General features: G+C 36.8%; 2 protein-coding genes across 7 annotated transcripts; one reads left to right on the top strand and one right to left on the bottom strand.

The window, feature by feature from the left end:
• Positions 1 to 11,927: 11,927 nt before the first annotated feature.
• LOC136845243 (ionotropic receptor 93a-like) lies at positions 11,928 to 22,617 on the bottom strand. Its single transcript, XM_067115333.1, has 7 exons — positions 22,465 to 22,617; positions 21,175 to 21,331; positions 19,679 to 19,896; positions 19,282 to 19,413; positions 16,980 to 17,107; positions 15,578 to 15,735; positions 11,928 to 15,283 (listed from the first exon to the last, which is right to left on the bottom strand). Exons 2-7 carry the CDS (start codon positions 21,239 to 21,241, stop codon positions 15,210 to 15,212), a joined length of 777 nt encoding a protein of 258 aa, XP_066971434.1. The 5' UTR covers positions 21,242 to 21,331; positions 22,465 to 22,617; the 3' UTR covers positions 11,928 to 15,209.
• A 9,014-nt stretch (positions 22,618 to 31,631) lies between these two features.
• LOC136845244 (uncharacterized) lies at positions 31,632 to 53,141 on the top strand. 6 transcript variants are annotated; one of them, XR_010855126.1, is made up of 7 exons: positions 31,632 to 31,798; positions 34,945 to 35,570; positions 37,958 to 38,036; positions 41,375 to 41,483; positions 42,288 to 42,398; positions 43,958 to 44,141; positions 52,230 to 53,141. XR_010855126.1 is itself a non-coding variant. In XM_067115334.1 (2 exons), exons 1-2 carry the CDS (start codon positions 50,877 to 50,879, stop codon positions 52,455 to 52,457), a joined length of 678 nt encoding a protein of 225 aa, XP_066971435.1. In that variant the 5' UTR covers positions 49,297 to 50,876; the 3' UTR covers positions 52,458 to 53,141. The 6 variants fall into 6 exon arrangements, 1 of the variants encoding a protein (XP_066971435.1); XR_010855125.1 differs by lacking the exon at positions 42,288 to 42,398 and having other exon boundaries at positions 31,633 to 31,798; XR_010855124.1 differs by lacking the exons at positions 42,288 to 42,398; positions 43,958 to 44,141.
• The last annotated feature ends 12,485 nt before the right edge of the window (positions 53,142 to 65,626 follow it).

Genomic DNA, 65,626 nt, shown 5'->3' with positions numbered 1-65,626 from the left:
AGAGTGAAATAATTAAGAGGTTAAAATTATTTCGGTCTACTTGCTCCTGCGTGTCAACCCGATTTGTGAAGAATATTGCAGGAAGAAATTCGAGTCGGATACTGTTTTCGTGATCAAGGAAGCAAGGTACCTGCGCAGAATTTAGAGCAGAAAAAACTGGGAAGTAATAGATTCAAGAAGGTCATGGTCGTAAAATTAAGAATACTAGATAGTTGTGAGGAAAAATGGTTAAAATGGAGTTGATAGACTTTATTACTCTTATACTCGGAGGCTATTTAAAGGCACTAGACGTCCAAATGAAAATGGAGAACCTTTCTCTTCTAAAGTTAAAAATAATGTACTGTGAAGGATACAAAACAAATCTGAAAGAGAAATGAGTAGAAGGAAATTAAGAGTATAGATATAACGTATACACCCTAGTCAGTGACTGAATTGTTCAGATGTAGGAGCAATTAGACCAAAGGATTAGTAGGAGATAATTTTATCAGAAGAGTAGATGTATACTGCATCCTGAGAGATTATAACCTCAGTAATTTGGAGTTCTGCTACCTCTGGGTTTTTAAGTTCTGACGAGGTAATTTAAGAAGGAAAATTGAGGAAAGGCCCAAATCTGTCGGCATGGCATGCTTAGGTTGCCCTAGAAGGTAATAGGTGAATGATTAGAGGTAGAGTAAAGATCAAGGCTGTGGAAAGCATGGTTTTAATAATTGGAAATAGGGAAGAACTTATCACCCACATTAGCCATGAAAGAATGATGCTACTTACTAAGGCGTCTCAAGTGGAACTCTATATTTATATTAGGGGTGACAAGTTAGAACAAAAGCATTGTATGAAGCAGTAGTAGTTACAGAGTGAGGAAATATATGTATACGATAGTAAAAAAAATTAGACATTATTGATATATTGATTTTGCAGTAATCAAAACTCCCCTTATGTAACAATGTCTCGGCTTAATTGAGATATTTTTTTAAATGGTGGAGGAATATTGAACAGGTAAATAAAATTTAGTAGGAACGAAAACACTGGGGAAGTTAAAACTCAGAACCAACAGTAAGGGTATTTATCCGCATTATTTTTATAAGTTGGCTTACCTTCACATAACAGATTAGAAATGATCCAATCTGGTCTGAAAGTTAGTCTCTTCTGTTGATGTCCCGTATGGTCTTCCACTGGGTCACTTAGAATGTAATTGAAAATTAGGCCGACGATGATGCTTATACCGAGAACTACTGCCAGTGCTATCCATGTCTGCCAATGAAAATGTCATGATATAAAAGCAAGATTAATTTTTTAAGACCAACCCGTCACTTTAACCTAGCCTGTTCCCTGTGCCGTGAAAAATCCCAGACGCCTCATTCAGCTGTAGAAAAAAAAATCATTTAGCTCTGTTAGGGTGCAGCATATCTACAAAGGTTGTCAGATCCCCAGTGATTAATTTAATCACTTTTGTGTAGTCTCATCCACCTGCAAAAGAGCTGTGGACTTGAAGCAAGAGTGTGTAATGTTTCCATGGCATAGTAATGAGAGAGATGATGAGCTGAAGTGAGAGTGTATGAAGGCATTGTTTAGCCAACTCTCCGTTATGGAAGTGAATTGTGGAATTTGAATTCAAATGAAAGAATTGAAAGGGTGATAATATTTAGGTATGTAGAAGTGGTAAATGATTATTATTATTAAAGTAGTTTAACCAAGAAGTGGGAAAAAGGTTAATGTAAGTGAAAGGATGACCAGAGTGTTTTGAGGTGGTTTGTTCTTGTGGAAAGAATGGAGGAAGATAGGTTGGTGGAATGAGTACAGAATTTAGAAGTGGTTTTATGAGGTCTGATGTACTTCTGGTAAGGCTTTTTGTTTAGGTTTATATATATATATATATATATATATATATATATATATATATATATATATATATATATATATATGTGTGTATGTGTGTATATAAACTGCTCAAAATGATTATTGTTATGTATTGATAACAATAAGATGCAATTCTCAATTATGAACCAGTTTCCAAAAGTTAACTTTGAGTATATCTTTCATCAGTCTTTTCAGCCATTATTGTGATTTAGTGGTAACACACACACACACACACACACACAAAGACGAGACATGATCTCTTCCATATGTTGGTATAAACAAAAAATATAGATATATGTGCTGGACAGTTATAAAGGCCCAACTGTAAAAAAAAAAAAAAAAAAACAAAAGCGAGTACATATTCCACTTGTGATTTTTACCTCGACAGACAGAGGCTTCAGGAAGTTGCTCAGATCCTTCTCGGAGATGGGCTTGGGCAGAAATATCCCGTTGGAGTCGAAGTAGAGGGTTGTCGTGTAATCCACGACCTGGTTGCGGGCCCAGGTCACTCCCACCGGTCCCAGTACAGCATCTGCGGTCTGGTCAAATTAAACGAAGTTTGTGATTTGTGAAGCAGTTGTTTTGCACTGTCTGTCTCTTTTGTGAAAGGCAGTTCGTCGTGTCCGGTCGATAGAACATGAAATTTATTTACTATCTATATATATATATATATATATATATATATATATATATATATATATATATATATATATATATATATATATATATATATGTATATGTGTGTGTGTGTTGATTTATTTATAAATAAATATATTTATAAATATAAATATATATGTATGTATATATATATATATATATATATATATATATATATATATATATATATATATATATATATATATATATATATATAATAAAGATATGAATAGTATTGGTTATTATTTCTTAACCGACCATATTTACATTTGAAATCAACGATGTTTTGGAACAAAACGCATTTAAAGTGAGAATTCGAGTAAGAGTATAATATTATAGACTCTTCTTGGCCCACAGTGCCTTATTTAGTGTATTCTGTTATGAAGATTCTTTTTTATGATTGGAGGTCTACCAATTCTAACCGGACTAGAATTACTGGAGAGAATGTGCTGATGTCATTAAAGATATTATTGTAGCGCAGAATCCCAGTCTTAGCTCTAAAATGCCGGACTGCTTTCCCCCGTGTTTCAAGACGAGTAGGTTTCAATATTGTTTTGAGAGCCGGTTCAGTCATCACCCTAGTTGATTTGATCATTTTAATAATGTCATTAGCTTTTACAATTCTATATTTGTTCAGTATCTCCCAGATGTTGAGTATTTCATGAAAGGGCTTTAGCTGTAGGGGTCATTTTGTTATCCTTGAAGAGAACTTTTTATAAACGGATGCAGAATAAGCGTTCTTATCCTGAAAGGTAAGAAGAAAAATACTAAGATAAAAAGGTGATGTAAATTCATTTCAAGTACCTCTCATGTATGGCGTGCAAGATGGGTTAGGGAAATGTGAAGTAGAATCTAAACATTACAAGGATCCAGATCGTGCATGTTCCTCGGTATTGGAGAATTTGAGTCTTATATCTTGAAGTAACTGGATTTTCTTTTGTTTATTCTTTAGGGTCCTTAAAGAATACACACTTTCTCGATTCAAGATGAATGGCCGTCTTCATTCTGAAGTTCTAAAACTTCTGCCTTGTATGCGCAATGAAATATGACCTTATATCATGTATGTGTGTGTGTGTGTGTATAACTGAATCACGAAAATATGGAACGTGATGATTATATAAATATGAATATATAAATAAAGACAAAATCCACGAAGGAAAGAGAAACAATTGAGTGCTGCAAGGCCTTTCGACTTATAGTCCTTTACTTAGCAGTCTGCTAAGTAAAGGACTATAAGTCGAAATGCCTTGCAGCACCCCATTGTTTCTCTTTCCTTCGTGGATTTTGTCTATATATATATATATATATATATATATATATATATATATATATATATATATATATATATATATATATATATTGCAAATAGAATTTAATGCTTTAATACTCACGCCACCCACTGTCATTCCAATCATCCCAGTCCAACTCCCATTTTCCAAGAGACGGCCCCATTCTCCATCTTCTGCTATTACATACGAGTGCCTGAGGGTTGAATGGAAAGAGAAGTAAAATGAACTGCACCTGTAAGAATATATGATATTTTTTTATGGCCCCCTTGGAGGCTGAAGTTAAAGTACGAATTTGGATTGATGGTTTGATGTTGAAAAATGTAGAAGTCTGTTTCTGAACCGCACACGTCATTGAAGGAAAACATTGACATAGGTTAAAAAAAGATACACGTAGCCTTACTTAGGGTGGATCCATACTACAGTAAAACGTCAGAAACGTATCGCAGATATACGAGTATGTTACGAACTGGTTGAAAACAAGTCGACAACCTTTTTAGCAGAATTCTAGATAAAGTCATATGAAGCAGTGGGTAGAACTGGAATTAAGTTATTGGCTTGTGTTCAACTTGTTACTAATGTGTGTGCGATAAGTGGCTTACACGTTTTTATGGCATTTCTTTGCTGTAGTTCTGACACACCTTAAGCAAAGTGGAAACATAACGCAGACCCCTCCTTATCTACTGGTACTGTAGGTAGTATTTTAAAACTTCTGAATGGTTAATGTTATCACTGCAATTATGGTTGTTTTCGGCATTATTGTTATAATACTAATATTCTCTACTGGCAGAGCAGGTCAGAAACTCATCGACATTCCTTCGCTGGTACTACCACTTACATTTTGCCTAACGCAACAGCTTGTAGATGGCGCTCTTCAGCCTCCAGCTACATTTCATCCATTCCATCGTGTTTCTTCCAACTTTTCTGCTCATCCTAATTAACTTCACCTTCCTCTAGTTTCCACTTCTCATTTAACGCAAAGACGTTGCAAGCCTGTACCATGTCCTCATTGAAAGAGTACATTACATAGTTTTTATTCCCGCTTCATCGTGGAGGGGAACTCTCAACCTCACGAGCCCACCACAGCCAAATCTACGTACAAGAGAAAAGGCGAACTTACGAATAATTCATTTTCTGCAGAATTGTCTTGAATACATCGACGGCTATCCCCTCGGCTGAGATTGTCCCGTTGTCGTGTACCGTGACCACGGTCCAAGGGTGCCATGTCCCAACTGCCACACGAAGGTGTCGGTTTCCTTGTGCCATTGTTCTCTGTGGAGATATTGGCAATGTTGACAGTGTCAGACAGAATTCTTATAACAATGATGGTAACGACGGCAAAGGTAGAAAAGCGGTGTTGGGTGTTATGATACACAACAAAACAACAAGTGCTAGCAATCTTTCATCAAAGTGTTAGGGTGGACAGAGAGAAAGAAAGAACGTTTAAATGCGCGTTCATTATGCAAACAAAACGAGACGGCCTCGACGGGGTGATCTTTTAAGCAAGACCCACTAAAACTTAGTGGGCCCTGCTTTTGAGGTAAAAAGTGAAAGACGTATGGCATTTTCGATAACATCTTTGTCCAAATGATCTTATTGGACAAAGATTGGGACATACTCTATATTACACTTGCGTATATTACCTTAGACATATTTTAATACTCAGTATAGACGTTCATAACTCAGTATCCAACGGTAACGGAAAATTATATCGGTACCCTTTAAAAGAAATGAGAATTTTTTTTATAGCAACACAGCACTAAGTGCCATGGCAGAAAAAAACAGTTTGACATTTTATTAATATTTTGGAGGAAAGAAAAAAATCTTTTATTGCAACAACACGATTCAGTTGATTTTGAAGAGATGAACTATTTTTTTATTTGCTTTTCTGTAAAAGAAAATTATTGAGATGGCTTTGTCTGTCCGTCCGCACTTTTCTGTCTGCCCTCAGATCTTAAAAACTACTGAGGAGGCTAGAGGGCTGCAAATTGATATGTTGATCATCCGCCCTCCAATCATCAAACATACCAAATTACAGCCCTTGCCTTATTAGTTATTATTTTATTTAAAGGTTAAAGTTAGCCATGATCGTGCGTCTGGCAGCGCTATAGGACAGGCCACCACCGGGCCGAGGCTGAAAGTTTCATGGGCCACAGCTCATACAACATTATACCGAGACCACCGAAACGTATACAGATCTATTTTCGGTGGCCTTGATTGGACGCTGTACAGAAAACTCGATTGCGCGGAACAAAATTTCGGCGCATTGTTGAATTGTTTTTTTTCAATTTGGGAATTAGTCGTCTTGGCCGGGTAATTCTTAATTGTAGGAATAATGATAATATTTTATATGAACATATATTGTTCAAACCCACTGAGTGTGTTGAAGTGTGACCTATCGGTCTCGTGAGATATATACATATACCTTTATATAGATAGATAGATGTAGATATACCTTTACCAGGAATACATTTCAGTAACCACAATGACCTCTGAACTTCTCGAATTCCTTACACTTTTTGGACATGCTTTTTACTTCAAGTTTTTAATCCATATGCATTTAAACTATATATACTGTATATATACATATATGTATGATGTATCATATATATATATATATATATATATATATATATATATATATATATATATATATATATATATATATATATATATATTACAAATTAATCAACAGATTTTCTTTCCTCCAGGGTTGCCATATGGTTTCGGAAGTTAACCGACTTGGCTGCAAAATTAGGTAGGTAGATTAACTTGTAAGGTAAACATTTTATTTGTTGTGTGTATCGGGTAAGTATATTTGATAATCGTACGCTTATAGAGATTATTTTATATGACTCTTTCAAGTACTTCCATTTCCCTAAACGTAGTTAAAAAAAAAGATCTTCTTTGGTTTCCACGGCATGGGTGAGTTTTCCTCACTTGAGTTAAAAGCGAGTGAGCTTTCGTGATCGAAATTTGTCCGCAGTCCGTCTGGTGTTACTTTTCACATTTTGGACTTCGTAAGGAGCAATTGACTCGTTTCAGACAAACCATGCACAAAGCATCCTTTGGTAAAATGGATTCAGTTTGTTGAAATGAGGCCATGCCTCCTTTCAAAATAAGATAAAATGAGGCCACTAGCGGATCCCGGGGGGCGGGGAACCTGGGTACGTGGTCCCACCCATATAATATAATGACAAAATAATAATATTGAAGATTTAGATAATAATAACATAAATGAGAAATATAAAAATGGGAAAAATCTATTGTAGAAATAATAAAAATTTGAGAAAAAAATAATCTTAATGATAACATAATATATATATATATATATATATATATATATATATATATATATATATATATATATATATATATATAATATGAAAATTGGTGGCCCCCTTGAAATTATTCTGGACCCGCTAGTGAATGAGGCCATGCCTCCTTTCAAAGTAAAATAATTATGAAGTAGTGAAAAAATATTGGGATTATTGTGCAATTTCCTCTTGTACAACTGGGCCAGAAGTAACACAAATTTCATGAAAATCATCTCATGGAGCGTAGGTTTCAGTTCTTTCAAATGAAGGCACTATGACCATGGTTGGGCCCCAATAGTGATCTAAATTTTACATATGAATATATAGGAAAAATCATATAATCATATACATGTTAGGTGACTTGGATGAGCAATGTGGATCACAGGCCTCTTGATTTTTTTACGAAGCAAATGCTTCCTTCAAATGCGTCTTCCTTTTGTCTCTACCTTTCTCTTCAATCTTTCTCTCAGACAAGTCTAAGTAAGAATGTTCTCGTGCCCATTCCTTCGGCCTTCATTTTAAAGATGAACGACTAGTTTATTATATCAAATTGGCATGACACTACAAAGCAATTATACGTGTTAATTGTTATAGGTATTTGGCAGTACTTGATGTTACTATGCCTCTTAACTAAATTTTCCTCAGCATTAAAACGCATTTTCAACGCTGCCCAAGAGTTAAGCCTTGTTAGTGTTGGATGGAGGTTTGGTTCTTCATTATTTGTTTGATGATTCTCTTTTACGTGTCTTATGTTGGCGCCGGCGTTCTTAATTTTTTCGAATATGGTGATTCTAACGGTGGAACTTGCTAAGGAAGTCGATGGTTTGTTAAGTAAGAGTGAATGCATATTGTAAGTTAATAATAATTCAAGGTATTATAAGTTAATAATAATGCAAGGCAAGACAAAATGTGAGCAAAATAACATTTCGGAAATTTATTTTATTCGTCCATCATTCTGTTGAGTGTTTTTCCACTATGTACAGCTGTGTGATCTCCTCGTTCTGTGAATGAGTCTAGGAGACTGGTAAAGGAATTTGGAAATGTTTGTGAGGCGAGTAAGTTATGGGTGAATGTTAGCAAGAATAAGGTAGTCAGGGCAGATGTAATCCAGGAAGAAGGGGAAATGCATATTAGTATTAATGAAAAAAATACTGATAGTGGTTGATGAGTATATATAGATATTTGGGAGGAAACTTAACGTAGGATAGTATGTCAAGATGAAAGACTCATCATAGAACAGGCGAAACAAGAAAGTCTGCAGGACAGGATTCCTACAAAGGATTTGGAGGAAAGGAGTGCCTAGGGAAGTAAATACTGGAATGTATAAGGGGGAGATTGTTGAGTCACTTCTTCATGGAAGTAAAGTATAGATTGTGAATATGAATGAGAGAAACTGGGTCATATTGGAGCATCGCTATACAGTAATAAGATCTCAAAAGTACCACTGAACAGATGTAACAATTTTCTTGCATTTCACACCCATCTCTCTCTCTCTCTCTCTCTCTCTCTCTCTCTCTCTCTCTCTCTCTCTCTCTCTCTCTCTCTCTCTCTCTCTCTCATGCATGACAGTGACTATTAAAAGTCCTGTCTGATATCCAAACAAAAGCACATGGTGCTTTCTGTGCAACTTAACCTAGCAACTGCATGCGCCGAATAGATTAATTTTTTTTTAATAAAATACCAATCATTTCAGAAACCCAGCTGCTAGGGCATCTTGATTCTTTTTAAAGGGGATGGACTCATCTTTACGAAAACTCATTCCACGAGAAAAATGGAGCATTCATCCCAAATATTCCCATATTTAACGTAAACTCTCATTCTACAACTCACCGTAGAGATCACATACGAGACGATACACACGAACAAGCCTTACCCAAAACGTGAGCAGTCGAATAACGGTGAAACCTCTTTGACTAGAGGCTGTCTACTGTAGCTGAAGAAACGGTCTTCTTGCTTACAAGGGCACCGAAATCTCGACAAAGGCTCTGATTGGCTAAAAACTCTGCCTTGGAGGAGGAGCCAAGTGCTTACGTCATCTATGAGGAATTCGTTTTCGGGAGGTCATTAATGGTTGCGAGAATAAAGTTTAAGCTTTATTGATTCGTTATTTATATTGATTAAATGATACAAGGTCTGTAATTTAACCTAAACTGTAGGACTAATCCATTCTGTCTTTCTCACATTCCTTTTTTGTTAATATTTTGTTTGTTTTAATAATTTTCTAAAGTATGCTTAAGCATATGGTCCCTTTCAGTCAATAACTTTAGAATTTGTTTATCTTAAGTCAATATCGAAATAGGCCATTTTCTTATCCCCTGGTACTAAGTATATTATGTTGGAGAATAATTACGCATTTTATATCAAAAGCCCATTTTTGTCAGTATAAAAAAATACTAAAGTTACGAATGGGAATGTTAAAGCAAATAAAAAAAAATCACACCAAAATTAAAATCTTAGTTTATTGGTAAACAAAGCACAAAGAGCAACCCCGTTTGAGAAACATAGACCCATGTGAATGACGTGTCAATTGACACCAGTCACTTTGTACGACGAAGACTATCACTTATTAACAGACAATCTCTAAAGACAAAAATAAACGTTCGTATTCCTCCGAGGAACTGACACTTGGCTTGTCAGTCACCTTACCGAAATGTGCATATTTATGGTAATATAACGGGGTTGTGGCTCGATACAGAATGACGCGAAATCACTTCGCGGATTTCACAAACAAGAATTTTGGGCGAAAAGCTGACAGTCGAGATGAATTATGCGAGACTCACTGGAAGTTAGTGGATGAAGTAAAATACTGCGCCAACATATACTTCCTTTATGAATACAGTATTAATAGACGCTGTCGCTCAAAACCGTTAGTTGTAATCAAGAATTGTTGTTATACAAAAGCAGACGTCAAATTATCAAAGAATATCATTGCGCATGTCACCGCATCAGACCATAAGCAAAAGTAAGAATTTCAGTCTTTGTTAAGCCAGCAGCTCTTCGTTCAAAACTTCAGATAAGAATCTGTGGAATATGATCTCGCGTTTAATACACACTTGAGATGGGTATTATATGTGGGCATGAATGTTTCTTCATAATATGCATTTATAAGGCTTCCTTTTGGACAGTATTTCTCATGCAGGTAGAGTTTGTGTTTTTATGTCATATATTGCCCAAGCGTAGTGCCACAGTAGTCAGTCTACACTTGAGAACATTTTGAAAGAATAAAGACACCTAACACCTCAGAATTATGTAAATCTTCACAGGCAACGAGACTGCCATGTATAATTCTGTGCATCAACTACATATTCCAGAAATGTAAAAGGTCGCGTAGCATACCTAAGCAATAATTCAGCTTCGTACTGAATACGGGAAAGTGACTTTTATTGCAAATTCATTTGGTCGACTTCAGCCACAGCAGATGTAACTCCTTGACGCTGAAGTCACTCGAGATGTCGGTCACACTTCGCGGGTGAGGTGGAGAACCGAACAGAGACGGTAACATTCCGGTCGAGTCGTTTTTTTTATTTTTAATGTTCTTCATGTAAAAGGTGGTGGTGCCTTTATTTTCACTTACCTACAGGTGTAGTAAATAGTGATTACTGTTAATTAAATTATTAGTAACAAACGGTTGATTCCTCATTATATTTACGTCCCTGATATATTATTATTATTATTATTATTATTGCATCTGCTGTTGTGGATTTCGTCGATATCTGTAGATTAGTGGAAGAAGACCTTACCTATGTAGCATGAGATATATATATATATATATATATATATATATATATATATATATATATATATATATATATATATATATATATATATATATATATATATATATATATATATAATGTTTATAATATAATAAGTGCAAAAGTCGTTTTATGAAGTTAATCGACCTTCATTTTTAATTAAGGAATGTATTTGTACAACACTCACATTTCATATATTTTAATCGTATCACTCCTGTATATTTTGTGAATATCCTACCTTTTCATTTTATCTAGTTATCAAGTGCTTAAGAAGCAATAGCTTATTGAATAGGATAATTGTTACCCTATAAAAATTAAATTGTTCAGTTCAGTGGTATGATTAATGCTGAAATGAGTGTTTTTTGGACTGGACATGAGAAGCTGACATAATTACTAAGTTATTTAAAAAGGTTATCAGTCTCAAGGACTCCTGTTTCCTGATCGTAATCATTTAGGAACCCACAAACCTCAGCACCAGGATTAAAACTATCTACATAACAAGACATCTCCAAAGTAGCTATTCAGGCAAATGTAAAGTGATAGGATTTTTGTTAAGACAAATGAAATTTTTTACAACAATTATTTTTTTTTAATACAAACCCATTGGTTAAACACACATTACCCTCGCGTCCCTAGTCTAATTGTTCAGAACAGCAAAGGAAAATGACTTGTTCACTAGGTGTCCTTGTGGTTCCTGGATTTGTGCTTGGCCAATGGACTGTCTGTGTGTTCCTCTGGTATGTATTTGGAGCTGCTGAACCGCAGAGTTGAGCAAATGTAAACTGACTAGTTTGTATTGAAAAAATAATAAATTATTTAAACATGCTGAATTTCAAGCGAGAAAATGATTTAATGAGGAGTTTTCTTTCTTGGATATCATTTGAATAATCATGAAGTGTTGAAAAACTTAGATAGTTTGAAAATACTGCAGGCTAATGAAAATGAGCTATCTTCCCGATACAGTACTGTACTGTATATGTTTTATACAAATTCTTAAGCCTCTTGTGCCTCTGTCCCTTAATGCCTATTACAGGGAGTATATAACCTTTCCACTCTGATTTAATAATTTTATTATTCCTCAGGAGGCTTTAAAGTGCACATCATTGGTAAACAAACTACTGTAGTGAGAAATGGTGTACAGTATTTGCTTCTCTGATACCCAGTGAGAATAAAGCTAAAAATTATGAAAAATTTCACACATAATTATTAACTATGATACATGGGGTATATGAAAAGAAGTTCAGTTTTCCTTTTTTTATGAGGAAACTCACTAACATGTGCATGCATATGCGGTGTATGTTTATGTCTAATAATGCTGCTGTTCCTGAAAGGGCACCTAAGTAGAAATAAAACAGCAACAATCAGATTACAGTGGTTTATTATTTGAATATAATACTGTACTATGAATTTTATATACCTTGTATAATTGTATATGTGCACAGTACAGTACAGTATACAGTATTTTGTGTAGAACATCTTGTCATGAGAATAAATTTCAAATTTGTATACACCCTTACCTATATTCAGCAACAGAATGATAAAATTTACAGGAATACACTTTGTACCAGTATATGAAATAAAATATACAATTTCATGGGGACTGATTTTCCAGCAAATTAAGACTGGTTACCCTTATTATACTAGCAATGTCCTGCTGACAGACTTCCACTTCCCTTGACTATCTTTGGCTGAACCACGTGTCGTACAGTATCTTACACATAGAATCATTGTCCATTGAGTGTCCATACTTGTGTCCATTCTAATCTTCCACTTTTGCAGGCATAGAATAATTTTTGTCCATTGAGTGTCCATACTTGTGTCCATTCTAATCTTCCATTTTTGCAGGCAATAACTTGACTGCCTTTTCTCTTTTGATACAGTTTTGGCTGATCAACTGCCTGAAATTGGATCTTCAAGTCAGAGCAGCAAGTCTTTTGCTTGCACAGTAGTACATGTATTATCAGTCAGCCTTTGATAGTGTTCTGCTGTGTCTAATTCTTAAGGGTGCATTTCAATGTTTTTCTTAGTTTTTCCTTATGAACCCGTTGGTTTTTCCATTTATAACGGCTAAAGCTATTAGGTCAGTCATCATGCTAGACAAGAGTGTAAAGGGTCAAGTTACATTGCTTAGTCCTTAGCTGTAGTTCACAGCTGGAGCTGTCAGTTACCACAAGGTTGATAATGAGAGTTCTAGGTCTGTGGAACTGATGCTGACCCTGGGTTTATGGTACTATCCAGGTACATATCTGGATATCATTGTTCTCCCTTATGGGCCTGATTAATACTGCACTTTAAAAATCCAGTTTCAGCATTTGATCAGCAAATACATTCTGTTGTGTATGTCCACACCAGTGTGAGATTTTTTAAAATAAAATGTATTTACTGGTAGTTTACATCTGCCCAATCTTGCACACCCAAAAGAACCCTCATCTGGCCAGGTACCCTTCTCAGTAGCGCCATTGTTGGTAGTAATGTTTTTTTTTTTTTTTTTTTTTTTTTTTTTTTTTTTTTTTTTTGGTGGGTTTGTATTGAAACAGATTTCTTTTTAAGTCATACAGTATTTGTTTAATCCAGTCCCATCAGTTTTTATCTGTTTTAGCACCAGTTTAGGAGGGTAGGCTTCCTTGCATAAGAAAATTTAAACTAGAGCACTGAAGAAGGCCCTCTTCTGAGTGAAAGAGTGCAGAAAATCAGATGATTTTGTAATAACAAGGGGTTGAGAGTTGAACCAAAACCCTGTACAGTAATAGAGCTTAAATATCACTGAAAAGGATGCTTAAATTGAACCAGTTAATAAAGAACCCATCAGCAAGATCTTGGGTTAGACAAGTATGACTCAGACAAAAAAGGGTGAGACTATGGTCCCAAACATTTTATTCAAGGAAAATAGGTGCATTTACAAAAGTAGGTACAGCAGTAATGAGGTACTTCCTGCAATTCCAGTTGTCAAAAGGAAATATACCTTAATGTTTTAAAAAATTTGGAAGACTTTTGGACTAACCATTAATAGTGAAATTCCAAAGAAAAAAAACTGATTATGGAAGCAAAGACAGCAAGATGTTTCTTGTTTTATGAACACATACAGAATTATTTAACTACTGCTGTTACCACCAGAGGTGTTACCCAGAGGATACCTGGCTAGGTGAGGTTTTTTGGGAGCTGCTGACCTTAATCCGTTCCAGATATCCAAAATTATTAACAAAAAATACATTTTACAGAGAATAACTATAGTTGTACATACAGAACACAATGAGAAATAAATATAAATGACTAATGAAATGGATAACTGAACATTTAACTTCACTTTTACCTTTTTTTGAAGACTCTTGTTGGCGTATGGAAGACGGCGAGGAGATGGAGAGGGAGGAGGAAAGGTTATTGTTTGGGAGGGGAATCCCCCTCCATAAGGACTTTAGGTATCAAGGCCCTATCTGGGGTTACTTTATTTCTTTGGTTTTTGCTGGCACTAGGACCAACTTGAGACTCACTGGACCCCTGACGCACAGAATAGATTTGCCTAAAATGGGACAAGGCATTATCATTGAAGATGTTGCAGACGCATCTTGCAACACCTTTGTTAGGGTGATGTTTCACCCGAAAACTTTGCAACTCACTCCAATTTGCACACATGCCCTTAATCACTGAAGAAGGCACATTATCCCCTCTCTCTTCCTCCTCCTGTGATTCCTCATCTGCCTTCTGTTGCTGTTCCAGTTGGTGGTTAGCTCTTCCTTGTGGTCGTCCAACAACTCTTCCAATCGGCGATGCGTACGCTACTTTTGAACTTTGCTACGAGTTCTTTCTTGAACTCAATCGTGTTTCTCGTCTTCTTTATCGAAGGGCTGGCACTCAGAACTTTATTTGGCCCCATGGTGGCTTATTTAGCAGTCGCACTCAATCAAAAAGCAAAAAAAAAACAAGATTATTGCGAAATGTTTCTGGTGATGCTCACTCAATGAGAAACAAAAGCATGCTGGGTCACGAACGCTTGGGATACTTTGTGAGGCACGCATCCTGGCGGAGTTTGGGACAGAGCATTTTCAACTGTAGGAATCCAACCAAGCAGATGTATGAAAACTGGGACAAAATTTTGACGAAAAAAGTCGACGAAAACCGAATTGTACGAAAGCTAGGGCATATGAAAGCTGAGGTTTGACTTATACAGTTTACAGTGAGTATCTGCATGTGTGGCTGTATTTGTGTGGGTGTATTATTCTGATTCCACTTATAAAAGCACAGAAACTCAAATTCTGAGTTGTTTGCTGGAATTCTTTGTATAGTTATGCAACATTTGTTAGAATTTGCTGATACACAAATCATACACTACAATAATTGAAGAGCTACTTGCTGTCAAAAAGTTTGAAGCGGAAAATTATAACCTCTGCAGCCATCGCCAGGGTACTTACAAACAGTCCTGTTATAAAAAGAAACAATCACATTAACTTGAGTTTTGTAATGGTAATAGTGGCTTCTAGACTGAAGAATTTGTTGAGGAAAAAATTTTATTGTGGGTTGAGTTAGTACGATGCAAATTGCTTGCGGTCAAAGTAATTTAGACCCCAGTAGCTAGGATATGGAGAACAAAAGGACCAGTACTAGGGGATAAGATTGATACAGCTTAAATGCTCCCCTTTCATGTTAACAGAAAAAATAGTTCGAATATCATAATAATAACTTGAACTGTATAAACAATATTTTAATAATTTACCTCCAATCCAAAGTAAAAACATTCCAGCTAAATCCATGAAGCCGAGTATGGGGCTGGCTTGTTCCCTGCTTTTGAGACTGCCCATACAATTTGTAGCATTGGCTGTAGACTTCTGGACGCTTTTTGAGACTATTCCTGACTCAATCAGGATGGTTAACCTGTTTGATGAAGAAAATTCCTTGTATACTTTCTAGAATATCTTCAGTAAGGTTAAATAAATGCTAGGATGAAATGTTTTGTGGTTTGCTGAGCACTTTTTGAATGGTGAGCTTTTAGTGATTTTGTAAGAAATTACGATAACAACCACACAACAGGGAAAATGCTTGTCATGATTACTGCAGGTAGTTTACCATATGTTAAGAGTTAATTGTCAGACACAATAGAGATGAAGGATGTGAGGTATACAACCTGGTCAGTTTGTAGTGGTCTCTTAAATTTATGTTTATAATTGTCCTTCTAAGTGTCATTATTATTATTATTATTATTATTATTATTATTATTATTATTATTATTATTATTATTATTATTATTATTATTATTTTACAGTTTTGTGGAACAATCCAAAAAGCTTTATACCTGTAATGCAGGCTTCCACAAGATACGCCATATATTTTGGACTGTTCTTTTATACATTTGTATTCCTCTCAGCTGTTCACTGTGTCTTTTTGTCAGGTCTTACGCATATATAATTTTTATTTTATTAATACACACCCCTTACTGTTTTGCAGCCGTTTCACAGATAAGCACAAATTCCTAGACATTCCAGTGCAAGTAAAAGAAAAGAACACCAAGATTTGCTACTCACTCTGAAGTCTGAGTAAGCGCAATAGAACAGAAGGGTTTCTAGTTGGCCATGTTTAATAGCAATGGCTTTACAGTGAAAAAATCAAATTTTTATAATAAAACAGGTTATATATTTCAACCGATGACTTTTGTATAGCCTGACTAACAATTTGGGTGGGAGTTCAGCTGAATTGTTGACATCCCTACACATAAAAAGACCTTATGGAACCAGAGCAAACCTCTTGAGTAGAAAAACATATGGAGCCCTAAAAGGTCATGAATTGGACAGGGACCTCGAAATTAGGAAAATGCTAATTTCATGTACTGTATTAACGGCCACTGCTGAGAAGAGATTAATATTGCTTAGTGCAACTGTAGATGAATTTTGTGCCCCAAAAATGTGTTAAATACACAAATGTACTTGGTGCTTTGTCCTTTCTTTTTATACTTTTCCTGTGGCCTAAACTGATAATCACATCACTGGTATCTTTCTGATTTTTTTTTTTATAAATGAACTTGTTGGAAATAAAGCAACAAAAATCCAGTAGAGTATACACAATACATTGTTCTGCTTGGCTTCTTGTCAGCCTCAGTAGTCCTCCTAGCTGTCAGTTCTTACCATTTATCAAATTCCTTTATAAGTTTGCTTTTCTTTGGAAGTACATAGGCAAGGGACACTGCATATATAGGCTTCTTAGCAATGTGAAAATTGCATTGTCCAGTGGCCGTGAAATCATCGTTTATTGCCTGCAAAAGATGAGTTGAATTATAAGAGTAAGAGTATTCATTTGTATAAAGATACAGTAAATGACATTATGAATATAAAAATTTCATGGATTCAAAGGAACTTATATGGCACCACTAAAGACGTGAAATAAGTAAAGGAATTTGTGTAGCCTATGAATTAGACGAATACTTCCTATGCAAAAATATAATCACATGCCAGAAGCAGAGAAATAGAGATAATGTAGATTAAAAAATGTATTACTTCTTGATTAAGCAATGCTTATAAAAATGAGCATAGAGAAAAAGTATCGGCAAATAAAATTTTTTTACAAAAGTGGAAGTAAAAACTTACGAAAGAAGGCATGCAAAAGACCAAAAGAAATAAGGCAGTCCCCGGTTTACGACGGGTCCAGCTTACGACGTTCCGAGGTTACGACGCTTTTCAAATATATTCATCAGAAATTATTTCCCAGTTTACGACGCATGTTCCGGGGTTACGACGCGTTCTACGCCGATCTGACGGAAGAAATATGGCTCCAAAATGGCAGAATAATCATAATTTGAAGGTTTTTTTGATGAAAAACTTAATAAAAATGCAGTTTACACCGTTTTCAATGCACCCAAAGCATTAAAAGTAAGGTTTTCTTATGATTTTTGACGATTTTCGACGATTTTTCGGTTTACGACGATTTTCGGTTTACGACGCGGCGTCAAAACGGAACCCCCGTCGTAAACCGGGGACTGCCTGTATAGGGTGTGACGCCCTGGAAAGGGCAGAGGAAGAAAGACTCATGGAGGAATTGAGATGTACAAAGGACAACTGAAGAGAACAAGAGAGCCTCCAAGCCTTGCGAGAGAAAATGCAGGGAAGAAGACGGAGAGGCATGCTGGGAGAATAGGAGGATGGCTAATGAGCAGGTGGCAAAGGAGAAGCTGGTTTGTGAGGAATGGAATCAAAATCTCAACAAAGCAGAGGGATGAAAGATAGAAAAAGGATGATGGAAAAGATGCAGAACAGGCATAGAACGGAGGCAGTATTTTGCAAACCTACAGAATGAAGATAATTCATATGGACTGGAGAATGTTGATGTGATAGAGGGACTAATATGGGATGTGGCATCTTAGGAAGATAAGTAGTGAAAAATTCCAGTATCATAAGGAATAATAAGTAATTTAGGAAGAGATGGAACCAGCAGAGGGTGGGCTGGGAGAATTAGAGTATTAAAAGTTTATAATATTTAAAGACAATGGAATGTGCTACGAGAAAAATATAAAGGAATAACATTTCTGCTGATCTTGAGAAGATATATGATAAAACGCCAAAGATTAATCCAACGGGCATTTTATGAAAGCAACGAGTATCATTAAGCTAAAATGAAGACAGTGAGGTATATCAGAAGAATTTAAAATAAGAGTTAGTGTTTTTCTCTGATTATTGCTACGTCTCTTATTGTTTGTCACAGGAATGGAAGAAGCTACTAAGGATGCAGAGGGAGGTCCTTGCAAGGTGTGGTATGCAGATGACCTAGGGTTTACAAGTACATCAGAATCATAGGAATATCCTGTAGATGTTTTACGACAGAAGAGTTTACTAAAAGGTAAGCACATCATTTTTATAAAGTGAATATTCAACTATATTACATGGAAATAGATATGGTAAAAAGGAATTAAATGAAAAAATTATTTGAATAGATCGTCTTACTTTGGATTGGAACTAAAGAAGCCAAAAATGTTTCTGGCCCCGTCTGCTGAAAATTAACTTTGCAGTACATCCAGGAATGAATGACATCACTCCATGACACTAAAAACAGCCAAAGTATGTAAACACTACTGCGTCCCTTAGAAATGTGCCAAATTGTGACATTAAGAGTGCCTTTCAAGATGTCTTATACTTAACACACCACAAACAAAAAAATAAAAAAATATATGTACTGTATATTAAAGGCTGAAAAAAAGAAACTTATTCTGACCAGAGTTTGGGTTTGTACAATTAGGAAAATTCCAAATGATCCTAAATTTACAGTTTTCTGTGGAAATTTGCAAATTTTGTTACTATAAGCACTGGGAGTGAAATATATCCGTTACAGAAAAAACTTCAACGAGTACTAAATACATTTACGGATTGATCTTGTCAAGAATATTCATTGTTATTGCCTGCTGGTATCCAGCCACTTTCACACCTGTCAGGCTTTTACCTTTGTCATGCTGAGAACCTGGCAGAGTACTGCAATGCGCTCAGTCTTAATTCGTTCTTTCGCTTCGTAGCATCTATACACCATATCGCTTTTCCCGTCAAATACTTGTTTGTAAATTCCTGTTGTAGCTTGCTGCGATTTAAGGACACTTATTAATTATTGAAACTTAGCAACAGATTTAATGTCAGACTTAAGATGCTTAAAATGAAAACGCATATTATACTCAACTGTATTCTAAAATTTCTAGAACCATAATATTTTTAGTTGTTAGCACACTTGCAGAGGGGTAAAAAATTGTATAGACTAGTCTCTACTGTAATTTGATAAGTAGCTCAGTTCTAAGTGCTGAAAGGAAAAACAACAGTCCGTTGCGGCAAAAAGAAAAAAGGAAACACACCTGAAGCAATTGATGAAGACCTGTCCCTCTCTCCAATGCCCATGGGATCTTTCGATAGGATACCAGATCTTCCAAGGAGTCCACAGGAATAGTCACCTTAGGCACAGCTAGTATGGACGTCAAGACACACAAGTAGGCTGAGTCTAAAAAGAAGGCAGCAATCAACCATATCCCTAAGAATACTCGTCCTGTTTCCGTTGTTGGAAGATCTGATGAACCTAGAAATGGCAAGTATTCATGTTAAATGTTTATGATAGCAGAGTAAATTAAAACTTATCTTCTACATCATCAGTGGCATTAAAGAAATGAGATGTAATTGTAAGGGACTGAGTTGAAGAGTGAAATACAGTAATTAAGAAGTTAAAATTATGTCAGTCTACTTGCTCGTGCATGTCAGCTCAATTTGTGAAGAAAATTACAGAAAGACAATCCAATCAGATACCATTTTCTTGCCCAAGGAAGCGAGGTACCTGCAGAATTTACTGCAGAAATTATTGAGAAAGTTTAGATTCAAGTAGGTCATGATAGTAAGATTAAGAATACTTAAATAGTTGTCAGGAAAAATGGTTAAAAAGATGAGAGCCACTGGGAGACAACGAGGTGAATGCATGAGGAAAGGAGAGAGGGAATGTTGGAGTTGATAGACTATTATTTTTCTACTGGGAGGCTATATCTCCGCTATATTAGAGAATATTGTAGTGCAAAGGATACAAAACGAATTTGTGATGTATAGTAGAAGGAGAATGAGATGATAGATAGGACCTATACTCACTAGTCAATGACTGAATTTGTTTAGGAGGAACAATTAGACTAAAAGATCAGTAGGAGATAGTTTTATAAGAAAAGTGGATGTATGGTGCAGCCAAAGATATTATAACCCCACGAACAAGGAGTTCTGATACCTCAGGGTTTCCAAGTTCTGAAGTGGTAATTTACCAAGAAAAATTGAGGGTAAAGTCCCAGATCTGTCTGCTTGGCATGCTTAGATTGCCCTAGAAGGTAACAGCTAAATGATTAGTGGTAGTGTAAAGATCAAGGCTATGGAAAGCATGGTTTTGATAACTGGAAATAGGAAAGAACTTATCACCCACATCAGCCATGAAAGAATGATGCCACTTACTAAGGTGTCTCCAGTACGTGGAACTCTATATTAAGGGGTGACAGGGTAGAACAAAAGCATTGTACAAGGTAGTAGTTACAGAGTGAAGAAATATATGTGAATAACGCAAATCAAAAATTGGATATTATTGATATAGTGATTCTGCAGTAATCAAAAACTCCTCGTATGTAACAGTGTCACAACTATGATTAGGTGTTTAGAAAATAGTAGAGAAATCATTAATAGGAAACTAGTATTGAATAGGGGGACTTTAAGGAAATTAATAGTGTCAGAACCAATAGAAACCCAAATAAAGGTACTGTTCATGCAGTGTTTACTTGTCTCTTGTCTGTAATAATTAAACTTTAATTCACTTTATTTTTATAAGTTGGCTTACCTTCACATAACAGATTAGAAATGATCCACTCTGGTCTGAAAGTTAGCCTCTTCTGTTGATGTCCCATATCGTCCTCCACTGGCTCACTTAGAATGTAATTGAAAATTAGACCGACGATGATGCTTATACCGAGAACTACTGCCAGGGCTATCCATGTCTGCCAATGAAAATGTCAGTTTTTAGAGGCAAGATTATCTTTGTAAAGACCAATCCATCAATTTAACCTAGCCTAATCTATGTGCCGTGAAAAGTCTCAGACGCCTCATTCAGCTGTGGGGGAAAAAACGATAATCTGGCTTTGTTAGGTTGTAACATATCTACAAAGGCTGTCAGATCCCCAGTGATTAATCCAATCACTTTTTATGTGGTCTGATTCATCTGCAAAAGAGCTGTGGGCTTGAGGAGCTAGTGCGTTATGTTTTCATGGCTTGATAATAAGTTGAGGTGAGATTGTGTGAAGGTATTATTTAGCCATCTCTCCTTTATGGAAGTGGATTATGGAGTTTGAATGTACATGAAAGAATTGGAAGGGCGAGAATGTAAAGATGTGAAGATATGGTAAAACGGTTAAGTAAAAGGATGGACCAGTGTGTTTTGAGATGGTTTGGTCTTGTAGAAAGAACGTAAGAAAATGGGTTGGTGGAAAGAGTGTATAATTAAGAGGTGCCTTGCTGATGAGGCTGCACAGGGAAGTCATCCTCAGTTCAGCTGTTAAGTATAAATGTGGCAGTTACAGTTGCTTTGTTTTCTCTTAAGAGCCACCCTCTGAAGTAGGAAATACCCATATATATATATATATATATATATATATATATATATATATATATATATATATATATATATATATATATATATATATATATATATATATATATATATATATATATATATGTATGTATACATATATATATATATATATATATATATATATATATATATATATATATATATATATATATATCATTATTATTATTATTATTAAGTGTGAGCGTGAGAGGCATTGTAAACTGCTCAAAATGCGTATGTTAAGTCTGATGACAGTAGTAAGGTGCAGTCCTCAGGTATGAACCAATTATTACCAAAAGTTAATCATGAGTATATCTATCATAAAATTCAGTTCAACCGTTCTTGTGATATCGTGTTAACACTTGCACTTAAGCAAGAAATACTGTAACCCACCTTTGTTTGTGTATGTAAAAGAAATACAGATATATATCGCAGTTATAAAGACCCAACAGTTTAAAAAACTAAACCAAAAAAGCGAGTACATCTTCCACTTGTCATTTTTACCTCGACAGACAGAGGCTTCAGGAAGTTGCTCAGATCTTTCTCGGCGATGGGCTTGGGCAGAAATATCCCGTTGGAGTCGAAGTAGAGGGTCGTCGAGAAATCCACGACCTGGTTGCGGGCCCAGGTCACTCCCACCGGCCCCAGCACAGCATCTACGGCCTGGTCAAATTAAACGAAATTTGTGATTTGTGAAGCTGTTGTTTTGCATTGTCCGTCTCTTTTGTGAAAAGCAGTTCGGCGTGTCCGGTCGAGTATGATGGATTATGTTCTAGAACATGAAATTATTGATTTACGCACAGCGTATATATATATATATATATATATATATATATATATATATATATATATTACACACACACACATAATACATTATACACGTATATATACATATATATATATATATATATATATATATATATATATATATATATATATATATATATATATATATATATATATATATATATATATATATATATATATATATATATGATAAAATCAGGATATAAATAATACTAATTTAACTGTAAAATTGCATGCCCGACTATGTTTACGTTTAAAATCAACGATGTTTTGGAACAAAACGCATTTAAAGTGAGAATTCGAGTAAGAGTATAATATTATAGACTCTCTTCTTGGCCCACAATGCCTTATTTAGCGTATCCTGTTATGAAGATTGTTTTTAGGATCGGAAGTCTACCAATTGTAATCAGGCTAGAATTATTGGAGAGAAGGTGCTGATGTCATTAAAGATATTATTGTAGCGCATTAGTGAGAGTTGCAGCGCAGAATCCCAGCCTTGGCTCTAAAATGCGGGACTGCTTTCCCCCGTGTTTCAAGATGAGTAGGTTTCAATATTGTTTTAAGAGTTGGTTCAGTCATCACCCTAGTTGATAATTTCAATATCGTCATTAGTTTTTACAATTCTGTATTTGTTCCGTATCTCCCAAATGTTAAGTATTTCATTACAGGGCCTTAGCTATATGGGGTCATTTTGTTATCCTTGAAGAAAACTGTTTTTTTTTTATAAACGGATGCTGAATAAGCGTTCGTAATCTCAAAGTAGCAAGAAAATACTAAGGTAAAAAGGTGATACAAATTCATATAAATAACATCTCAGATATGGCATGCAAGATGGGTTAAGGAAATACGAAGTATCCTCTAAATGTTTTAAGGACTGGTATTCATAAGGCTCCTTAATCCAAGTTGAATGCCACTTTTCATTCTAAAACCGCTACCTTGTATCTGACCTTTCTATCACTATAAAATATATATATATATATATATATATATATATATATATATATATATATATATATATACTATATATATATTATATATAATATTAATGCAATAAGATTTAATACTCACCCCAGCCAGTGTCATTCCAATCATCCCAGTCCAACTTCCATTTTGCAAGGCACGGCCCCATTCTCCATCTTCTCCTTTTACATACGAGTGCCTGAGGGTTGATTGAAAACGCTGAGTACAAAAGATCAGATACAGAATGAAATGCTCGTATAACAATCTCTGATTTTGTATGGGCCCTGTAGAGACAGGAATAAAAATGTGATTTTTGGGGTGATGGTTGACTGTTGGAAAATTCCCGTAGGGGGGTTAGTGACGTAAGTGCCTCTCACGTGGTACACCGTAGGCATTACTTAAGGACTTCCGGTTCTTTGCAGCGTCCCTTCGGCCCCAAGCTGCAACCTCTTTCATTCCTTTTTCTGTACCTCCGTTCATATTCTCTTTCTTCCACCTGACTTTCCACCCTCTCTAACAATTGTTTCACAGTGCGACTGCGAGGTTTTCCTCCTGTCACACCTTTCAAAACTTCTTACTGTCAATTTCCTTTTGAACGGTGAAAGACTTCGGTGGTCCCAGCGCTTGGCCTTTGGTCTAAATTCTATAATCCAGTCCAGTGTTGGAAAATATACAAGCATGTTCAGTGGCTCACTCTTTGTTGTATGAAAACATTGCCTTGAGTAAAAAAAAAAAAAAGAAAGAAAGAAAAACTGTTATGATGATAACTGCCTCAAGTTTGCATCCGAGAGCACCCGTTACCTATCTAAAGCACTGTAAGGCAGTATTTCGAAACTTCTGAATGAAGACGATGATCATGGAAGTTCAGAAAAGTCGTGCTTTGGTTGTATATTGCTATTGTCATCGCTGAGGTTATGGTACATTTCGGCGTTGTTGTTATAATACTAACATTCCTATACCTGTACTGGTAGCACAGGTCAGAACCTCTCTTTTCCACTCGTAGTCGTCGGTGGTATTGTTTACATTGTGCCTTGCGCAACAGTATAGTAGATGGCGCTCTTCAGCCCTTAGTTACATTGTTTTCTGCTTTTACATCTCATCCATACCATTTGGTGTCTTCCCGCTTCTCTTTTCAACCTCTTTACTTTCACGTTGCTCCAGTTTTCACCCTTCCTTTAACCGACACAAAGAAGCCACAAGCTTTTACCATGTCCTTAAGAAAGAGTAAAAGTTTTTAGTTATAATCACTCTTCCTCGTGACAGCCAAGTCTTTATATACCAGAGAAGAAGCGAACTTACAGTATTTCAGCTGATAGTTACTCTTCCTCATGACAACCAAGCTTACAGTACATACAAGAAAAGAGACGAACTCACGAATAATTCATTTTCTGCAGGATGGTCTCGAATACGTCGACGGCTACTCCTTGGGCTGAGACTATCCCGTTGTGTACCGTGACCACGGTCCAAGGGTGCCACGTCCCAACAGCCACACGAAGGTGTCTGTGTTCGTGTGCCATTGATATCTGTGGAAATATTGGTGATGTTGAGAATGTTAGACGGAATGCTCATAACGATGATGGTTAAGACGGCAAAAGTAGAGAAGTGGTGTTGGATATGATCATGCACAACAAAAGAAGTGCGGACAGGGAGAAAGAAAGAACCTCAAATGTAAGTGTTCATTATTCCGTCAAGATGTATATCGTCAAAAGGAGAGGCCTCGACGAGGTAATCTTTAAAGCAAGACCCACTAAGACTCTTAGTGGGCCCTGCTTTTAAGGTAAAGAGTGAAAGACATGTACATTTTTTATAACATCTCAAGAGGTTCAAATTCTTGGATAAAGAATTGTGATGTACACTGCAGTTGCGTATATTACTTCAGATATATTTTAATTCTCGGAAGACACGTTCATAACTTAATATTCGTTACGGTAACGGAAAATTATATCGGAATCCTTTAAAAGAGACAAACAATTTTATATTAATTTTTATTAATATTCTGGAGGTAGGGGAACATCTTTTATTTCAGCGACACGATTCAGTTCTTTTTGAAGCGATGAACTATTTTCTTTTCATAGTAAGGGAATAGCAAGTGAAATATCTCAAGAATATGATTTTTTTAAAAGAATGTTACGAAGAATAATGGCTAATTCACTTTTGGGAATTAGCTTATATGAAGATATATTTTTGAAAATAAAGCTAAGCTGAGCTAAGCACCCTTGTCTTGAAAATAACTGTCAGGAACTTGAGGAGACAACGCGAAGTCAATATTTTCAAGCAGTCAACTAATCCCTGACTGTAATAAATGGGTTGCATGTAAAATTGTCTTTCTGAAGTGTTTTAATAATAGATTATATATATATATATATATATATATATATATATATATATATATATATATATATATATATATATATGTGTGTGTGTGTGTGTGTGTGTGTGTGTGTGTGTGTGTGTGTGTGAATCGTACAAATTACGTAGTAGATTTTCTTTTTTTCTCCCAGGTTGCCACGTAGTGTTCGAAAGTTAACCGACTTGGGGTGCAGAAAACGCCGGGCGAACGATATTTAGATGTTTCTCAGGTGAGGTAGGTAATGACGTCAGTTCAATTATATTACCTGGTAAGATAAACATTGAATGTGTGGGTATAGTGAGTTTATTGATGATTATACGCTTATGAAGACAATCAATTTTATATGACTTTTTCAAGTACTTCCATTTCCCTAGACTTGGTTTTCAAAACTCTTCATTAGATGTTCGAGAACACCTGACTTGCCCGAATGGTTTCCTCGGAACGATTGAATTTTCTCCTTACCCAATCGAGTTAAAAGCGAGTGAGCTTTTGTCATCGAAATTTGTCCGCTTTCCTTTCTGTTTTTATTCATGTATGTCCGTCTATTATAACTTTTCACATTTTTGATTGGGTAAGACGCACTGGATCAGTTTTAATCAAACTTGACACAAAGCATCCTTTGTAAAGGGGATTCAAGTTTGTTCAGATGAGGTCACGCCCTCTTTCAAAGTAAGATATTAAGAAATAGTGAAAAGGAGGTTTGCTCATTTTAGAACCTCTAAAACTCCTGGGCCAGAAACAATACAGATTTCGTGAAAACCAATTTATGTAGTGTAGATTATAGTTAGTGATGGCGCTAGGGCAAGGGTTGGGCCCCAACAGTGGTTCATATTTTACATAGAAATATTTAGGAAAAAATTATGTAATCACATGTGCAGAATGATTCGGCGAGCATTGTAGGTCATAGGCCTATTGTGTTTTGTTAATACTGTAAATTGGGAAGCACCAATGCTTCGTTTCATTTTTCTTTGTCTCTACCTTTCTCATTAGTCTTTCCCTCAGACCACAATCTACGTAAGTGTTCTCGTGTCCAACTCGTCGGCCCTCGATGTATGAGTTAGCCTAGTTGATTGATCGATTGGCTTTTATAAATGTGGCGTGACACAACAAAGGCTCTCGGCGTAATAAATGAGTAATCTGAATTATTATACAGGTATTGATTATTATAAATGTTTGGCAATGCTTGGTGTCACCTATGAGTCCTATCTAGATTTTTCACAGCATTTAAAACGTATGGTTAATATTTTCCAAGAGTTAGATATGGTTAGCGTGGTTTTCCTTACTGTCGTTTTCATGTTTAGATGAAGATGTGGTTGTTCATTATTTGTTTTAATATTTTCTTTTATGTCTTATGTTGACTCTGGCGTTTTTAATTTTTTCAAATATTAATGCGAGTATGGTCATTCGACTTTGCTAAGTAAGTCGATGGTTTGGTACGTAAGAATATGTGCAAATTATGAATAATAATAATGCAGTGCAAGACAAAATATGAGGAAAGTAATATTGCAGAACATTTTTTTCTTGTACAAATCTGTTGGGTATTTATCTCTATATACAACTCCGTTTGATCTCCTCGTTCAGTGAAATGAGGAAACTGTTAAAGGAGTTTGGAAGTGTTTGTTGCAGAAATAAGTTGTAGGTGAATGTTAGCAAGAATAAGGCAGCAAGGGTAGGCAGAATCCAGGAAGAGGGAAAAACGAATATTCGTATCAATGAGAAAAATATTGATAGGTGGTTGATGAGTATAGACAGGTATTTGAGAGGAAACTTAACGGAGGGTAGTAGATTAAGAAAGATTAGTCACAGAATTAGAGAAACAAGAAAGGTTTCAGAATCTCTGCAAAGGATTTGGAGGAAAAGAGGAGAGTCTAGGGAAATAAATTTTGGAATGTATAAAGTGGATTGCTGAGTGACCTTTCCTTCATAGAAGTAAAGTATGGATTTCGAAAGTGAATGAGAAGTGGACCGTTCTAAAGCACCAGTATAATTGTGAAGTCCCAAAAGTATCAGTGAATAGATTTTAACAGTTTTCTTGAATTGCATACCCTCTCTCTCACTCTCTCTTATCCATGACACTGACTGTTAAAAGCCCTGTTTGTTATCCAAACAAAAACACATGGTGCTTTCAGTGCAACTTAACCTAGCAACTGCATATGTCGAATAGGTAATTTTTTTTTGTAAATAAAAGAACTAAACATTTCAGAAGCCCTGCCACTGGAGACTTGTTAATTCTTTTCAAAGAGGATGGCAGCATCTTTTAAAAAAAAACTCATTCCACGAGATATATGGAGCATTCATCCCAAATATTCCCATATTTAATGTAGACTTACAATCTAAAACTCACCATAGAGGTCACATACGAGAAGATACACACAAACAAACCTTACCCAGGACGTGAGCAGTCGAGTTACGGTGAGACCTGTATGACTGGAACCTGTCTACTACAGCCAAGGAAATGGTCTTCTTGCTTACAAGGGCACCGAAATCTCGACAAAGGCTCTGATTGGCTAAAAACTGACTTGGAGGAGGAGCCAGATGCTTACGTCATCTATGAAGAATTTGCTTTCGGGACGTCATTAATGGTTGCGAAAATAAAGTTTTAAGTTTCATAGATTCGCCAGATGCTTATATTGAAAAAAGTCATAGATGGTCTGTAGCTCAACCTAAACAGTAGGCCTAATTCCGTGTTTTTCTCATAATGTTTCTTCTTAATCTTCATTTGTTTTTACAAACTTCCAAAGTATTTGTACAGCAATACATGATCGCTTCGATCATTAAAATTGGAATTCATTAATTTCATGTCAGAAACGAGCTAGGTCATATTCTTGTCCCGCGGTCTTCAGTAAATTGTTAGAGAATAATTATACACTTTATATCAAAAACCCCTTTTTTAATTTAAAAAAACTGAAATTACGAATGGTACTGTTAAAGCAAATTAAAAGAAATCACACCAAAATTAAAATCGAAGTTCACTGGTAAACAAAGCACAATGAACAACCCCCTTTGAGAAACACATGAATGACGTGACGGTTGACACCAGTCGCTTTGTACGACGAAGACTATCACTTATTAACAGATAATCTTTAAAGACAAAAAATAAACATACGTATTTCTCTGAGGAAGTGACATTTGGCTTGTCAGTCACCTTACCGAAATGTGCATATTTATAGTAATAAAACCGGGCTTTGGCTCGATACAGAATGACGCGATATCACTTCGCAGATTTCATAAACAAGAATTTTGGGCGCAAGGCTGACAGTCGAGATGAATTATGCGGGACTCGTTGGAAGTTAGTGGATGAAGTAAAATACTAAGCCAACATATACTTCCTTTATGAATACAGTATTAATAGATGCTATCTCTCACAATCGTTAGTTGTAATCAAGAATTGGTGTTATACAGAGCAGTCGTCAAATTATCGAAGAATATCATTGCGCATGTTACCGCATTAAACCATAAACAAAAGTCAGAATTTCAGTCTGTTCAGCCAGCAGCTCTATGTTCTGTTAAGCATCTCAGGAATATGATTCGCGTTTAATACGCACTTGAGATGGGTATTATATGTGGGCATGAATGTTTGTTCATATGACTCAAATGCATTTTTAAAGCTTCATCTTGGACAGTTTTTCTCATGCAGGCAGAGTTTGTACATTTGTTTGTGACATATATTGTCCAGGCATAGTACCACACGAGTCCGTCTACACTTGAGAACATTTTGAAAGAATAAAGACACCAAACACCTCAGAATTATGTAAATCTTAACAGGCAACGAGACTGCCATGTATAATTCTGAGTGTATCAAGTACATATTCCAGAAATGTAAAAGGTCGCATAGCATACCTGAGCAATAATGCAGCTTCCTACTGAATACGGGAAAGTGACTTTTATTGCAAATTCATTTGGTCGACTTCAGCCACAGAAGATGTAACTCCTTGACGTTGGAAGTCACTCGAGAGTCGAGGTGTCAGTCACACGTCGTGGATAAGGTGGAGAACCGAACAGAGACATTAACATTCCGGGCGGGTCGTGTTTATTTATTTAGTTATTTTTTTTCGTCATGAAAAGTTGGTGGTGCCTTTATTTTCACTTGCCTATAGGTGTAGTAATAGCGATTACTATTAATTAATTTATTTATAACAAATGAGAGATTCCTCATTATATTTACCTTCCCGATATTATTATTATTATTATTATTATTATTATTGTTGTTGTTGTTGCTGTTGTGATATCTGTAGATTAGTGGAAGAAGACCTTACCTCCATAGCATGAGAGATATATTCTGCTGAGCCATGGCACGCTCTCTCTCTCTCACACACATATATATGTGCATATATATATGTGTGTGTATGTATATTATATATATATATATATATATATATATATATATATATATATATATATATATATTATATATATATATATATATATAATATATATATATATATATATATATATATATATATATATATATATATATATATATATATATATATATATATATATATATATATATATATATATATATATATATATATATATTTTGAAAGATATCAAGTGCCAAAGTCGTTTTATGAAGCGAATTGACGTTTATCTTAAAACTAAAGAATTCATTTGTACAACACTCACATTTCATATAGGACCATAGCTTTAGGAACTGATATCTACTATATGGAATGAAGAATTCGATGGTAATAAGTTAAAGCAAATCATTCCCATAGTACCTGGATTATAACATAGACCATTCCAAAAGGAACGTCCCAATAAAATAATTTTAATCGTATCACTCCTGTATATTTTGTGGATATCCTACCTTTTCGTTTTATCTGGTTATCAAGTTTTTAAGAAGCAATAGCACATAAAATAGGATGACCTTTTCCCTCTGAAATGAGTTTTCTGATTGCACTTGGTGCCTCTACTGGACACGAGAAGTTGACATAATTAATGAGTTATTGTAAAAAGCTTATTTATTATTTGGGGAGGGTGTCTTGATGTCTTCTCTAAACCTGGTACTATCTAAACAGTGGAATGTCTTTATAATTTACATTCATAAATTCCGGTGGAGTTTGGTCTATTTCTGGAAAAAAGAAGCGTAAAATTTTAAAGCTACCAAGATTTCTCACTGTTTTGAAGAAAGAACGGACAAATTTTTATTACAAAATGTGATGCCTGTTTTGTATTTAGATTTGTAGCCCCCTTAGATATTGTGTGAAATAAGAGAATATAGTTTTGATGTTCACTGAATAAGTAAAAAAATGTAGATTAATATTATAATAAAACTAATATATTTCTTAAAGTTAGGAATTAAAGTAACGATGACTGGCCTCTCTTACTTGGTCTTCAGCATCCATGGCCTTGGATACGTTTTCTATAGATTATAAATACTTTGATACCTTGTATGTTTTATCTAGGGGAGTTAGAATAACAATGACTATTATTGTATATATTAATAAATAGGAAGTCTTTAATAATCACAAATCATTGAATCTCTTTCGAAAGTTTATTTCTTTTCTGATTTTCGCTAAAGACGACAACCTCCTCTTCCACGATCCATGAGTTCTACGGTACTCGGGTGCCCTGCCCCCAAGTGTGGAACCTCGCTCGGAGATCGTGCGTATTCTCTCTTATAATGTTGTCCTAGTTCACCGTGTTTTGTCCGTTAACCTTGGTACCATGTTGAACATTATTTCTGTCAGATGGCACGTCAATTACCAAGATGTTTATGTGAGTGATTATTTTAATAATTTCATTAAAGTTTTGAGCTATAATTTTATATTTTGCGTTAGGAAGCAAAGCTCGGTTATCAGGTGTACAATGCCTATAGGTTGAGTATCCTAGACATACTATAGGCTAGTATCATTAAGCTACGTTAATTCCTCGTCGTAAACACGATCGAGATATGCTTCCGACCACCTATCTCATGTCGTATGCAATTCAGGTGTTTATTGTTGGTGCACAACTTTAATTGAATCATGAACCCTCCCTTCGACTAGAAATCGGATAGGCACTATGGGAAGGCTAGGCCGGTAATTTTTTTTGAAGACCCCAGCCACCCATTTCGATAGATGCCAGTTATCCATTTTTGCATGAAAAACCATTTCGGGTTGTACATGCAGAAATGGCGGTCAATGTCCAGAACAACTCCGCGGTGAGATATAAGAAAATAGGTCACACTATAATTTTCACAATATAAAATAATAAAACTTTGTCTCTGAACACTTTTTGAGGAGATTCACCATATCCGAGATATTAATGATTATCTAATCGGCATCCTCGGAAATTTTCTAAGTCGTTTGTTTACATCCAGTAGCCCTTCGGGTATTATTACAGTTTCGGTCAAATTCGGATATCTAATATTTTTTTACTTGCTATCATATATTTTTGTCATGATTCATACGAAATACTTACTCGCATCTTCCGCAAATTAAGAGTTACGGAGATATTTGCCGATGAATATTGTGCCTTGTTGTTATCGCAAGGATGCGTTTATGCTGCCGTGTCAGTTTTTCTGCTGATGCGTTTTTGTTTTTTGTCAATGTATTGTGGGTAAAAATGCCTAATCGTCTTTTGTTTTTCGTTATGAATTATAAGTACGGTACAAATGCTGAAACCTGATTGGTTGCTTTGTTTCAAGAATATCCAATTAACTGCGATTTTGGAATAAGCTGGCTTTCTACAAAAGTGCGCTTCAGTTGACTGCCATGGATTCCGTCGTGCACGTCTGCAGTGGGTGTTCTCTGTCTTACTTTGAGGCTATTGGTCGTTTCCATGGACATTACAATGGAACTCCACAGGTTGTGAATACCTTTCTTCGTGAACATATAGTACCACCATCTGTTTAAGGTAAGTGAAGTGGTTAACGAAAAGGGTAACATTGCAGTTTCGGCCGTGAATTTCACCGAAACTGTAACTAGACGTTAGGGGTAAAATTTCGTTCCCTGTAACCCCTGTGGCAAGCGCGCGCAGCGCAATATTACCGCTTGCCAGAACATACGAGCTTGCAACAATCATTTAAAATGTGCATAAGCCGCGTAGCGCGTTTACACCACCAAAACTGAGAGCGGTACCCATGGCGCCATGTATCTCTAAATCTAATCATTTGCGGTAGAAATAAAGGTCAGATTCGTTGAAAGTACACTATTTAAGCTAGGGAAAATGTAATTTTATATCGGAAATGTGAATTTGACCGAAACTGTAAATTTACCGCACTTCGTGTACTTGATCTTACTGGAGTTAGTTCGAAAATGAGGTTTTTTACTGTAATGTTTCTCAGAAAGAGTGTAATGTTTCTCAGAAAAACTAGTTCCCCATCGAATGATTTTCGATTTTTTACTTATAAGGTTAGACAATACCTGTCCCCAACCCCTCCATAGCTAATATGGCAAAATTGTGGGGTTTCCTCATCATAAGAAGTGGTCTAAAACGCTTTAAATATGAAAAATATTACATTTTACTTTTAATTTTGGTACTTTATGCATGCGGAGTTCTTCTGGACATTCACCGAAATGGCTATATCCGTTTTTGCATGAAAATCCATTTCGGGTTGTACATGCAGAAATGGCTATATCCGTTTTTGCATGAAAATCCATTTCGGGTTGTACATGCAGAAATGGCTAGGAAATGATAGGGCACTAAAAGAACCTAATAAAACCAACCTGTCGTAACCTAGGGGTGTTTACTGGTTACATCCGTATTAGCTATGGAGGGGGGCGTGCGGGCCCGGTATTGTCATACCTGTCAAGACATAATTTGATTATTTTTCTGTTACTAAGCATTTGCGAATAAATTATGAAGTGGGAGGTGGCTGGAGTCTTCCGAAAAATAACCGTTAGGCCTACCCCAATGGGAAACCGGCTCTCAAGCTAGACCATAGCCAAGGGCGTCATCTGTAGTGACTGAATAGGTGAATTTTGCCAAGAGGTTTTGTTGATTGGGCTTGAACCGAAACATAATTAGTCGGAAGTGTGTGGATTAGTCGGTCCATAATGTCAGTCATTATTTTGGAGGATTATCCTAGGTTGTCACCATGGCAGTTTCAAGGGTGCTTCCTAACATGACCCTCCCTAGTCCAACCTTGATTCTTAAGTGGCTGAGGAAGCCACCCCTCCCCCCCCCACCCCAAAGCTGGGGCATAAGTGCAGCTAGGCTAATTTTGGCGGGGAATGCTACAGAGTAAGTTGGTAACTCATAAATTGTTCAAGGACATGAGGGCCTGGTTATGTACATGGTTGTTAAAATATTCGATCTCTAAGCAAGCCATTATGTGAAATTTTAACTTGCACAACATACTTGAACATTACTAAATAGCTTCTTTATGTTCAGTTCCTAAGAAGTCATAAACAATTGAATAGGGATACTGTACACCTTAAAGGAAGTCTTGCAAGCTGTAATGAATTTAACAGTAAATTCCTTGATCACATGACATCAATTCCCTCAGTTTAAGAATATCCCATCCTCTAAATTCATTAAGTATACGTAGCATTTTTGAAGCAATTGTCCTACCTATTTAGTCTTTCTGCCATTTGCCTCACAGTCCAAAGTAACTGAAATGGGTACCTTCTCTTATCTGTGCAGTATGACCTTTTGGGACACCTTGAAGGAGGAGCTTTGACCCCATGTATTGTACTACCATGCATATATCCAACCATAAGGTTCCATTATAGGATGAAAGAGATTTTAGGTGGTTGCCAAATCATAAAGAACTACAGACCAAAGGAGTAGTATTGTGAATTAATCCATTCGAGAGAGCTTCTTGACAGGAAAATTACAGTTTTTCATATTTAGAGTATTCTATTTAACCAGATCCCAGTTTTTTGTATGAAAATAAGGTTTTCCAGTATTGTACTTTAATCGGTTTTTATTTATTTCAGGTGGAGTTTGGAGGTAGAGTATGCTCTTCTGGTTGCAGACTGACATAAGACCATCATAATGAGATTACTAAGTACTGCTTAGTATCATTAAGCACACCAATAAGGGATCCAGGAAAAGTTGGCGAGATTGACGAGGCCAAGTTCGGCAAAAGAAAATTCAGTAAAGGGAGGTATATTGAAGGAGTGTGGGTGGTCAGGGGTATCGAACGGGAGTCAAAGGAAACGTTCATGGTCCTGGTACCAGAATGAATGAAGGAAACTTTAGTGGCAGAAATTCGGAAGTGGATATTGCCAGGTACGAAAATTATTGGTCATTGTTGGCTGTCATATCCCCAGTTAAACCTAGAGGGCTACACTCATGAAACAGTGAATCACTCTCATAACTTTGTGAACCCTGAAACTGGGTCACCAACCCAGAATATTGAGCATGCCTGGAGGGAAGCTAGGGCTGATGTCCCCAGATATGGCAGAAGGGAAGTCATTCGATAAGTACCTGGCATATTATTTCTTCAGACTAAAGCATCTGTTATCCGAAACCCGTTTCCACGTACTTATGTGGGCCACCTCCTCCTCATACCCTCCGGTTTCCCCTGCTGAAAACAAATGTGACACCTCCCTATAATAAGGTAAGTTCATTGACGTGTATGTTGGTCAAGGAAAATGTACTTTAGGTATAGGTAAGAGTACCTAGGTAGAATTTATTAGGTAATTGTGTTTGCTGGTAAGTGGAAGACAGGGCTACTAACCATGTCTGAACATCAACTTAACTAGGCCCAGACCACAAACTGGTACCATGGCAGAAATAATTACTGCCTTTTGGAGGGTCGCAAGGGGTGAATTATGTGAGCTAAAGGTAAACGTGCTGCATTAAGTAAAGGCTATGATATTGAACACGGAGGGGACAAAGCTGGTGCTCCTCGAAAATCTATGAGGGTATTGGACAATGACAAACTTGAGGAAATGGTACTGAACTGGTGCAGCAGGAGTCCGCATCGGGGCTGAATGCCCAAGAAATTGAGCATTCATGCTGGATTAAAAGAATTCACAGCATTGATTGGCATGGCTTAGGCCGAGAATTGAAAGTGTCAGGAGAAACATTGTCTGCCGACAAAGATGCTGCTGCGAAATTCAGAGAAAAAATTTGCCAGTTGATTGAGGGAGAAAGCTTGCTGCTATCCTAAGTTTATAACTCCGACGAGATTGGCCTTTGTTTCAGGAAGATCCCTGATTGTGCGTATGTTATATGAGAAGAAGAGAGGGCAAAGTTAAGTATATCTTAGTTTTACCAGACCACTGAGCTGATTAACAGCTCTCTTAGGGCTGGCCCGAAGGATTAGACTTATTTTACGTGGCTAAGAACCAATTGGTTACTTAGCAACGGGACCTACAGCTTATTGTGGAATCCAAACCACATTATAGCGAGAAATGAATTTCTATCACCAGAAATAAATTCCTCTAACTCTTCATCAGCCAGCCGGGAAATTGAACTCCGGCCCATCGAGTGACAGTTCGCAGCTGTACTGACTCATCCAACAAAGAGCTAGAGAGCAAAAGGCCACAAGATAAGCAAAGAATGAATTTCCATCCTTTTGTTGCACAAATGCTGATGCGATGCACCGACTCAAATCTTTGTGTATTGGCAAGGCGAAATGGCCATGGTGCTTCCGAAACATCAGCATGAGTGACCTGCCAATTCTGTATGATTTTTCAAAGAATGCATGGTTCACCATGTGTATCCTTAAGCATTGGTTCTTCATTTATTTCATCCTTAGGTAAAATTTCTGGTTACAGTACTGTTTCTTTATTAACTAACATTGCTTTCAACTCTATTATGCAAAAGTTTATACTGTACTGCAGTTTGTTAATAATAAGGCTTTTACCTTACTTTATGGGTACTTTTTGTTTTTATAAATATACCCTTAATAGCAAAAAGGAAAAAAGGAACAACCTCAATGTTGTGCGAGATAACAACTTTGCTTACTTATACAGGGATGTATATACTTAACAGCTGTAGGAGGGTAATGTAAGATGACGTTGTGTGTTTTGGAATGATGTTTTGAGGTGTATTTTTGTTTGAACTATATATTAAATTAGGCAGTGATTTGTTAAAATAGGCAGTTATAAGAGTTTTAGTTTAGGGTACAGGGTATAAATATACCTTGTATCAAAAACATGCATTCACGTACACAGTATATGCAACGATATATCAGAGTTTCAAATATATTGATGTAGGCTCAGATGCTTTTATCCATGATCTTGGTTAGTTACTGTAATTCTAAAAATTACGGATAATGTTCGTTTCCGGTCTGAACATCCCTATTCAATTTTTTATTATATCTTTCGAATCTTCATTAAAAAAAATGGAAAAAATATTCTATATACAGTACTGTACATAATTCTTGCAAACTAATATTTATCAAAAAATAAGATATATGTAAATAATTGATCTTAAAGTTTGTTTCATCTTACCCATTGATTTCTTGAGCTCCGTGTGTGCGTTAGTAATTTATCATAATAATCCAACTGTTTTTTCATGCTATTGAATAACCAAATAAATGATATTAATCCCTACCTTCCTATGGTTAGAAGGAAGAAATGAGAGATGGAGTTTATCTTGGTGGTTTTCCTTCAGTGTTTACTGTTAATAGCATAAGGGTCAACATGGTGGTTATTGCTTTTCTAAAGGTGCAATTTTGTTAGTAAGTTGTATCCATAAACATAAGTTTGCTTAAGATGACCTGACATAATTATTACATTTTTACCGAGTCCACCGAATGGTTCACAGCAAGATGTCTTCAATGGTGGTGGACTACCATTTTAATAATCTGATGTTATTCATTGATCTTTGCATTCGGTTATTCATTGATCTTTGTATTCTGTAATGTAAGTTGTCTCAGGAACTTTTAGTGATCTTAGTTTCTTGCTAATCATTTTCAGTATATGCACTTGACTTAGTGCTTTAAGAATATTGTTTTAACCTGTTATTTTAATACTATGTTGTACTTTTTTTCAGGCAGCTGTAGGATAAGAAATTTTGGTATTAACTAGAGAAGTCTCTTCCCCATATTTTACAAAACTTCTCCATTATTGAGGTAAGTGAAGATGAATATTATCTGGTTTTGCTTTTCCATTTAGAATTGGTATATATATCAGAAAATAGTCTTTGCAGAATTAGTAAAGCTTCATGAGTAGCGTAGGTACAGTAGTTGTTTTCCAACAAGGTTGTATAGGATAATAATTTGGAGAGGTTGTCTATTTTTTCTCTCCTTTTCAATTATTTGTTCTGTTAAGACAGGTAGGGCAGTCTTTTTTATAAAGAATGTTTGCCCGATTAGTGTGTATTTAGTAATATATAAGATTAGTTTATATTTATTAATTGTTCATATGTGGAACAAAGGTCCCGTATCCCTCCTTCCTGCCAAGTCGTATAACTTGCTTTTCTTTTTGAAATTTCACCAGTTTCGTAATTCAGTATAAATGTTACTGTTTGATCATTATGTGGTAAAGTACATGTTTTTAATGGAATATGGTTTGATTGTTATCAGAAATAATGAATGTGAAGTCTGTTAAGAAAATTGAGGAAAGGGTCAAAAGTAAATTAGACTGGAATGAAAAGTCATTACTTGGTGAATTTGGGAAAGCATATTTCTAAATTGACTACTTGGGTTGCTATGCATATAAGAAATCTTTTTACCCACTTTTCATTTTTGCAGAGCATGGTAGTTCGTTGGTAAATAAGATGATGGATATTGTCTGGTTCTGTTCATGTGATGTTGCAGATAGTTCAACAGAAAATATAGTAGTTATGGCCAGATTAAAAAAAAAAAAATTGGGGGCCATAGCTTCTTACAGTTATGAACAAGTTGCATTTGTAAGAAAATTTCTTAGATTATATATACAGTATAAGCATTTATTGATAGTTTGCTTTAAAGTATTCATATATATTTTTAGGCAAAGTGGGCAGGTTTTTTTTTATTTGAACAAGGAGTTAGCTTTATAAAAAAACATCCTCCACCCTCCTTAAATTAGAGACATCACCTTAATAAATCAGTCAAACTGGGTAGTGGAAATCCTCCAGTACAAAACTTCCTGTACCTAGGATTGTCCATAAATGACAAAACTTACATATTTCTGTTGTTTATCCAAAAATTTAATGTTTTTGTTAACAAAAACAAAATAATTTTTTTTTTTTTGCGTTGGTTCACTCGGCATTATAAATTGACAACTTCAAATCTCCATTGGTTATAGGTATTGCTGCCATGTCAAGTATCAGCCAAATATTTTCTTCTTACCCAACACTGTTTTTGTTTTCACTCCAGAATTATGTGGAGTATTTTCAGCACATGAGATTATGAAAACTTGACATTTGAAATTTTAGTAACAAGTAATGCGGTAGAAGCCCTTCAGAATTGTAGTTTTCAAGTTTGTTACAAGAAATTAGATTATTCCACAAATGTGAAGCTGGTGTAAATGTTCAAATAACTTGGAGCTTTGCAGATGTGGACATAAAAGTAAACAAATACTGTATGCAGATGGAGCAGCTAAAGCTGAACCTGTTGTGACCAGATCAAAAGTAGCCATTCCTGTTATTATGTAAAATATTTAATGAATTTTTTGTAGACATATGAATAGTGAATCTGACAGCAAATTCCAATAGATATGTCTCGGATTTGGATGTTCTTCAAACCGAAAAGAATGCATAATTTGAAGTAATCGTAATGAGTATCTTATCCATTTTTGATAGTAAATCAGACAAAAAATTTTTTTTTTGAAAAATTTTTTTAGAATCTTAATGAGGACCTTATCCATTCTTGGTAGTAAAACAGACAAAAATTTATTCGGAATTATTGTATTTCTTTCAGATCTTTTTCCAAAGGTTAAAATTCACTATTGTTTGCATTTTTGTCAGTATTTGTTTCAGAATTATGAATATTCTATAATCCAGTCACTGTAAATATCAACACTAAATCGTTGTGAATTTCCAAGCGTCCAACCAAGAGCAAATGTCAAGTACATAAGCCAAGGAACTTCAGTTTTTGTCCTCTTTGATTACCCAGTTACAAGTGTAGATTTTGTAATGAACTACGTTTTATTGAGTGATGTAAATCTTTTTATTATTATAGGTAACCTTTTGGACCATGGATTACTTGGTTAGGTAGTTAATGTGTATAGGGTTCCTCGTTGGGAGAGCGGGTTCTGTTCTCAGCTACCACGCTGTTGGTTGCGAGTTTGAATCTCCGACCGGCCAACGAAGAATAAGAGGAATTTATTTCTGGTGATAGAAATTCATTTCTCGCTGTAGTGTGGTTCGGATTCCACAATAAGCTGTAGGTCCCGTTGCCAGGTAACCAATTGGTTCTTAGCCACATAAAATAAGTAATCCTTCGGGCCAGCCCTAGGAGAGCTGTTAATCGGCTCAGTGGTCAGGTTAAACTAAGATATACTTAGTTAACTTGTGTAGGATACATTACAACAAAGTTTTTAAAATTTAACATGAGTTGCAATAGAAATAAAGCCCTGTGTTTGGTCATGATGTAAGAAATTTCTATTGTTGATTTTTATCATGTACGTTGGGAAATAATAGTTCAAATGAAATAGCATCGGTTAATTCACTGGTTGGTCAGGAGGTTGGGTAAAGCTCAGTGACATGCAAGAAATGCAATCCTCCAAGGTAAATCCTTGGTTACTGCTCATGTACATAGGTTACAATTTCTTTTGACCTTTGAGGCTCGGTCAGCAGTGCCCTTTACATTTACTCAAGAATCCTGCATTCAATTCTGATGTGGGATTTTAATGAGAAAATGGTGAATTGGATTTTAATGAGAAAATGGTGAATTTCCAACTATAGGTAGAAGCAACAAACAGGTATTACGCACGAATTCCTTGATGGCCATGAGCAAGTATTAGGTGCATTGCTGACAGCAAACAATTATTTAGACACATTCCTTAATTAATTTTTTGAAGTTGTAATTTATTAGGTAGTGTGTATTTATGATGATTTTATATTTTATAAGAGTGAACTCTCAGCTATTGTTGCTCAGGAAGTTTAGTTAGGTTTTGGTAATTGTCCTCTCTCTCTCTCTCTCTACCAGATTTATATTGCTAGATATTCATGGGGCTGATGTCAGTGATATTCTAAAAATGGCAAGTGAAAAATTAAAGTGGGACAAGAAGTTGGACCAAGTATGAAGAGGCCAGAGAAGGGTACCTGGCTTGTGTCAATGCAAAAGGCACACTAGTTGGTAGAACTGTATGAGGACGGGCAACATTGGTCTCAACAGCTGTTGTACGAAACTAAACAGCAGTACAAAAGCTAAATGTCACCTTGGGATTCTAAGGCAAAATGTCTTATGTTTCAGTCTCATCAATAAACACATAGAAACAAATCCCCTTGTATACCATGTGATCTTAGCATCTCCTCTCTCTTCAGGGATGCCTGTCAGAAAGTGTACATCATAGGACACCATATAAGCAAGAAGACACTTGATCAAGTCGGTTTCTGGTATCCTCCGGAATACCGAGTCACCTTCAGCAACTTGGTAGGAAGATTTGTTTTAGATTGGGAATTTTGTAATGTATTACATTGGTGACATGGTTCCTCTTCAAGACCTAAATTTCTTAATCAATCATTCATCAAAGTGTCTTTTGGTAAAAGTTCGTTTCCGGTCTGAACTTCAATTCCACATGACAAACATATTTTTTTGACAGTTTTCTTGCTGTTTTCAGTTGTTCCATTCAAGATTTCAACCAGAGATCATTTGTTGTTAAGTTTCCAAACCTCAAATTTCAAGTACAGAGCACTTGGTGTGAGAAAAGTACAGAAAATTAATTAAATCTGGCAGAAATCTGGAATGGAATAATTGAAAATGCCAAGAAAACATCACAAAAATGTTTGCCATGCACAGATCAAAGTAGGATAATACGTAGGCTTACATCACTTCCTATTCCATCCAATAGCCTATATAAGCTTTAAAGGTTTCAAAAGTAAGAGAATGAATGAACATCATTTGTAATGGATAAAAAGTAAAAAAAATGCATATACTGTATATCACATGAGAATTCACGTGGTACATTCATGACACACTGTAAAACTTCAAGGAGCGGGTGATAAATTGCAACCCTCCACAACTTTCGTATTGTTTCTCACGAATAAAATAAATTGTAGGGGAAGGCCTCTACTGTTAGGACGATGTGCCTAATGAGTTTCGACTATGATTTTAAGAAAAAATTATTGTACTAGCTAATGTAACGTAGGAGAAAATTGGCTATTAATTTGCTGTTCTCCTAGCGAGGGCAAGCCCCAGACCCCCATTTTGATTTACGGCAGGCCCTTCATTATACAGGCAGTCCCCTGTTTACCGCTGGCATCGTTTAACAGCGTTTCGGTGTTGCGGTGCTCAGCTAGTGACATCGTTAACCGGAAATTCACCCGCGATCTCTGGTTAATGGCGCTGGTAAGCAGGGATTTCGGTGCTAGTATTGCCAGTTCTTGGTTAGTGGCAATTTTCAGTTACTTTCACTTTGTTCACTTTGCTTGGTTTTATGTACTCTACCCTCCACTGGGATAATTCCCTCTCTGGCAGGCCCTTGTACGTTTTCGAAATAAGGTGCTGCTTATATTTTATAATTTGTCTTTCAATGTATTCTTGCCAGTATCATAGCTCCTTCAGAATAGGAAAGTCTTTAGTTCCTTTTTAAATTTGCATTCTTCTTGTATGCTCTTCACTTCAGGTGGTATTTTGTTGTATAGTCTTGGTGTGCAGTGTTCAAATGCTCTCTCGCCTGACTTACAATTTGTTCTAGGTTCAAGTAGCCTCTAAGTTTCACTTGCATGTCTGATTACAATATTCATTTCGGGTCTAAAGAAGCTTAAGCAATTTCCCAGATATGTTGGTTCATCATATTTTAGTGCTTTAAAAACTAAGCAGTATTTTATACTCTTACTCTAGCTTTTACTGGTAGCCAATGTAGCTCAATTAGTGCTGGGGTTATTCTGCCACGGGAATGTAGTCCTTTTATTAACCTGGCGGCTCTATTTTGTACTCCTTGCAATTTTCTTAGTAGGTAATAAGGGAGACTGTAGTGTTTGTTTAATAAATTGCATAGATTATTAGTCAAAAACATGGTCCGTATTATTTTCCACCTTTGATACATATTCTCTATATACTGTGCACTTATTGCCATCATATATTTTATCAGTATCACTATGGCCTTTCTTTACACAATTTTTACACTTGAAGATGCTGCTAGCACACTCATATGATTTGTGATTTTCACCACATCTAGTGCAAGCTTGGTCATTTCTACAATTTGTTGTGCTATGACCAAATTCCTGACATTTATAGCACTGATAGGGCATGTAAGTCATATACTTTGCGGTGGCTATACAGTGTAAACAGTCTATCACCTCTATCATAGATAGCCTTTTGTATTTGTGGTGTGCATTTGATGATATAGTGTTTGTATGTCATCTCTGGCTGTCATTTCCTTTACTATTTTTAGGTCGTTATTTTTCTTTACAATGTTAGCGACAATGTCGTCTTCGTCCTTCGGAACATAGACTACTTTTATTTTTGGTTTAAGTTTACCTTTCTCATTTACTGATACTGTATATTGCTGATTTCCTGAATCTCCATTTTTGCCTTTTCTAAGTTTTTCCTGTCTGGAAATCTTACAATTAAGTGTCCATCTCTTGTTCTTTTAACCTGTTCAACTGGGGCCATTATTTGACTCAATTTGTCTCTTTTCATTTGCTGCTGTGCTCTTTGTTTGTAGATTTTTGTCTTTAATGATTCAGCTTACGTTTTATCCATGTTTGTAATGGTCTTTAAATCTTTGTCAACATTGTCAATTTTGTTTCAGATTTCATCCATGTTGATCATTACGTCTAGTTTTCTGAACTGAATCCTGAATGAACTTTGTTAATATCTCTGTGTTTTCTTTTATTTCTTCGAGTTCATCTTCGATGAGTTTTTTGTGTGTTCTTTGTTCAGATCTCTTGCAATTATTACAGATGTACAATATGTTCTCACTACCAAGTATGGGTGTGTATCTGGGCTCTATACTGGAGCATCCATAATGAAACCAAGTGTCACAAGTATCACAGCGAGTTCCTTCATCAACAACTTCTCCAGAGCAATGTCCACAGGTTGCTGACTCTCTCTCGATTGGGGTTGACTCACCTTTCTCCAGTACAGGTACTTTCTTTAGAGTTGCATTGTTACGTGCAGCATTGATAATTGAGAAAATGTTCATATGATAGACTGATATTCCCTTTACTTGATTTAATTTCTGTAGTACTTATTTTCTCCTTTTCCTTCATTGTTTACACTGTGAACATTGAGCAAGTCAGGCACTTTTACGCAGAGCACTTCAAAGACACGTCTGACCCGCATGAAAGCTACCATGGCGCTTGACCAGGGACGGAACCCCTGCCATTAACTGGGGACTGCTTGTATTAAGTTGAAATAGCATTTTCAATTAGCCTATAGATGTAACATATTGCAAGTGAAAATAAATAGGATATCTTACCGTAAAGATCATGGTCATCCATCTCGGATGGTGCTTGGTCCAGGTTGCTGCTCCGAACTAACAATAGGTCTAATGTCTTGAGGTGGGTTAAGTTTAGAAGCAGCAAGAAGGAAATGGTGAAGTAGAGTCTTTAAATCAGGATTAAACTATAAAAAGATATCAGCAGAAGTATTGCTTATAATACTTTCTCCTGATGGCAGCCTTTAAAATCCAAGACTTTGTATCCTTCCACAGCCTTTAGATATTCTGAGTATGAATACGAGCGTCAGAAGGGTTGACAAAGTGTTGACTATGGTAGATAGTCAAGTGATCATAACTGTATTCATTCAGACAACGATATACAGCCATTACATCACTTATTATAATGCTGCCTGGAAGGATGTATTTCTGAAATATAGGAATACTGTAAGGGTATCCACATTCCTACGGAGGCCTACCTCTTGGTTGTAGGAATAGAGCACTGGCACTAAGATTTTTCGGAAACTCGCTCAATTCCGCCAAAAAACCCATACACCTGAAAATTTTTCTAGCCTAACCTATCCTTAAATTATTCAATTATGTGATCCACTCACCTATTCACGTTGTTCTTTTTACTCTATGCAATCCATCTTACGACAACAAAAACCACAAACAGACTTACAACCCAACCATTATCGACCTAACCTTCAGAGAGCTCTCTCTACCTTTTTCCACCATGCTTTCAACACTCCCGCTTATTGTTTGTTTACATTTTTCTCCCTCCCGCCATTTTCGTCCTGTGACGTCACTTCCTATGCCGTCACAACAATAACATACTCTTTAAACATAAGGAATGCTATGCTGTAAAAACATCTTATAAAATTAAACATGTGCTTTCTTTTTATACATTCTGTAATACCCATACACTTCATCAATGCAGAAAATAAAATAATGACTAACTTATAAAACTAACATACAGTCACACTTATCTCCTTCTCCTCCCCCAGCCTTTTCTTATCCTAATCCCCTCTAATCTCCATTGTTCTCCAATTCTTTACCCTCTACATAATTCCTAATGCTTTCCCAGAAACTCCAGCTTTGGTCAATACATCAGCTATTTGATGCTTTCCTTTTATCCATCTCACCTCACTTATTTCTCCAGATTCTATTGTTTCTCTTATTGCTGCAATATCAATTTTTAATCTCTTACTACTTACTCCGGTACTTGATTTTATTGCAGTCATTAGGGTTTTACTATCAGTTTTCACCAGTGCTTCTAATTTTCTCCCTCCTACTATCTCTTCCCACAAATGTTTGAAATATATCAATCCTTCTATGGCCTCCCCAACTCTCAGAGCTTCTGCTTCAATGGTGGACTTTGCTACTCTTCTGGATTTTCTGGATTTCCACCGTATAGGGCTTCTCCTCTTACCATCTGTCAATGATATCACATAACCTAATTGAGTATGACCATCTTCAATATTCCCGAATGAAGCATCTGCATAGGCTTCCCAATAAATCTTTTCTTCTTCTAATTCACTTATTATCACTTCTCCCATTATGCACTTAGTTTTTCTCACTATCTTAATCAGCTTTCTCATATCTTGAGTCGTTCCTTCTTTAAAAGCTTTACTTAATTCACTAACATCATATGATATTTCTGGCACAGTATGTAGCGATACCCCATTCAACTGTCCTACCACTGATCTATATTCTGGTAACTCCTTTGTCCTAATACTCTATTACCTGTAAATCTTCTGGCTTCTGGTTCTCTTATAGAATTTATATACTGCCACTGATTAAGACAAATTCCATTTACCTTATGCTCTATTACTCCTATATACTTAAAACTTTTACTTTCTTGTTCTCCTACTTGTAATTTCCCTTTCAATTTCCCAATTGTTTCCTTTAAAAATCCTTCAGTTCCTCCATAGCAAAAATCATCTACATGTGTACATAAAATACCATTCAATTTATTGTCTTTCTTCCAAAAGAATATATTAGGTTCTAATCTACTCCTCTCACCTTTAAGCTCCTCCACCAGTTTTACCACCTTACAATACCATGCCTTTGCTGCATCCTTGAGCCCATAAACAGTTTTCTTCAATTTCCATAATCCACTCCAACCATCTTCACTAGGTGGTTTTAAATATACCTCTCATTGTATTTCATCACCCTGTAGATATGAAGTTTTTACATCTAACGTATAACAATTCCAATCTTTCAGTTTTATTACCGTCAAACAAAATTTTAAAATTTCGGCATTGCATGTAGGAGCATCTTTTTCCCATTCAGCCATTTCTTCTTCAAAACCTCTAGCTACCAATCTTGCTTTACATATCCTTTCCCCACCTTTTACCTTTTCAGTTACTATCCATCTTTTAGATATAGCTTTTTGTCAAATGTCATTTACCTCCTCATATACCTTGTTTTCTCTCCAACTTTGTAGTTCTTTTTGTTTAGCTTCAATTACATTTCTATTTTCGAATCCTAGCAAAACCTCTTCTTCATCTTCAATTTTTTCTACAAGACTATAATCTCTTAAGTCAACCCATCCCTTGTCACCTGACTGTGAGTCTTCTACATTGTACGAATCAGCCCAAGATTTGCTTGATCTTTTCCCTGCAAGGCTCAATATCGTCCACTCTTCTACTTGTCCTGTATTTTTGTTTATAGCTCTAACTCTATTTCCCTTTCTGAATTTGGGTATCTCTTCTATTAACTCACTCTCTTCTGTTACCTCACTTTCCCCTTCATCTTCCAGTGTTTCCTCTGCCAAATCTCTTTCTATAGTCTCTTCTATATCAGCATTCCTTCTCCAGCCAATTATCATCTTTCCTTCCTGCTCATCTATATTCCCTTCATTTTATGCAAGGGATTCATCTTTCACAGTGTGTATTTTGTCTACTTTAAGTATCTTCTCCTTTTCTGGTGATAGTCTTTGAATCCTAGTAACATGTATTCTCGCTACTTCTCTTAGAGAATCCCCATGTTTAACCACTACTGTTTTACCTGATACTCCCACTACCTGAGCAGGTCCTCTCCATTCATTTTCATTTCCTCTCTTATAGAATACCTCGTCTCCCACTACTGCTTCTTCAAATTTATGTTCTCTGACATTTTTGTTTAGAACAATTCTTATTTTATTACAAGACTCATTTTTGATAAACACTTCTCTGGCCTTATGCATTGCATTCAGTGTATCCCTTACTATGCTTTCTTCCACACCTTTCTCTCTGCTTGCAGGACTTGAACTTTCTTCTCCCATTAAATTAGGCAAGGAAGGATTTTTCCCAAATACTAATTGGTTAGGAGAAACCACCATTATTTATTAAGCAGTTCCTGGCACTCACTACCCATCTTAATGCTATGGACCAATCCACTTCCTCATCATCTTTCATCTTTCTTAAGCTTTCTTTGATTATGCCTACTGTCTTTTCACACAATCCATTGCTCCATGGAGATTCTGATGCTGTGGCTAATACTTTAATATTCCATCTTTCTGCCATCCTCCTTACTTTTTCATTTTGAAATTCTCCCCGTTGTCTGATAATATTTTAGAAGGTGCCCCAAATATCGCAAACCACCCGTCAAAAAAAGAGTCCTTATAATAGTTTCTGGTTTCTTGTCTTTTATCCAAAAAGCCTGACAATACCTTGTTGCCATATCTACCATTACCAAGAACTTTCTCTCTTCTATCTCTCCCACATCCATTGCTACAACTTCATTGAATGTCTTACTCCAAGAAAATCCCACTACTGGTTTAGCTGGGTTTCTTTTATATCTTTTACATACTTCACAACTAGCGATTAAGTCAGTAACTTTTTTATTTCCTCTTTTTCCTTCTCTCCCAAACCGTCACTCCACTGTGCTTCTTCTGTTAGCTTCCATATTTTATCTCCACTTCCGTGGCCAAATTGTAGATGTAACTTCATCATTGTACCTTTAATTTCCCTTAGGGTCTTTCCCTTCCACCCCTCCAGTAATAATTCTTCTTCTACCTTCCTCCTCAAAATTGGTATTCTTAAATGGCCCTGTCTGTCTTCTCGTAACTTTACCTTCATTTCCCCTAATACTTCTATTTTAACACAATTCTCTTTTAAATTTATGGTCATCCCCATTTTACTCATGGTTTTCTTACCTATTAACCATGGTACATCACCCTGCAAAATTTCTGTCTTCAAATAAAACTTTGTTTTTCAATATCACCGGTATTTCCATTACTCCTTTCGACTTGTATGATGACTCACCGAAATTAAATACTTTATTAGACTCTTTCTTAGTATCATTCATTCTCCTCAATTCTTCCCGATTCAAACCCACAACAATGCGTGCTAGTCACAATTCCCCACAAACTATTGACTTGCATCCTGTGTCTAAAATTGCATCAACCTCTCCCCAAGATTCTTCTTCTATTTTGCTAACTTTTCCTATATAAACTTTTTCTTCTTCTTGTCCAGTTTCTGATTTCTTCTTATTCTGAAAATTCTGAGGACAATCTCTGGCCCAATGCCATTCCGATTTGCATATAGCACACAGTGTTACTTTCCCTTCTCTATTTAAAGGATTTCTTCCACCTCTACCTCGATTCACCTTTCCCCGATATCTTTGGTTTTTCCACCCTTTACCAAAATTCTCACAACCTTCTGATCCTAGCCATTCCCCCTCCTCTCTATTCCCTAATCCCTCAAATATTCTTTTCATTATTTGTGACACTGTTTTATATTCCAACTTTTCTCGACCACAAGCTGCTAATACCATTTGTTTTTTATCTTCTGTGAGATTCGATTGTTCTAGTACATGAAAACCTTTTGCTTCCCCTTCGATTGTTCTAGTACTTGAAAACCTTTTGCTTCCCCTTCAAGCATGCTTTTCCCTAGTGCCCTACTACACTGTGACTCTGCCTTTTCATACCTAATTATAAAATCTCTCATCTTTTCACTAGATTCTTTCTATTTTAAAATAGGTTTTCATTTTACTGTAATTTTCCATTAATGTATCTTTTAGATACACTTCATCTAGTTTGGACAGGATTATCTTTGAACCCTCGCTATCCTTAAGTTCATCTCTATCTATTCCTTCTGTTACTTCCAAAGCTTTCCCTTTTAAGCTCATCCTTATCTCTATCCCCGGATATTTCACTTTTTCTCCACACACCACAAGCCAATCTTCGACTTGTCCTCTCCATCCTTTATAATCGCCCTGTGCCCCGCTAAATCTCGGACAGTCTCTCCTCCATTTCATCTCCCAAAGTTTACCATCAGATCCGTCCATTTTTAACGAACCACACTCTGCTACCACTTGAAAATTTTTCTAGCCTAACCTATCCTTAAATTATTCAATTATGTGATCCACTCACCTGTTCACGTTCTTTTTACTCTATGCAATCCAGCTTACGACAACAAAAACCACAAACAGACTTACAACCCAACCATTATCAACCTAACCTTCAGAGAGCTCTCTCTACCTTTTTCCACCATGCTTTCAACACACCCGCTTATTGTTTGTTTACATTTTTCTCTCTCCTGCCATTTTCGTCCTGTGACGTCACTTCCTATGACGTCACAACAATAACATACTCTTTAAACATAAGGAATGCTATGCTGTAAAAACATCTTATAAAATTAAACATGTGCTTTCTTTTTATACATTCTGTAATACCCATACACTTCATCAATGCAGAAAATAAAATAATGACTAACTTATAAAACTAACATACAATCAACACCTTCCGTCTCTCTTCTCTGTCTGTACCTATCTCTCTTCTCTGTCTGTACCTAGACTTGCTGTATTTCGATTCGTCAGTTTCGACAAATATATTAGGACCACCAGTTGGAGGCTGATTGTTCTTGCAATATTCCGTTACCCCAGAGCAAAAACTACTCCAGTTAATGATAGTTTCATTTGTTAAATCCAAGTTTCTGGATATATGCTGTACTGAAAATGATTTTGAGAGCCACTCGCCTATGTATAGATAAAGCTAACTTTCACGGAGGAAAATGAATTTTCAAGAAAAGTTTTTTAAAGTCACTAACAGTACTTGATAGCCACAAAACTCGTTTTTTCGATTTTGGGAGAGAAGCACTACTATTACAACGCCACAATTTCATATCTGATCTTAAAGTATAGGGCTTGGAACACTTTGGTCAATTAACAGAACTGGAAGAACTCTGTGACTAAAGGTGCGTTTACACGATCGAACTATGTTCGACGGACAAAATCGTTACCATATCACAGGAGAAGCAGGATGACGTCTTAAGCGGTGAAGTGATGGAAGCGGATCTGGCAACAAGCAGTGGTACCAGATGAGGGTGTTTACCACTGTTTCGAATCTGCTCACAGGGCATAGACCGGTGGACAATGTTTGAAGGTGATGTCCGTTGGTAACTCAGGCATTTAATTCAGTGTGTGGCCTTGGACGACTGGTGCAGTACATCACTACCATGGTACACAGGAAAAAAAACAAGGCCAAAAAAATTGCACTATGCAGTATGATCATTGCTGTACTCTGTGAGGAGGAGGAGGAGATGCCAAGAAGGGAATGGTGCAAGGACTGGTTGCACAAACGAAATGAAAGGGGAAGCCATGCAACCATTTTCCAAGAATTGAAAACTGGCTATGAATCGGACTTCACGAACTATATGCGCATGGACCCAAATACTTTCTACGATTTACTTGAGAAGGTTAAACCTGTTATAACCAAGCAGGACGCCTGTATGAGGGAGAGCATTTCACCTGCAGCACGTCTGGAAGCAACGTTGATGTATCTGTCCACCGGGTGCTCCTACAGTGCCCTTCAATACAGTACAAGAATTTCAAAACCGAGTCTGTCTGCAATCATTCCTGATACGTGCAAAGCCATCTATGATGTGCTTAAGGATCCATACTTAAAGGTAAGTAATGCTTGATTGTGACGGTGCATATAATATTATGAAGGTAATGAAAATGACTTGCATAATGTGAAGTACATCCCTACAGTTGAGCATAGACGCGAGATTAATTACATACAATATACATCTTATGTGTATGTAAAAAAAAAAAGCTACGTGCTTGGTGTTTGGCTACTCGTACATTACCCACCTTGAAGCGCAACCCGTCGGGTAAAACTACATCTTTACACATATGTAAAGTTCTTCATGAATAGTTTCTAAACCTGGGACAAACACATACTATGACTGTTACTTTCACAGCTTTATTGTAAACATGTTAATGCCAATTTCAATAAAGACATAATTATTGTCATACATAATTAGACAACAACCTTGGTTGAAAATGTGAGCTTCCCTAATTTTCCCAGATAAAGTACCTCAGAAATTAGTTTCTGTGCATGGATCCTATTTTCTTCATTCATCTTCCACAAATCATTGGCAACATCATCACCAAAAGCACTTTCTTCATCGCTATCCTCCTCCTCCAATCGAGATAGTTCCTTCAGTTGATGAAGCGCTTCTTGAAGCACCGCATGCCTCTCGTTAGTGGGTAGAGACCTTTTTCTCCCTCGGGTACTTTGAGTCTGAATGCGTGAAGACTCATGCGTTGCAGGTCGTACATTATCCTGTGATGTACTTGGGACAGGTGTGACAGGCGTTGGTGTTGTATGGGTTACAGAACCATGTTCATTTTGTTGAAGTATAGGATCATTGAAAATCTGAAAATAGATAAATGCCATTAGTGTATGCCAACGTGTATTATTTTTCTTAATTTCCTGTCTCACACACACACACACACACGAGAGATAATAGTTTATATATATCGAGAATGCTTAAAAAACCTTAACATTCTTCTCATATTAACAGACACCCCAAACAGCGGAGGAGTGGATGCGTGTAGCAGAGGGGTTTTTCAAGAACTGGAACTTTCCTAATTGCATCGGAGCAGTTGACGGGAAGCACATCCTGATAAGGCCACCACCCGATAGCGGCTCCTTCTACTACAACTACAAAGGAAGCCACAGCATCGTGTTAATGGCTGTCTTCAGTGCAGACTCAAACTTTATATATGTCGACGTGGGCACTAATGGATGAGTGTCGGGTGGTGGAGCTTGGGATACCTGTTCTCTCAACCAGCATATTGAAGCAGGATCTGCGGGTATGCCAGATGATGAGATACTCCCTAACAGCTCAAAAGTATTACCATATGTGATAGTTGCTGATGATGCATTTCCTCTGAAGCGTCATATCATGAAACCTTTCTCTCATCGAAATCAAAACCTTGAGCAACGTGTGTTTTCGTACCGACTGTCAAGAGCTCGACGCACCGTAGAAAACGCATTCGGAATACTTGCTAACAGATTTGAAGTGTTTCATGAACCATTAACCTTGAACCAACAAAAGTAGTACAAATAGTACTTGCTTGCACTGCACTACATAATTACCTTCGCACAGCACCTGTTACCCCAAATGTGTGTTCGGATGCAAATAAAGAAAACACTGAAGACATCCCTGGAATTCTACTGCTCGAGTATGAGCAACAAACCTCCACCATCAATGGCACAATTGTACGCGATCTGTATGTGAAATATTTCAATGAGGAAGGTGCTGTGATCTGGCAAAACAGACATACATGAGGCTGTTACAATAACTCCTGAGTAAAATTATAATAGTAATGTATAATACAAATCACCATGTTGCATATTGAACATACTTTACATTGCTTTGTTGACAAATGTATTATAAAGGTGGATTATGGCAATAAAGAAAATATGGCCATGGTTTGGTTTATATTTTTTTTTGTTTTCTCATTGTAAGACTGGTAAACAGACAGATATACGACAATTACGTACTCACCTCATGATCAGACACTTCTCCAGGCACATGAGACACTTGGCTATCCATACTTGACACGGATTCTCTCATGCTGTCGCCATCGTTGAGGAAGCAAAGGTCATCAAAACACCATAATATGGGGGTGTAAATGTCGTCAGCACCAGCCCCCGACTTCTTTGATTTCCCCAGTTTACGTAGTTCTCGCCTATATTGACTACAGATGGATTCTATTTTTTTCTTCACTTCAGAAGCAGTAACAGATAATCCACTTCTATTCATTCCCACCGTTATTTCATTGATGGCCACGACACGTTTGTTCCTATCCTTGTACACATCAGCCTTGACATTCCATAAGCATGGATTTTGCCGGTATAGTTCTATAAGTAGCAGGGTCTCTTTTCTGTCCCAGTGGCAACTTTTCCAGGGTCTCTTTTCTGTCCCAGTGGCAACTTTTCTCCTTGACTGAGGTACTGCTGGCCATGTTAACAGGACAATTGAGACCTAGTGAACTGACGGACTTTAAAAATCCTGTAACCAAGTGACTTTGTTCATCCTGTGCCTGGCAGCATCATATACTTCCACACCAGACAGTGTGTGACGTTTCGATGCTGGGAACACGGACAGTGTCCGATACACCACTTGGTGCTCGCTTCTGACGTCATCAGCGAGCCTTTTCGCTTTCCACTGCTAGTTGGTAACAATTATATCCGTCGAACATTGTTCGATCGTGTGAACGCACCTTAAGAAAAATAAGGCTTCATATTGTACAAAAAATTTCCTGATGCACTGATACTGTGTAAATACACACCCATTATACACAGCATCTATTGTGTGAATGATAAGAATTACAAGTATTTTGCCATATATCAGCCATGGGTGAAATTTGAAGTAACGGTAAATTATTAGGCTAATGAAATTAATGACTTGTATTCATTGGTTTTGAAATAAGATCCGAATGAAAAGCGTTTTAATATTGGCCGATTTCAGTTGTGTTCAAGAAGAGGCCTAGTTACCAACGCTTAGCACACCCGAGTAGTTTGGGGAAGACAAAGTATATTTCCTATTTATTCTCACTTATAGACTGGTCTGTGAAAAAGGAGTTAATGATCCTAATACTTCCTTTTATGCCTAATTTATGTAGCTGCTTAATTCCATATGTTGTATAATTCGCTTTTTCTAAATCAAAGAATACACCAGTGGTCTGACACTGGTTTACAAGCACAGTTGAATTTTTAGTCTTTGCAATGGGTCCAGGGGTAGATCTGTTTTTGCAGAAGCCAAACTAGAATGGAGAAAGTAATTTGTTTCTAAATGCCAGACCAAATAAGAATTGATCATCTCATCAGCTTGCATACACAGCTAGGAAGAGCTAGGGGTGTGCAATTAGTTACTTGATGATTGATGGTGTTTATTCGGTTTTTGAACTGTAATTACTAAAACAATTTTCCATCCTCTTGGTAAGATTCCAGTACTCTATCCAAAATTCTGTTAATGATCTGCTAATTTTTGCCTCTGGTAACTGTCAAAGCATTATATACAGGATAGTATGATCCACTGAAGGGTATCTTGTAGCTCGTGATTACCACCAGATAAATCTAAAGGAACCCGAGAATTCCTAATCCACTGAAAGTTGGTTGAATAATTATTTGCACTTTAAATATTGGATAATTATTTGCACTTTAAATATTGGAAAAGTGCAGACCTAAACATTTGGCTACACCTTTGGGACTGCTTAGAAAATCTCCAACCTTTTAAAGAGGGTATTTCTGGATCGGGGTCCCATGTCAGCCGGTGAAAAGGTCCATTCAGCACTTATTTCAAGGTAATTCCGTTGCTAAACTGGAACACAGCTTACATAGCGAATGAGAATCTCTGGGCGCCCGGGGAGTGCTGTCCCACCCCTGGTCGCTACTTTGGGTTACCAACCTCCTGGCCTATCCTTCCCACTTCCTTTTACGTCGACTGTTTCCCTTCGTGGTGCTTCCTACATGTTCGCACCTCACTGTTGGGATCTCATACGAGGCCAGTTAGCGTTTTCCACCTAACTGTCTTCTGTTTTATTTACTTTCGGCGTTCCCCCTCCTTTTTGCTACTACCTGTTCGGTGTTTCGTTATCTTGTTGGGCGCTCTCCTTGCTTACTGCTCCGGCGATTTTAGTGTTTAGCGGTCGGCGTTTATTCCCCCCCCCACCGCTATCACTTCGTTCAGGATATCCTCCTCCGGGGGTTTTCCTCTCGGCTCGGAGTGCGCCCACTTCCGAACAGTTCATAACCTTCCCACATATTGTTCAAACATGATTGCTTCGGAATGTTCCGTTGACTCTGTTTTTATGTCTGAGTTTTGTCCTGTTAGCCCGGTTTTCTCCGGGGGTTTTCCTGGTCTGACTAGGCTAAGTCGCTGCTACGGTACTCTGCTCCGGCATCCGTTCCAGCATGCCCTTTTCTCATACGTTTTCAGCTGGTTTTGTCAAGTGCAGGAATGCTCCGCTATCCTGCAACAAACCAGCGATCACGGAGTCTATAGTTCCCATTCCAGTGCGCAGTCTGTTTTTGAGATTTTATAGTTTGGCACGGAAGGTTATGAAGTACGCTATGCTCTCCCCGAGCAGACTTCTTGATGAACCCGTAGGTTTTATATATACCTGTCGGTTTCGTCTCCGCCAAACTCCGCCTCATGTGACTTATTCTTGGCTCGGAAGGTTGTAAAGTACGCTATGCTCTCTCCGAGCAGGCTACTTGATGAATCCATAGGTTTTATTTACACCAGTCGGTTTTATCTCCGCCAAACGCCGCCTCATTTGGCTTATTATTAGTAGTTTGGCACCCGGCAGATGGCGTTGTACGCTATGCTCTCCCGAGCAGGCTACCTGATGAATCCATAGGTTTCATATACACCTGTTGGTTTTACCTGCGTCAAGCTCCGCCTCATGTGGCTTATTAATAGTCGCTCTTTCGGCGATATATCGGTAGGTTTCACATATACGCCTATCGATTTCCCTCCGCCAAACTCCGTCTCCGGGTGAGATTCTCGTTAAATCGGTAGGTTTCATATAAACCTATCGGTTCTCCACCTCGTGGCTTATTAATAGTTACTCTTTCGGTGTTTGGGCTCTCTCCGGGCGAGATTCTCGGTGGATCGGTAGGTTTCATATACACCAAAGATTTTTAAGTTTTTTCAAAATTTATACCTGGCATATTTGGTGCTTCTACAGGAACATTCCTGATGAACTTCAAATGGAATCGCTACCATGCAGATATTCAACAGGCCAGTTAAAATCTAAAGCTGTGTCTGAGGAGCAGGACTCGAAAGCTCTATCACTTTTCTTCCCCCGCCCCCCCATTATAGAATCACCTCCCCACAACGGATTGTGTGCATTAAAGCCTCGGAAGCGTGAATAGTGATGGTAATTGACTTAACTGAATGTCTGCCATTGAAAAATACTTGGTTCTGTTCTCAAGGATACTGCAAGTTCTAAGCTTTTGTTTATTGTCGCTATAAAACAAGGTCTAAGTTCCTTTCAGTAAAACGGTAATGGATCTGTTTGAGTGGAGAAATTTGTCTTACTGTTCATATTTTTACCATCTTTCCAACAAGGGGCTGTTTTTAAAAAATGCTTTAAATTCTTGATACTGTAACAGTGAGTAGTTAGATTAATCTGCCTTCATTATGAATTGGAGTTTAGACCAATCACTGGGACCTATGAGGACATTCAGCGTTGGAAAGGAAACAAAGTAGGTAGGATATGAATGTGGGTACAGTAAATGGAATGAAATGGGTTGACACTACTGCCTTATGTGGGACGTTCATTGTCATTATCTTGTTCTTGCAAGAGGGAAATTCCTTCAAGCTCCTCACCTTGTTCTTCATAATTACTTCAGGCTTCTGAACTTTATTTTCAGTGCATCTGAATGTGTTCTTACTAGTTCTGGGTTGTGCTGGCTTTTGCAGCTGTTAGTACTGTGACAATGATGTATCAGCTTGGGGCATTAGAAATAGGAGATGCATCCACTTCAATGAAACACTGAAAAATTCAGTCTCGCAAATCATCTTTTGAGATGAGGTTGCTGGTTCCAGGAGTCTTGTGGTCCACGACCTAACCCAATGTTGGTCAATTACAATGGCGTGAGCTTAAAGTTCCAAATTATTGCCCTTGGAATCTTCACTATCATCTGTCAATGAGGTATTGGAGTGAATATTCTGACTTTTTCCCCTTGACATGGCATAATACTCTATTACTCCACTATTCAGGATGTTTTTGTTACGAGTTAAGGGTAAGAGGTTTCACACACACAGTCCTCCTACACTTCATTGGATGGTTTCAGAAAATCCTCATTGCTGATGAAATTGAATCATTTCTGTGGAATACTTGATTCTGTATATGTTCAGTTGTTTGGAATATTTGATTCTGTATATTTTCAGTTTTTGGGATACTTTGTATAATTTGTTCAGTTTTCACCTGTGAACATATTACTTAAAATAAGGTTTATGTTCATCTGTGGACTGCAGTGTATTTTGTCAAAGTGTACAGTACAATAGTAATAAAACCAGTATTTTTAAGTTTGTATTTATGTACCTGATTTGCAGTCTTGTGGGTATGAAGTCACACCATCAGTGTCCTTTGGTTCACCATCCTGAAATATTAGAGTACAGAATTTATGCTAAAGGCCAAGTACTGGGACTTATGAGGTCGTTAAGTGCTGAAAGGGAAATTGATAGTAAGGTGGTTTTAAAGGTGTCGGGAGGAAAACCTCACAGTTGCACTATGAAATAATCGAGCCAAAAATCTGCTTGTCTTCCGAAGATGGGACAATGCTATTTATGTAAAAATGATTTCAAATTGGTATAATTCACGTTTTGAAATTATGTAGTTTTCAGCAAACTGGTATTCACATGTTTTGAAGTTCTGTCATGCTGCAACACTTGCTCCACTGGCTACATCTCAGAAATATGGCGGTCAGCTCAGCCTTGAAATCTCTGGCGGCTTCAACATTTGTAAACCACCATGAGGAATGTAGCACTTAAATATACCGGTAAATGTTTGCTGTTTATTTACAGATTTGAAAATGAACCTTGCATAGCATTAAAAAGTCAGATTCAGTACTCTACAATGTTGACTTTATGGTCATGTAAAGGATAACAATCGTTAACATTTTCTTAGCTCATTCATGTGTTCCAAAAAACAAGAGCTTGTTTTGCTAATGTCAACCTTTAAAGTCCACCATGTGGTTGCTTCAGATACATTAGGGGTGAAAGAAAATGTGTTTGTTTTGTCTCCCAATTAAAGAAAACCACTTGGGAGATAGGGACATAGTGTTTGACTGGCAACTTGAGCACTGTAGAAACTGAAATGTTCTCTCTCCTTCTTGAAAAATTCTCTGTGGAATCTCAACCATTTGTGGGGTGACTTCATTATGTGACCATGTGGAACTAGTGTGCAAACACCATTCTTGGTGACTGAATTATAGTAATTTTTTTGAATAAAACAAAGTTTCTGAACTTCTTATTCTACACCTCAAGAACATTAACAAAATTATCACTAGTATAAAAAAATAACTAGAGTACACTCACATAGAATTTAGGCCAAAGGCCAAGCATTGGGACCTATGATGTCAAACACAAAAGGAAATTGAGATCAGAAAGGCATGAAAGGTGGAAACTTGGCAGCTGCACTATGAAACAAATGTTACAAGATGGAAGAGAGAATACAAATGAAGGTACAGCAAAAGTAATGAAAGTGGTTCCAGCTTGGGGCCAAGGAAAGCTGCAAAGAACCTTAAGTAATGCCTACAGTGCACTGTGTGAGGTGCACCAATTGCACTACCCCTGTGGGGCTGAAAAAACCAGAGGATTACCGTGGCCACTTTTCCACACAATTTCAGCATACATGGTTTTTTCTCTCCTAAAAAAAATCATAGGTAGTACTTAAAGCCTGACCAAAACTAAGTATAGCTTCTATTCCAAGCATATTTAGCAAGTTAACTCTCAAATCTCTACAGTATTTAAATTCTTCAGAAATTTCCTGTTCTGATCATTCACAAAGCGAGAGAGAAGGGGGGGGGGGTGGTCACAACTACACAGTCTATAGAACAATACTGTATCTTGCATGATATACAAATAATGGGCTCTTTGGGGAGAGGGACATGAATACTGAGAGCCAAATCTAATTAAGCACTAATTAGATGTACAACATTCTATTAATCTTGACTCAACTGAGTACAATGCCTAAGGCTGACAAGTTTATTATTACCTAAAGGATAATTAACAAGTGGCAATGATTTACCAATAGTAATTAACAAGTGGCAATGATTTACCAGTAGTAATTAACAAGTTGTAATGATTTACCAATAGTAAATAAGTTGCAATGATTTACCAATAGTTAAAACTGTATCAATTATAGAGAATTCAGACTAACCTGGAAGACTTAATTGCAACTACACCTACTGAATGGTTAATTTCATGGCAAGATTTATATAGAAAACTACTAAGGAGGGTGTGCAAAAGAAAATGTAAATGCCAAAAGAACTGAACCATTCTTAACACTGGAAAGAGGACAAGAAAGGGATAGATGGGTATACTGAGAAGACAGCAAGGTAAAGGGCTAAGGTCAAAGAACTTGGAACAGAAACAGCAATAGCCCGTTCCAGAAATACTGTCAAAATGGTGTATATAAGCTGGCAAAAATACAAAACAGCCAAGTATAATGAAAATAGGGAACAAAGTTTAGAGTAATGAATAAATGAACAACTTAAATTGTCGTAATCACCAAATGACCGCAGGGATTGAAGTGTGGAAAGTTTTAAAATACCTTGCATATGGAGTAAGCACAACAATGAACATCTTTAACGGGAACAAGATTACTTTTGCACACTAGGAAAATGGGGTGGCAGGGGAAGAAGAAAAAAGAATATTCATAATAGAGTGGCTTCATGCTCGAGAGGTTAGAGGTTAACAATAATAGACTGACTTCATGCTTGAGACGTTAGAGGTTAACAATGCAGCAAGTTGTAATGTGACACCAGCCAGTGAGCATTATAACAAATTGTTCAATGTTAATTTACAGTCAAATACTTTTAACATCCTATGAAAATTCCAATACAGTAATGCTTCTCACTACATACACCTAAAACATGAACTTTAATTATATTATATTGCAAATGTTTATTCAAGTCTTTGTTATTAAAGAAACATCGGCTTCTCTCCAACATTTTATACCTCTTAAGTCAAACCTATCAAGAACTAACTTATCACAATACTGTAAGGACAAATACCTCTTCACTTTGTTGTCACTAACACAGTCAAGCCTAGCTCATTCTTGACAAAAGATCAAAGCCTGTTAATTACACAAACAATTATTTCTATTTCAAAAAGGATGCAACTCATTTAGAGCAACTTTTTTGGTCATCTCTGCAAGGGAGTAAAGTGTCTTTTAGTGGTCCGATGAAACTAATTTATAATAATTAGTGATCACTCAAATTAAAAATGGATTTCATTGTTTTACATTTGCAAACTGCCCATTGTAAGGAACAAGAAACTTTAGTTTACAAAATTTTATATGTGCAGTACTAACAAGAATATCATACATAATGAAATGGAGAAATAAGAGTGAATTGCAAACGTCCTATCTCTAGCTAGTTTCTTGATATGTGCATCTAAAGCCTTCCACTTCTTAATATCCCAGTATTACACTCCCCACAACATAAATTTACTGAACACGTTTGTCCCCTACACGGAAAACAAACAGTACGCGAGTCATAAGATTTTTTTAGTTTAGTATTGCAGCCTTTGCTGCAGTACCTAATGCTAGCACTACTAGTGTCAGACATCCTAGAAAAGTCCAATACAAGTCCAAAAAACGGGCAAAGAGTAAGAGTCGTCAATCAATGATCAAAATTCGCCTAACACAATGTTAATTATGCCATGAGGCTACGAAATTAAATACTTAACCAATTGAAGATAAGTCAACCAACCAGCAAAGTATAAATTCCAAAATTCGAGCTGCTGCCAACCACAGTCCTTCAACCACAGCGGGCAGAAACAAATTGAAGCTCTATGCTATGATGTACCTTCTCTTACATGCAAAAGTGGGCGGGGCATGTCGCCATAACCATAAACTAGTGGACCCGCAATTTCAAAATTTTGAGCTGCCGGTTAAAAGAAACTAATAGCTATGTAATTACTGGGTAAGTTACTTATATAAAATTACATTTTTATAATAATTTTAAGTTTCATATATGCTTACAAGGTAATTACATAGCTATAGTATGACTTGCCTGGCACCCTTTAATTTAAAAATGGCTGTAGCACCTCCAATAGATTAGTGAAGGTGATAAGCCCCACCCACTACTGAGTACTGAGAATGACTTAACCGTTAGCGTCATTCTGTTTGTGCCCTTGTGTCCGTTAAAGGGGAGGAGGGCAGGCTCTGATTCTGTAATTACCTGCTCTAACGGGAGGGGGGCAGGCTCTGATTCTGTAATTACCTGCTCTAATGGGAGGGGGGCAGGCTCTGATTCTGTAATTACCTGCTCTAATGGGAGAGGGCAGGCTCTGATTCTGTAATTACCTGCTCTAATGGGAGGGGGCAGGCTCTGATTCTGTAATTACCTGCTCTAATGGGAGGGGGGCAGGCTCTGATTCTGTAATTACCTGCTCTGAAGGGAGGGGGGGCAGGCTCTGATTCTGTAATTACCTGCTCTAACGGGAGGAGGGCAGGCTCTGATTCTGTAATTACCTGTTAAGTATATATGAAGCTCAATTCTACAGTATTATAAAGATATAATTTTCACATTAGTAACTTACAGGTAATTACAAAGCTGAATCCCACACTGATAAGGGGTGGGATAAATGCATATAATCTACAGTACTCCAAACCATTAAGGTGTGATAATTACTTTGAAATAGAAAGGATGGCTAGCATTTGAACAATGCTTGTCATCTCATTTGGTAAGATAGCTACTGCATGTGAAAACTGCGCGCTTTGTTACGTTTACGCACCTTATGTACGCACACTCAATCGTAGACAACCTCAACTCCAAGTAGTCAACTCAACGTCTTGATAGGTGAAAACCAATTCGTTTTTCCAGTCCACCAATTATGAAGGGTATTGTCATCAATTTGAATGAAAGATTTCCATCATTACATTATTCCAGCTAATTGACGCTTAAAAGGAGCCAATGCCAGTTCATCTTGCTCTAAAGGTAATGACAAAAGTGGAGAAACAAGTCTGGGAGTGGGCGCTTGGTGCTCAGAAGCAGGTACGCTGTGTTAGGTTAGCATCAAAAGGCAAATGGGATCTAGTAACACTGCACTGGGGGCTTGAAGAGATGGTGCTGTATCCCATATAACTACAGCAAAACTACAAGAAGGCTGTGAAGTACTAGCCTTCTTATATCACTGAACCGGAATTGGATCTGAATGCCGACCCACATCATCTAAAGAGTCTAAACCAGCAAAGAAGAATCCAAGAATCGTTTCCTACACCTCCTGTCCATGTCTGAAGCATTGGAAGTGACATCAATACACTGGCATTCGTACGATAATTATCTTACTTTTATGATAAAACTGCCTGTGGTGCAATGTACAATACCTTCAACTATCGTAAGTTTTACAAGATAATTCTGGGATTGAACTTTTTACGACTATGATTAAAAGCATTCTCATAAAATAAAAAAGACACCTTACCAGTGGCTGTCTGTCAAAACCTGGGATACTCATGCAACTGGTTCGAATGAGGGGGCGGCAACCCATGCAAACCCCACCGACTTCCCTTGAACTTCTGGCATGTCTTCTCCCAGGTTTAGGGGAGCAGGAAGGGAGCAGGACAGAGGCCTTCGTCTAGGAGAACTGGCAGAAGGAGAGGAAACCTCCCCCACTTGCATAATACTTTCTCCTGTCAAGATGCCTTTCCAGTGGTTGTATGCCGATACCAGGGAATGCACAACAGGTTCGACTGAGGGGGGAAGCAACCTGTGGCCAAACCCCACCAGCCTCCCTTGGACCTGAGGCATGTCTTCTTCCAGGTTTAGGGGAACAGGGCAGAAACTTTCATCTATGAGATCCAGCGGGACAAGAAACCACCTCCTCCACTTGCATAACACTTTCACGTGTGACTTGGCAGGAATTGGTGCCATCTGAATACGTTTTCCCATAAATGCCTTCATTGATGCATCTAACCTTCACCACTGAATGCACTAGAGGGATAATTTTCTTTTGAAACTTGACTCTAGGCTGGCAATGGAATCAGGTTCAGAAGCGAGGGAGCCAGGCATGGGAGTAGGTGGATTAAAAGTAGGAGGGATAGTAGCAAAAGAAAAAAGGCAGGAAGGGGGACGAAGGAATAGCAGGGTTATCTTCTAACCTAGGTTAGGGTAGAATTTTAGGCTAAGGGAAGCTTGTTTCTCGGCTCTAGAGGCCGCTTTCCTTTCTATCCCACTCTAACTTGTCTAGTTGAGATTCAAGTACCTTCTACTCTTGCAAACTATTACATTTAGCACAAGGCTTCTCCCTACTATATTCAGCCCCTTACATCAACTGCCAATTACAGGCAGTTCCCGGTTTACAACGGGTCAGGCTTACGACGTTCTCAGGTTACGACGCTTTTCAAATATATTCATCAGAAATTATTTCCCGGTTTACGGTGCATGTTCCGGGGTTACGACACGTCGTACGCTGATCCGACAAAAGAAATATGGCTCCAAAATGGCAAAATAATCAAACTTTGGATTTTTTTTTTTGATGAAAAACTCAATAAAAATGCAGTTTACATTGTTTTCAATACACCCAAAGCATTAAAAGTAAGGTTTTCTTAGGATTTTTTTATGATTTTTCGGTTTACGACGATCTTTGGTTACGATGCGGCGGAAAAACGGAACCCCCGTCGTGAACCGGGGACTGCCTGTATATGAGATTTACAAGAAGATTAATTAATCTGGTTAGCAACCTTTGCTACAACAGTGAAAATGGGTGAACTTGAAAAGAGACAATAATAACCAAAGAACTGGAAAAAATGACCCTGAAAGCTATTAAAGCTTGAAGGCTACTCAAGGCTACTTCAATGAAATCCAGCCATATAACTGAAAATCAATGAAATAAATACAATAATACCCCAAACTTGCGCAAATCGAGTTGCGCGAATTCACAGACAAGCAAACTTTTCATTGGAACCTAACTAACTGTCATACACGAGTTTTTCAGACACGCAAACATTAGCAAATACTGAGAAACCCTGCAAATGTGTTCAAGTTTAATTTTTTATGTAATTTATAAGTTTTCAAGCTTTCATGTGTAAATTAAACATTAAATAATAAAAGTAATAATTTCTCTCACTCTTTAACTGAGATGAAAACATTTTTATGGCAAATGTATAAGTTTGTTTTGTATGATAGATAAATTTTTTACCTAATAATAAGCACCTGTACTAATTTTCAAATAATAATAATATAACTGTAATTACAAAATTTGTGTGCGATGCGTATTTTAAACAAATATCTTTCCCTAACCTTGTGTAAGAAGCTTGAAGGCAAAGCTGTCGGACATGTTGATTTAATATGACAAGAAGGGGGTGTGTTGTATATTAGCGGGTCAAAGGTTTCTCTCTCTCTCTCTCTGTAATAATTCATAAAAAATTTCTCCTCTTAAGTAAGGACAACTTATCTCTCTCTCTCTCACTCTCTTTCACAGTTAGCGCATCCTACGTATTACTGTTTCTCTGTATGTCTTTAACTGTACAGTATAGATAATTTTAAATTTTGAGAAATTGTATACTAATCTTCACTCATATTTTTATGTCAACCATTTATTTTTTTTTTTTTTAAGGGTAATGTATTAAGTTAACTTTTACATGAAATTACAGTAACCTTAATCTAATTTAAAAGTTAATTTAATACTGAATTTCCATCCTTTGATTTCTAACGTAAGAATAACTTTCTCTCTCTCTCATGTTATTCTCTCTCTCTGTAATAATTCATAATACTTTGATATTTCAAGGACAAAATATCTCTCTCTCTGTGTCTGTAATAGCTGATAATTTCACTCGCTTAAGTAAGGACAACTTCTCTCTCTCTCTCTCATAGTTGTTATTTCTCTGTCTTTGTCTGTACAGCAGACAGTTTTAAATTGATCTAATTTTTCCTGTACCACCTAAGAAGTGTAAATGCTCTAGTGTGGCACCGCCTATGAGGTGTAAATGCGCTAGTGTGGGAAACAAGTTCTAAAACATGGAGACACAATAACTAAGAGTTGTATTAGTCCAAATGAAAAACACTGTTTGTTCATGAAAAAGGATCTCAGAACAAAGAGAAAGAGGTAGAATAAAGAAGTTACTAAAAAGAGGTTGACAAGACTTCCAAAAATAGATTGGTCAGAAGGGATGAGACAAATTCTCTTCCAACTTTATTTTTATGTCAACTATTTATTTCTTTTTTTAAGGG

The sequence above is a fragment of the Macrobrachium rosenbergii genome, chromosome 13 (assembly GCF_040412425.1).
Source record: "Macrobrachium rosenbergii isolate ZJJX-2024 chromosome 13, ASM4041242v1, whole genome shotgun sequence".
Lineage (NCBI taxonomy): Eukaryota > Metazoa > Arthropoda > Malacostraca > Decapoda > Palaemonidae > Macrobrachium > Macrobrachium rosenbergii.
Note: the sequence above shows the minus strand (reverse complement) of the source record. Positions and strands in the feature narration are given on the sequence as shown.

Excerpts from the sequence above, each read along its gene's own strand:
- LOC136845243 (XM_067115333.1), bottom strand. The coding sequence starts at position 21,241 with ATGGGACATCAACAGAAGAGGCTAACTTTCAGACCAGAGTGGATCATT. Across the intron at positions 17,108-19,281 it reads AGGTTCTCAGCATGACAAAG|GCAATAAACGATGATTTCAC; the intron begins GTAAAAGCCTGA and ends CATCTTTTGCAG. Across the intron at positions 15,284-15,577 it reads GTTTTTACTTTGGATTGGAG|GACTGTTTGTAAGTACCCTG; the intron begins GTAAATTATTAA and ends TTTTTATAACAG.
- LOC136845244 (XM_067115334.1), top strand. The coding sequence starts at position 50,877 with ATGGTACACAGGAAAAAAAACAAGGCCAAAAAAATTGCACTATGCAGT. Across the intron at positions 51,327-52,229 it reads TTAAGGATCCATACTTAAAG|ACACCCCAAACAGCGGAGGA; the intron begins GTAAGTAATGCT and ends TCATATTAACAG.